Source organism: Lontra canadensis, unplaced genomic scaffold (assembly GCF_010015895.1).
Source record: "Lontra canadensis isolate GAN:19392208 unplaced genomic scaffold, GSC_riverotter_1.0 scaffold56, whole genome shotgun sequence".
Taxonomy (NCBI): Eukaryota; Metazoa; Chordata; class Mammalia; order Carnivora; family Mustelidae; genus Lontra; species Lontra canadensis.
The window spans coordinates 1,941,592-2,013,680 of NW_022631050.1; the positions used below are offsets into that span (position 1 = coordinate 1,941,592).

At 39.3% G+C, this 72,089-nt stretch overlaps 1 protein-coding gene across 3 annotated transcripts; it reads right to left on the reverse strand.

Moving 5' to 3' along the window:
• Positions 1–4,562: 4,562 nt before the first annotated feature.
• On the reverse strand, positions 4,563–54,856 carry GNB4 (G protein subunit beta 4). Of its 3 annotated transcripts, none has more exons than XM_032875397.1 (10): positions 54,749–54,856; positions 29,767–29,864; positions 22,094–22,132; positions 20,921–21,027; positions 19,323–19,386; positions 17,408–17,570; positions 16,212–16,278; positions 15,904–16,105; positions 6,827–7,043; positions 4,563–4,843 (listed from the first exon to the last, which is right to left on the reverse strand). In XM_032875397.1, exons 2-10 carry the CDS (start codon positions 29,821–29,823, stop codon positions 4,737–4,739), a joined length of 1,023 nt encoding a protein of 340 aa, XP_032731288.1. In that variant the 5' UTR covers positions 29,824–29,864; positions 54,749–54,856; the 3' UTR covers positions 4,563–4,736. The 3 variants fall into 3 exon arrangements, with proteins under 3 accessions (XP_032731288.1, XP_032731290.1, XP_032731289.1); XM_032875399.1 differs by lacking the exon at positions 54,749–54,856 and adding an exon at positions 54,362–54,450; XM_032875398.1 differs by lacking the exon at positions 54,749–54,856 and adding an exon at positions 39,856–39,874.
• Positions 54,857–72,089: the final 17,233 nt, after the last annotated feature.

Here is a 72,089-nt window from a genome sequence, read left to right on the forward strand (position 1 = left end):
ATTTATTCATTTCAGAGAGTGAGAGACCGCACAAGAGCGGGGCGGTGGCACAGAAGCAGCAGCAGGCTCTTCACGGAGCAGGGAGCTGGAAGCGGGGCTCAATCCCAGAACCCTGGGATCATGCCTTGAGCTGAAGGCAGACACTTAACTGACTGAGCTACCCAGGCACCTATTTTTAGTGTGATTTTTTTTTTTTTTTAAGATTTTATTTATTTACTTGACAGGCAGAGGTCACAAGTAGGGGGAGAGGCAGGCAGAGAGAGAGGAGGAAGCAGGCTCCCTGCTGAGCAGAGAGCCTGATGCGATGCGGGGCTCTATCTCAGGACCCTGGGATCATGACCTGAGCCGAAGGCAGAGGCTTTAACCCACTGAGCCACCCACGCGCCCCTTTAGTGTGATTTTTAAAATTAAAACATAATACATGAAATCTGGTTAAAAGCACTTTATTGATTACAGTATCAGTTCACAGCAACATTTCACAGAGCTACTGTACAAATAATCATTGTGCAAGAAAGATCCAAGAATACTATTAAGTCATGGTACAAGTCCATAGTTTGGTTTAAAGCTTTTATAAGAGCTTTAATCTACTACGTTCCCCTTGCCCATAGTCATATTACTGACATTCAAAGTCAATTGGCTACAAGTTTGTAGAAACCACTGTAGGTGAAGAAAAACATTTTAATCAGCTTTAAAAACCCACTTCTATGTGGATGCCTTTGGATAAGAATACATGAGTCCAAGTGTTCAGATGCTTTCAAAACAAATAGAATAGAGCACCATTGTGTAAAAACAAAAAGGCTTGAAATATCTACCAAGTATCACTGAAGTTCAATTAAAAAATAAATACTACATGATGTAAGATTTTGTTGGGAACACTTAACACCAGTTGAAACACAAAACCAGCTTTTTCATGATGCTGCATTATAACTATTTTATAGGATTTTATAGGATCAGTAATTGGATTTAAGAAGAAAGAGGAAATTTTATCAACATGCAAACAAATCCACTAAATACAAGGTGTACCATCAATCTGACTAAAACTTTTAAAAGATATGCTGCTAGCTTAGACATTCAACTATGAACCATTTTAATGAGTACCTATTGTAAGATATACCACAGAATTTAAGGCAACTCAAAATGAGCAGGAAGAAAAACTAGTAAATATGAAACATAATTCACCCAAACAGTATAAAATACTAATTTTTTTTCACTGTGCTATTCTTTCTCACAAGAAAGATGGTCTAACCTTGTGGGTGCTTTAAAAAATTCTAACAGGAGATAAGACAGTTTAAAATTTTGCTTTCCACAGGAGGGATGTGCTATGGTGAGTGCGGTGAAGTGTGTAAACTGGCGATTCACAGACCTGTACCCCTGGGGAAAAAAATATATGTTTATAAAAAAAAAAATTAGAAAAAAAAAATTAAAAAAAAATTTTTGCTTTCCACAATGGCTAAAGGGAAATTTGAAGCTGAACACAGTACTTGATTTAAAGGCAGAAATTTTTAAGCCTGACTTAAACCCTCAAGACTCTCGAGTGTGAAAATGATAGGCCCATTTCTAAGATTGATTAATCAGTTTCCTAAGTTTAAACATCAACAGATAAGCCACAGGTATTCACCTGCCTTGTAATTTAAAATGTGAACATTCAACAGTAACCAAAGCATAAATTTCCCTGAATGTTGTCACTTTTAGAAAGGTTAAAACTATTAAATCTAAGACTTCGATAGTGTTGGAGAAGGTCAGTTATAATACTGGCACAGTATACTTTAGCAATAAAAATTTCACTGTCACCTGGAGAAGGCAAGATCCATTTCTCTTAACAGGTTAACTTTAAGACTGCGAACACGTTCCAGAAGCACCTGTATCTGTATGTCTGGGGTACTAGTTCACGATCATGCAGTAGCAGTCAGCTGAGTCTACGTTAAAATGAGGATGGCCTACTAGACTCTTACAACTGAAATATTAAACCCAAACTTTTGCATCTGTGAAGATGAACTCAGTGTGGTGTGCATGGAACCATGGGATCAAGCTAGAAAAATCTGAGGGAGGGAGGGAGGGATGAGAACTTGGATATTCAGTCTAAACCTCTAATACAGGTGCCAAAACAGGACTGCCTGTCCATCAAGGTGGAGAGGTCTTTGCTACCAGCTTTTGGGATGATGTGCTGAACCACATGGCAATCATCATCACTCTTTTTTAAAAGAGTATGTTCTCTTAAATTATTCTTGCTAGATCTGGGGGAAAAAAAAACTTTCTGAGATGATTATAAATAAACATCCTGAGGCATATTATGTTAAGATGTTTCTTATAAGGTAAAAGAAAACAGGCACCAGATAAATGCAACAATCTTGATGCAAATTCTTTAAAACTGTAGAGTAATAAATACTATATTACTCTTACCAGTTAGAAGTCTTAGTCTCAAGTGTTGTGCATATCAGCTGAACTCAAACTGCAAGTAAATAAATATACCTAGCAATTGGAACCTGTATTACTGGAGAGCAAAGATTTAGCTAGTAAGTTAATGTGGTAATAAGGTCATCATTTGGTCATATGTATAAATAGCACAATAGTGATTGGGTCTTAGTTGCCTAGTACACATTTAATTATGGGAACTGCTTTTAACCTTATCTACAAAGATTTCAACTGTTTCTATCAACATGCTTAAGACCATGGAATTCTTATAGTCTGTGCCCCTCTGGCAAAAGTATCTTGTTGTTAGAGAAACTTTCAAGGTAGAAGAGATGCTCTCATATATGTGTTATATATGTATATATATATATGTATATATATACATATATATATATATGTATATATATACATATATATATATATATATATATGTATATATATGGCTATTTTGCTCACGGCAGAAGAGCTTTCTTACAGGAATTTGGAATGAACTGCTGAACTACATGGCAAACCCTCACGTTGTTGGGAAATGAATACATTCCTTTAAAATATTCTTGCCTTACCTTAAAGAGCTATTCTTTATGAAATGACAGTCCACAAACATTAATTGCAAAAAAAGTTCATAGAAATATTATGTGTTTATAAATATACATTCATGCCTGCCATCTAAAATAGTCTTTTTTTTTGGTCCTATATCTTACTCTTCCTTTATCCGTTTTCATTTATCATCATCAGCTGATCTTAAAACTGATAACAGACTTCATTATAGTTGATGCACTTACTAGCATATTCACAATATAAAAATGAAAATTCACAAGTAAATTTTGGGGAGCATTTAGATTAGGGTTACGTGTGATCAAACGTTGAAACCTAAGTTGAAACAGACATTGTTTACTAAATTACGAAAGTAATGCACTTCTGTATAAGAATAATCCATGACTTCGTCAATCAAGACTAATAATCTTGTATTATCAATCATTTAGCTTTAGTTATAGGGGAAAAGTATCTTTGTTTAAACTGAGGGGGGCATTCTAGTAATAAACACATTATATCATTGACAAGTAGGAATTGCTTAGGAAAATACTAAGCAATGTTCCTCTGACTCCTTTAAGGACTGCTCCTGGAATTTTTCTTTTGGCTTTAAAGTGGAGTTACTTGGATCTAAGTATTCCTTTTGGCAAAATCACTTAGAAACCATTTTCTTGTGCCAAGAGAAAAATCACAGAAGAGCAAAAAGTCTGAATGTTTCCCTTTTTAAATTTAAGTCAAGATAATATGAAATCTGAATTGATATAAACTGAACACAAACTCATAAAGCCACCTTGCTACACAACTGTAACTAATCAAGTCTAATGACTGGTTAGATTGTAACACTTCTTTCAACAACGTAATGCCATCACATTGTATTTCCCATCTACATGTCTATCAATGGAGAGTACTGGACAAAATTCTTCAGATGCAAGGACAACCCAAATGTTAATCTGAAATAATGAGGGTAACCTACAAATTCAGTTTCAGAATATGAAATCACTAGGAAAGCCCTGCTCTTTAGAGAGCTACTCAAAGTGTCATTAGATCATAACCAGATTTTTTAAATGTTTAGAACTTTCTTTTTTATGCAATCACTGCTAACTATGTAAGAGTTTCTTATGTACGTCTAAAATTTCAGAATGATACCTTGATTCCCTGGCCTTCAGATTATCTCCCCCTCCAAGGACTGAAAATGAGCACTTACTTAAATTCACAGGATGGCAGAAGGATACACCAGAAACTAATGATACTCAACAGGGACTGCCCTCAGAGGTATCTAGGCCTGCTAGCATTCTTAAACATTAAGCAACCAGGAGCTAAAAGGTCAGAAATCAAGGAGAGTTTCTTCAAACGTAAGTATACATACATATGGGATCACTTCCATCTCTTACAGTGCCTACTTCCTCCATTACAAAACTCAAAAATGTGATTATTTCTTATGTATAGAAAGTTAAAATTGTAAGTCTTAAAAAACACAAACATGATAAACCGCTATAATAACATTCTGTCCTACACAAAGAAAATAAAGAATTTCGAGTAAAAGCAAAAATTCATCAAGGTTCAATTAGCTTAATTCCTCAAATTAACGCACTGGTCCTTTCAATCTCAGCAAGCACCCCTTGCCTCCCCCCGCCACTTGTTTCGTTTTGTAGTTTACGGAAATCTTTTTGTATATAACAATCTCAATAGAAAAATCTTCACCTGCAAATATAAGGTAGAATTTTCTTCTCACAGCGATAGGCTGTAGCACTGATTTCTCCAGATAGCAACGGAGAACAGAAAACATGTATGCACTATTAATTCCAGATTCTAAGAAAACTGTCCCAAGAGCCTGTTGCCACAGCCATGCCATCATCTGTTACACCTAAACAGCTGACACGGTTATCATGACCAGCAAGAACACCTGAAAAGCAGAAGTTTAGTAAAAAGTTAACAAAAGCCAACTTTCAGAATTAAACAATTATGTGCATAAAAGATTTAGAAGGGTATTTAAAAAAATTTTTTTTTCAAAACACCATATTTAATTTTCAAATCTTTTCTTTATCCTTTATTTTCCAAGGGCGTACTGTGCATGTTTAAGTGTATGTTCACCAGCTTCTGAAACAATTATCAATAAACAATTGTGAGGACGAAAGAGTTGGAAAGAAACGGTATGCATGGTATGGGAAATCAGAGAACAGAACACTTAAAACTCATTAGAATGTATCAACAAGGCAAAAAGTCTAGAATACCTATATATTCACTATATCCACATCTTGAGTAACTATTGCCAAAAGCAGTCTCAGGAATGACTTTGCCTTTAGTTTCAAGAAGTATTCGTTTGCAAGAAATTTGTTCACGAGGTTTTATTTCATCCCTATCCCTATCTCAGCAATACACTGGGATAATGCAGACCGTCAGTACTAAAGTGGACGTTTGCCTTTTTTAAATTTTTCTGGCTACCTGGCTGTCAGAGGAGGCTCCTCACTCCAAATGGGGAGCCTGGGTGCGAGGGGTAAGCTAGGTAACTGCAAGGAAAATGAGAATCGTGAAGATCTACAAGAAAACTTGGAATATATCAAATTCAAGAATTACTTTTTTTTAAATAAACTCTGAGTTTGCAGTATCTATAACGAAGCAAAATCATGTTCAATCATGTTCACCCAACCGCAGGAACATAACCTCACCTAACTCTTAATATCTCTGTAGTCCCTCAGGCACAGCAATGTTTGGCAACAGGCAAAGGTACAATCGTGGGTTGAAGTAACAGAAAATGAGCACTGTGACTAAATACTCCAAGTCACATTGGAAAGGAAAATGAGTTAGCAATTTGCAAGTCGCCATTCAATTTTTACCGTTAAGAGTAATCCAGTTGGGCCAACGAAACCAAGCAGCTGTAAGCAAAGCAAAACTAACTCAAGCATATGCTCAATTATGGGAAACAAACACATTCTGATACTGTTATGGATACTAACTGATTCAATCCAGGCAAAACGCCTAATACCTCTTTAAACAAAAGTCCTAATTGTGTAAACACTGATGTTCTAAATAAAATCCACTCTACGTGGGAAACATTAGAAGACAGGAAGGATGCAGCTGTAGCGGGAGGAGAAATGTTAAAACTGAGCCCTCAACAGAGAACGCCAAGAAGTTTAAAAAAAAAAAAAAAGAATGATTCATTCAAATCGTTGTTTTAAAACTTCCAGTCTCTGTTGGTGTTCAGCTTTAACATCTCTCCTGCTGCTCCTAATAAACCATGTGGGAGTGCACACACGCACACAAACGGGAGTGCTAGCAGGAAAGGCGTGTTATTTAAAGATACGGAAGTACATACTTAGGAGCTACCTTTGGGAACAGGAAATAGCTGCTGGGGCCAGAGGACTGCTGCTTTGGTAACAAGCCATGTACCTGTTTGATTCCTTATGCATAATACTGATTGTAAGAAATACTTAAAATCACTCTGTGTAAGGTATTATTCATGACAGTCTACAGTGGAACTCGATACACTCACTAATATTCTGGAGGCCACAGGGGAGAAGTCAGAGCATGGGGCTAAGGGGAGAGTGGGCCTGTGTCCTGTCCCAGACAAGATCCACTCCAGAAGGAAGAGGATTCATAGCAGTTACAGTGCCTCCTGTCAGGTTAGAAGAAACTGTACTCTAGTGAAGTCCACACTGAATCAGATTCACTGTTCATCTTCAGAGCAAAACTTACCAAACAAGATATTCTAGAACTAGATGTTACTACTCTTTACAAAATGCGAATGTCACTAGGGACCACGAATGAGAGCTGCCAGGGTGCCATTCCCCATGGCTCCATAGCATCTGGGAGGCCTGGAGAACCACCCGACAGGAACCTCTCCCTGTTTCCTGACAAAATCCAAACCTATTGAAACTTCTTTACCAACCTGCACGATCTCCTTTTAGCGTGTCCCACACATTACAGTTGAAGTCATCATAACCAGCTAACAGGAGGCGCCCGCTTTTTGAGAAGGCTACAGAAGTGATCCCACAGATGATATTGTCGTGAGAATACAGCAGTAACTCCTGGTCTGCACGGAGGTCAAAGAGCCGGCACGTGGCATCATCAGAGCCAGTGGCAAAGGCATATCCGTTTGGGAAAAACTAGAAAGCAAAGGAACAGACATTTATTCCCCAGAAGTATACAAAATCCACATGAGGCAGTGTGATGAGACCTAAATTTGAACTCCAACTTGGCTTCTTCCAGGTAAGAAATGTCGGGCCCTGAAAATTCTTAGAACACTTTCGGCCCTCAGTTTCAGAGTGCTGGTTAGGACTGAATGAACTAACATTCAAGGTCCGTGGTTCAGCACACAGCAAGTACGCAGTAAAGACTGGCTCTGTTCCTCCATGTAGCTTTTTAAAAGATTTAAATCAGATGGTACTGTTTATAGAATTTATATGTGCAGTCTTAAACATTCCAAAGTCCCATCATGAAAAACAAACAGGAAAGATTTTACAAAAGAGAACATAAATCAGCCTAGTTAGGCTAGGTATAAACTTCAGGTAGAAGTAAACTATGCATTACTAGTTTGTGAATCCCCTTTTCTCAGAACCTAGCAGAACACTGATTTTTTTTTTAATAACTTTTCATCTATCTGTTGGTCATCTGTACATCTGTATTATTTTTGTGAAATGATTTTTCACGACCTTTGCCTATTTTTTACTATGCTGTTAGTACTTGCTGACTTGTAGGAATAAGATGAATGCAAATTTTATTTTTACACATTTTATAGTTCTTTATAGTTTCTTTTAAAAATATAAAATTTCATTTTTATGTAACCAAATTTATCTTTCCATTTGAGATTTCTTCCATTGTTTTATGAATACAGTCCTTTCTCAGGCTTATTAGCTGATGTTCAATTGTATCTTTTTCTAATTTTTTAAAGTAATTTCATTTTTCACATCTTAATTTTTATCTATCCAGGATTTATTTGATATACCAGCATTCAGTATAAGGATCTAACTTAATTTTCTTAATAGCCAAGTAACTGTCCCAACTGTTTAAATAATCATTTTACTAATTTTGTTGTTACATCTTTAATTCACTGAACTCTTGTGTACACAAAAAAGTTAGTTTTGTCTATCCTTTCTTGTACCTGTACCACACTTTTTAAAAAATCCTAGAGGTGCCTGGGTGACTCAGTGGGTTAAAGCCTCTACCTTTGGCTCAGGTCATGATCCTCGAGTCCCTCATCCGGCTCTCTGCTCAGCAGGGAGCCTGCTTCTCCATCTCTCTCTGCCTGCCTCTCCGCCTACTTGTGATCTCTGTCCATCAAATAAATAAAATAAAAAATCCTAAGTTGACAGTAAATTTTTCTATCTGGCATGGCAAAATACTCATGGTACCCTGATTCAAATCAGTCTGTTTTCTCCTCCCCTCCCCGTACTTCAGTTTCACAGACATCTGATCAAGTTTCTTTTCTACATATTTCTCTGACTCATCTCAAAAAAAAAAAAAAGATCCACTTGGGTTTTTTTGGGGGGAGAGGGAGAGAATCCCAGCAGACTCTCCTGGACACAGGGCTCCATCTCATGACCCTGAGATCACAACCTGAGCTGAAAACAAGAGTCAGACACTTGATGGACTGCACCACCCAGGCACTCCTCCACTTGGGTTTTGATTCAAATTTGTATTAAGTCTAAAAATTAGTTTGAGGGATAAATGATTAGCTTATAACATGCAGTCTTTTCATTCAGGAAGATGGTACTTTTTCAAAGATTTTATTTTTTAATTTAGAAAAAGAGAACGTAAGAGTTGGTAGGGGGAAAGAGGGAGAGAGTCCTAAGCAGGCTCCAGGCCCAGCACGGAGCCCCAGGTGGGGCTCCATCTCATGACCCAATCTGAAATCAAGAGCTGATGCTAAACTAAGCCACCCAGGGACCCCACAATTATTAAGTAATCTCTATACCCAAAACACAGGTCTTAGACTTACAAGCCCAAGATCAAAAGACATGTTCCACTGACTAAGCCAGCCAGGTATCCAGGGAGTATGGAATTACCAAAAATAAAAAAAAAGTTTCAACAAAATTTTATGATTATAAAGATCCTACGCATTTCTCATTAAATGTATGCCTCTTTCCTAATTTCTGTTGCTATTCCCAATAGGATTTTCTTCCTTTCCGTTTTCTGCCTGGCTATTATTGGTGTATGTAAGAAAGTTAAATTTTTATTTTGATTTTAAAATAGTTTCTGTCACCCAGAAAATACACTGAAATCTGGGATATCTAGAGAGCCAGACTATATCACCTGCAAATAATGATATTTGTTTTACTTTCTAATTCAGCTTTTATTTCCATTTTGGTTCCAACTATACCAGCTGGACGTTTCAGAACCATTTAAATAATGGTGATGGTATTATCATCTTGTTACTTAATACAAGTAACAAGCCTCCAGTGTTTTCACTGTTAAGAAGTCCCCCCACGCTCAGATGATGGTGGAAGAAGGTAGTGATAACAAGGTAACAGATTCTCAGAAATGCAAGTACTTCTTACTTTAATGCTTTTAGTTTGGTTCAAGCCTGGTCCCAGTGGAGATGATTTTTCAAACCTTTCTGAAACCTTTTTTCAAACCTTTTCAAGTTCCCAAAAGGCATAAGGAACCCCTAGCCATAATTTCCTCTATCTACCAAAGATCCAAATCATTAGTCCTCCCAGGCTACAGAGTAGTTTAGAAAGAAGGTCCTTAAGCAAGTGAAAGGCTTCACCAAACCCTTACCGCCTACTTAGAGGCTAATGATTTTGACCACTTTCTTCCATCCTAACAGCCAGCAAGATACTCTCCATTGTTCCTTTGCAGGAAGTCCAACAATACCATTTACATACATTTATCAGCATGTATGGGGTTAAACCTGTTCTCTACCATGGACCGAAACAGAAGCTATAGTACAATAAAGGACACCCAATCAAGAACACCCCTTTCAGCTCAGTGTATCGGGCACAGCACACCAGTCTATGTTCAAGACACAGGATGACCAGACATCTGTTTTGTATAGGATTGTCCCCATTTATGCCCTTCTCCCAGGCAAAACTGGTAACCGCATTCTCTCACACTCAAAATTTCACATTTCCTAGGCTGGATGATAGAAGCTCACGTTACCAATATGATGAACTAGTTTTAACTGGGAGCTCAGGATGGCCCTCAGAATACAGGAAATACTTAAATACATTTTAAATCTGCCAGATACATTTAAAGAAAAGTCTGTGTGATGTTGGCGGTTCATTTAGTTGGGTTTCTTTGGGTTTGCTATATAACCTTTACTATTCTTAATTTTATGCATCTGCAATATTTACCCTTCTTAAGTTTACCAGAGATTTAGGGAGTCAAGTCTTCTGAGTATTTGAATTTTTAAATTTTCTAACAGTTTTCTATTATAAAATTTTCTAAATATTTGTTCATTCAACAAATATTCATTAAGTACCTACTGTATCATGCACAGTTCTAAATGTTGGTGTGGAGATCTATGGAAGTCAACAAAACTGACAAAAACCTTGTCTCCATAGAGCTTATATTCTTGTGAAGCAGACCATAAACATGAAAAGCAAATAAAAAATAAGCATGTTAGATCATGATAAATACTGAGGGGAAAAAAAAGCCAGAAAAAGGGCAAAGGAACATGGGTAAAAGCTTAGGCTGTCCAGGAAAGGCTCTACTAAGAAGCTGTATTTACTAGAGAGCACGCCCCACCACCACCACCGGACAGGAGGTGAAGAGCTGGGCTTCTGCTGGGAAGATCAGAGACACAGAGAGGGGTCAGTAGTGGTGACAGTCCCTGCCATACAAAATGTGCTGGCGGGGTTAGGGGGACGGGAGGTTGGAAGGGTGGCAAGAAGGCCAGTGTGACTGAGGCAAAGGGAGGACTGGGCAGTTCAGAGAGGGAGGGAGGCAGCGTGGGTCATGGGTGACCACAGGTTCACAGTCCCTAAGAGGCTGATATGAACCCCTCAGGGTGGCTGTTTTTCAGAACTTTAAAGTTTTTCGGATTTTAGAAGAGGAAAATGCTGTGTATTAAGAACTCCACTGGGCCCAGAGTAGTGTCCAGTGTGTCCAGTGACGGATACATCATACTAAGTGGGGTAAGTAAAGATGCTGAGCTGCTCCTTGTCGTTCTAGTCAGGTTCTGCCACAGAGTACGTCTACACTAAACTTAGGGGAGAAAACATTTTTCACAGCTCTCCAGATGTCAGACTTGCAGCTAGGCTGGACGGACCACAGTGAAGGGGCAAAAGGGTAGGGGGTGTAGGACCTACTGGTTCAGGGAGAGGTTCTCCCTTCAAATCTGCATTTCTGCTTTTCTCTTTACCAGCTCCTTCCTCTCTTTCTCCTAGTGTGAACTGTTCTTTTTTTCCGAAGTCCTGAGCTATTCACTTATTTATTATTTCTTTAGTGGCCTACTATGTAGTTGGTTCTTATGTTTAAGAACATCTGTCCAGGGGTGCCTGGGTGGCTCAGTGGGTTAAAGGCTCTGCCTTTGGCTCAGGTCATGATCCCAGGGTCCTGGGATCGAGCCCCACATCGAGCTCTCTGCTCCGTGGGGAGTCTTTCCAAAAAAAAAAAAAAAAAAAGAATAAGGAAAAAAATCAGAAAATATTAAAAGTAGGCAGAGGAAAACAAAGGACACATTGTATAGAGACCAAATATAAGCATGACAGCACACCTCACATTAGTACCAACATAAACCAGAAGACAGTGGAATAACATCTTCAGAATATCAAGAAAAAAAAAAAACACAGTAAAAGTATTTTTCAAAAATGAGGGCAAAATAAAAAAGGTTTTGAATATACAAAACCTGAAGGACATTAACAGATTTGCATTATAAGACACAATAAAGAAAGCCCTTCAAGAAGAAAAACAGGTGAAAATCTGAATCTATAAACAAAAGAATGAGGAGCACAGAAAATGGTAACTATGTTAATAAACGTAAAGACTTTATTTTTTAAATCTCCCTAAAGGAGCATCAGCACTTGAAAGCAATAATAATATCAGTATATTATAGGGTTTAAGATTTATGAAAGGAAAATGTAGAACAACTGCACAAAGGCTGCAGGGGCGGGGAGTGGGAGAATCCAGGTAAAAGGTTTTTATCTATATGAAAAAGTGGTAGAAAGTCACTTAAAAGTAGATTGCTACAAACTGTAGAGGTATACCACAAATTTTCTCGGCAACCACAAAACAACAACAGCAAAAACCAAAAACCAACAAAAATGTTGCTAAAAAACCAAGACACGATATTTAAAAATTCAAAAATGGTAGAAAAAGAACAAAGAATAGACAGGACAAAAGGCAAAGAGCAAGATGCTGAATTTAAACCTAATCATGTCAATACAATAACCATATAAAATGTAGATGGTCTAATTAATAAAGACAGAAACAGGACTCTGTGTTTTTTTGTTGTTGTTTTGTTTTGTTTTGTTTTTTGAAGATTTGAGCAAGTGAGCGAGCAAGCACAAGTAGGGGAGGGGAAGGGGCGGCGGGAGATAAGCAGACTTGCTGCTGAGCAGCGAGCCCAATGCAGGACTCGATCCCAGGACCCTGGGATCATGACCTGAGCCAAAGGCCAATGCTTAACTAACCAAGCCACCCAGGCGCCCTGAAATAGGACTCTTTAGACCCAACTACTGCCCTATAAGAAAATCACTTTGGATATAAAAATACAAACAGCAAGCAAAAGCAAGGAAGAAGATATGCCTATGCTAAGACTAGTCAAAAGAAAGCCGGGGTAGTTCTATTAACATCACACAAAAATTTCAGAGTAAATTTCAGAGTAAATAATATTACCAGGGATAAAGAGGGACATTTCATAATGATAAACCAACCAACAAAGAGACCACAATAATCCTAAAGGTTTATGCTTTCAAATACTCATTGAAGCAAAAACTATCACAAGGAAAAATGAACAAATACACAAATAGAGATTTCAAAAGTTTTCTCTCAATAACAGAAAGAACTGAGTTATCAATAAGGATACAGAAGACCTGAATAATTCTATTAGGCAACTTGAGATAATTGTTATCTGTTGAACTCTCCATCCAGTAACAGCAGAACAGAGATTCTTTCCAAGTGCAAAATAATGACTAGGTCAGACAGTTTTCTGGACCATAAAACAAATCTCAAGTTTAGAATCCTATAAATCATACGAAGTGTATTCATGGACCATAATACAATTAAAAACAAAAATAAAAATATCTAGAACATCTCCACACATTTGAAAACTTCTAAAAACCTCATGAGTCAAAGAGATCAAAATTATAAAAAATGTTTAACTAAATGAAAATGAAAACACAGCAACATCCAAATCTTTGGGGTGCACCAAAAGCAATGTTTAGAAATTTACCACTTTAAGCTTCAATATTTAAAAATAAAAAGTTTCCGGGATGCCTGGGTGGCTCAGTGGGTTAAGCTGCTGCCTTCGGTTCAGGTCATGATCCCGGAGTCCTGGGATCAAGTTCCGCATCGGGCTTCTTGTTCAGCGGGGAGCCTTGCTTCTCTCTCCACCTCTGCCTGCCTCTCTGCCTGTTTGTGTGCTCTCTCTCTCTTCCTCTCTGACAAATAAATAAATAAATAAATAAAATCTTTAAAAATAAAAAGTTTCCAATCAATGGTTTCAACTTCTACCTTACACGCCTAGGAAAAGAAAATGACACCCAACTACACAGCCAAGAAATAAATAATCGAGTGAAAAATCGATTAAATAAAACAAAAATTGAGCAAATCACTCAAATCAAAATATTGTTCTTTGAGAAGATAAAGAAAACAGATAAACCTCTACAAATGTATTCATTTGCTAGGACTACTGTGTAACAAAGCACCACAAACAGCGTAGCTTACACAGCAGAAATTTAAGGTCTCACAGCGGCGTAGTTTACACAGCAGAAATTTAACGTCTCGCAGTTTTAAAGGCTGCAAGCCTAAAGTCAAGGTATCTAAGGGCTGTGGCTGGCAGTCTTTTCCCTGGGACTCTTCACACTGTTAACCTTCTCTGCTTGTTGCTCTGGAGCTTTCCCCTTTTTCTAAGAACACTGGTCATCTTGGATTAAAAGACCTCCAATCTGGTATGCCTCAGCTAATCACATCTGCCAACAACCCTATTTTCAAATAAGGTCACACACCCTGAGGTAGTGGGGGTTAGGACTTGATGGATAAATGTATAACCTCAACAGGTCTATATCTAAGTAAGACATTAAATTCATCGTTAAATCTCTTCTCACAAAGAAAACTCTCCCAGAGAGCTTTCACAGAGAAATTAAACCAAACATCTGGGATGCCTGCGTGGCTCAGTCAGTTGAGTGTCCGTCTGCCTTCGGCTCAGGTCATGATCCCAGGGTCCTCGCTGGGGGAACGGGGAGCCTGCGGCTCCCCCTGCTTCTGTACTCTCTCTCTCCATTTATTTATTAAATAAATAAAATCTTTTAAAAAAGAAACAAAAACAAAGAACAAAACAAAACAAAAACAAAATAAACCATTTAAGGAAGAAGTAAGACCAATTCTACACAAACTGTCCCTGATAGCTGAGGTGGAGGGAATGGTCCCCAACTCTGCCTACAAGGCCAGCATTAGTCTGATACCAAACTAGAAAAAAAATTTGAAGAAAGGAAAAAATAGAACTTTCATGAATATGGCTATAAAACTTCAAACTTTTATAAATCAAAGGTAATATATAAAAACAATTATGTATGATCACCAAGTATGATTTGTCCCAGAAATAAAGGGTTGGGTTAATATTAGGGGGAAAAAAAATCAATGTGAATTCACTAACAGACTAAAAACAAAAACCACATGATCTTCTCAACAGATGAAGAGAAAGGATTTAATAAACTCCATCCATCCCTGAGAAAATCTACACAAATTAGGAAAACAGAGAATACCATCAACCCAAGAGAGGTGACAGAAGATAGAGATGGAGAAGATTAGGTATACCTGCTCTAAAATTCTCTTCTAACCAGGCGGGCCAAATAATAAGGGGTGGATCCTGGGATCGAGTCCTGCATCGGGCCCGCTACTCAGCAGTGAGTCTGCTTCTCTCCCGCCTTCCCCTTCCCCTCCCCTACTTGTGCTTGCTCGCTCACTCACTCAAATCTTCAAAAAAAAAAAAAAAAAAAGAGACCTGTTTCTGTCTTTATTGTTTAGACCATTTACATTTTATATGATTATTGTATTGACAGTATTAGGTTTAAATTCACCATCTTGCTCTTTGCCTTTTGTCCTATTCTTTGTTCTTTTTCTACATTTTTTAAGTTTTTAAAAAATTTTTGAATTTTTAAATATCATGTCTTGGTTTTTTAGCAACGTTTTTGTTGGTTTTTGGTTTTTGCTGTTGTTTTGTGGTTGCCAAGAAAATTTGTGGTATACATCTACAGTTTGTAGCAATCTACTTTTAAGTGATCTTCTACCACTTTTACTTTCTTAGATGTTCAACAAAATTATAAAAAATGGCTTTCATTTGTTTTAAAGATTTTATTTATTTATTTATTTGACAGAGATCACAAGTAGGCAGTCAGAGAGAGAGGAAGGGAAGCAGGCTCCCCAGTGAGCAGAGAGCCCGATGTGGGGCTCAATCCCAGGACCCTGGGATCATGACCTGAGCCGAAGGCAGAGGCTTTAACTCACTGAGCCACCCAGGCGCCCCCCAAAAATGGCTCTGTTTTTTGTTATTATATGTGAATAAACAGGAAACAATTTTTTCCCCAAATACATCTTCTTCCAAAATGAGGAGTGTCTTATACACAAAAGCATTTGCATTCATAGTACTTTTGGAAATTCTAGTCATTTTTAACAGTTTAGCATTTGACCTACACAGGACAGTAATAACCACATATGATTAATTCATGCTCATATACACAGAATACTTATCTGGCTTAATCTATCTGTAGTTATCTGTTTGGGGGTTTTGTTGTTATAACCATGTTATAGATTTCAACAGTTTATATCCACAATACAGTTTCCTTAGAAATGCTATTTACTTACACTGACAGCATTGATATCTGACACGTGTCCAGTAAAAGACTGTCTGCACATTCCATCTCGAATATCCCACAATTTGGAAGAAGCATCACAAGCACCAGAAACAAAAGTCCTCATGTCAGGACTCAGGGAAAGACTCATCACATCTCCAGAATGCCCAGTGAAAGTGGTGGTCTGCTGGGCAGTTTCGATGTCCCATAAAGCACTGTAATTAAACGTAAATTAAAATAACAGCTATCAGATCTTTCCTTATGTTAGTTCCAACTACCATCCTCAATCCTCAAATCAGTGTTTGCGTGGACCACACTTACCAAGTTGTGTCTCCTGAACTTGTAACGATCTGGCTGTCATCTAAAAATCGGCAGCAGGACAAGTAGCCTATAGTATGGAGAGCAACACCTTTTAGGTTAACTAAACGGAATAACCCAATTAGCACATGAACTACTAATACGCATTTTTTAAAACCCAATACGTAGGCAACATATATTTGTTGGCATAACCTATAGTGTTACTTCCAGTTCTATGCTGTCTGCAACTCAATTCAATTTTATCAGGAAATTCTCAGGTAATTACTATGTCGATGGCATATCCTGTTAAGACACTCCAGAAATGACAAACTTGGGACACAGTTCCCTTCTGCCTACTATGATTACCGAAGAGAGAGATTCCTTTACACAAATTTCTATCATCTATGGAAGACTAGGTTTGGTGCACTGGGAAATCCTCTACTAACACTGTGAGAAATTACAACAACCTCAGTGACGGTTTCATGGAACACGGTCACCTGAATGCTCAGAATTTACCAGTGTTTCCAAATATGGAAATGGATATGGCAGGAAAAGGATATTAGAGATTTTTATGAAAAGCATCACCAAATAGTACTACCAAGAATTCAGAGAGGCAGAAGCCTGATGAGCGGCAATAAATTCCTTATTAACACTGAAAACCAAATACACTCTCTGCTGTGCACCCTCGCAAACCAAGCAATGTACTCTCACATTTATGAAGTATTTTTCACTATGTATCTAATACACACTTTCAGTTACATAACTTAGATGTCAAAATCCCGTAACTGTTATATGGTGGCAGAGAAAACAGAGAATTATGTTTTTTTTTTAAAAAATGGGCTCCGTGGCAAGCATGGAGCCCAACACGGGGCTTGAACTCACTACCCTCAGATCATGACCTGAGCCAAAATCACGAGTCAGACGCTTAAATGACTGACCACCCAAGCACCCCCGTATTTGTGGGGTTTATTGTTTGAATCTTTTGCAATCGATCTGTCATTTTCATAAAATAGTGTTATTTTTCAAAGAAAAATAAGGTTACAGTCATCACTTGTAGACCTTTAAAGTTGGTGCTTTGCTGATTCATAGTCATTTTTACTCTCACTTGATAAACACTCAACCTTCAGCAGCTGAGCACGATTTGCCATACATTCTAGCTCACTGGCTCACTCAGGAGTCCTCCTATTTGGTAGGAAAGGACAGTATCTAGTGCAGCTCACCTGTGTGACCCGGTAACTCCCGGCTCACTCTCACGTTTCCTTCTCTGGTTTTTAAGTTATATATAGAGCAGATGTTGTCCAGCCCTCCACACGCGACATAATTACCAGACGGAGCATAGGCACAGGTCATCACCCAGGAAGACCTCAAAGGAATAGCATGCATCTGTGCAACAAATATAACACAGAAACTATTACTAAGATTACAAAAACAGTCCATTTTTCAAACCGATTTACAATGAAGCAAATATGACTAAAAATTAAATACATCTAACTAAAAATAAGCCAAATTAAAAATGCAATGGTTTAAATGAACAATGAAAAATAAAATAGTAATAATACAGAAAAACTAATAGGCACATTAACATATATCACCAATTCATTTGGATTTAAGTGTTCTTTTTCAGGAATTATTTTAAGAGAAGGATGTAGAATGTTTGAATGCTAATAAATACATCCACTCAAAACATTAAATGCAAATGTTAAAGAACTTACTAAAATTCTTTGTTCTGGCAACAGTAGTCAAAAGAGGAATTTCCTCCAATATGACACTAAACAATGCAAGTGTCAGAGCCAATGAAAATGGTTCTTCCATAAAAAATTAAAAAATAAAATGGTTCTCCTATGAAGAGATGGCACTGTGGGGGCACCTGGGTGGCTCAGTTGGTTAAGCATTTGCCTTCGGCTCAGGTCATGACCCTGGGGTCCAGGGATGGAGCCTGCCATGAGCTCTGCTCAGTGGGGAGTCTGCTTCTCCCTTTCCTTCCTGCCTCTCCCCCTAGTTTGTGCTCTCTCTTTCACTCAAATAAATAAATCTTTGAGAGAGATGGCACTGTGTCCTTCTAATAGCTGGATATACACTCTGCACCCAAATTTTAAAAATGGCAATAGTTTGTTGTGCTTTATTACCCAACAGCAATCATTTGCAAGTAGGGGGCAAAATTTAAGGTATATGGGAACAGCAAGGCTAAATGGTCCAGAGAATGAACACACTGGTTGAATCCTATTATGCTCTTGCTTAAACCTAAAATATTTTAAAAACTATTCTTGTTCTAGGAAAATATGGCTGAAAGACATGCTGGATGGGCCAACTAATACATAGAAAAACTCATAAATCTGTCTTAGCTAGCTTTAAAATCTCAATCAGGCTGAAGTTATTGTTTACTTCACAAAACAGTACTTTTAAATCTTTAATAAAAATAGTGATAGAAATACACAGAATATAAAAGGTATTTCATATGTGTAAGTTTCTTGAGTGGAAGCTTTTCCACTGCCACTCAACCCTTTGACATCAAGGATTCCTTCCAGTGGACACATTAGGAGGACCCATTGGGTTTTGCCAAGATGGAAAAAAGCTGTAATTTGCTTCCAAGCTTCTGCATCTCCTCAGCAAGCCAGAAACACAAATCAGCGGATCCAAGAAAACCCTCACAGTAGCAACGTGGCTTACCCACAACTAGAAATAAAAACCTCAGGGTCGTTGCCCATTAGGAAATGCGTAATTAAAAAAAATCATTTATAGTGGCATCTAGCTAACTCATTCATAAGAGCTTTGGACTCCTGATCTCAAGGTTGTGAGTCTGAGCCCCACGCTGAATGCAGAGTGTACTTAAATAAAACTTTAAAAAAATAAACCATCCATGTGTAAAACTAATGCACACCCTTTTCTAATACTAAAATACAAAATAGGAGACTCAAGTAAAATACACTGAATGATAGTCCTACCACTGTCCTTGGGAACATAAAAGGGCTTAATTATTAAAAGCAAATACTAGGCCCAAACAGAGGACCTAGAGTAAAATAAATGGAGTAATTTTATCTTTGAGGGAAATTTAAGTTTGAAATAACTGAATAAAGGAAAGCACTGGTAGACACCAGACCAAATAAAAGATTAAAGAGAATGACTAAGATATCCTACCTTATTTGTTGTATAGCTATCCCAAATAATTAATTTTCCATCTTGGGAAGCACTGACTAGTAGCCTAGAGGAAAAAACACAAAAATAATTTGACACTTAGAGGAAAAAAGTAGCTTAAATTAGTCATCCACTGCATTACTAGAGAATAGTTAAGAAAAAAATACTTTTCTAATTAAAAACTGGATACCAGAAAATTATCTTCCCAACTTAAAAAAAATAAATTTTTTTTCTGCATGCCAAAGTTTTCAGTAGGACACAGAATTTAGCAAAATTTAAACATTTTACTAAATTTAAACATTTTTACTAAAAATGTCTCTGGTTATAATTCAACTTTTTTTTAAAAAATGATTCAACTTTTTATGGTGACAACATTCTAGTTCTTATTCAAGATTCTGATAGCTAATAGCTCACTGGTTCATTAATTACTGACTTAGGCTTAATGACAACAGAGTACATATAACCCTAAAACTGTATTTCACTCCACCTAAAAATCTGAACTGGGAGCCAGTGAAGGCAAGGCAGCCTTTCTGGATATGATGCAGGATATGCCTCCTGCCTTTGAGGCCTCTACCATCTGGCAGAGAGAAGGTATTTACAACAAGTTTACAGTAAGTTAAGTAAGTGCAAATTGTCAGAGGGGTGGTATAAAATCAATGCTGTTGTTGAGTCTTGTTGAGTCTTGCCAAAAAGAACGCATACTGAAAAATGGAATCCTGTAAGCTAAAGGTAGAAGTCCATATTCTGTGAGGAGGGTATGTTCATTGACAAGGAGAAAAATACAGCACGTGTTTCAGGAACTGTGAATTTTCCACTTGCACAGAGTGTGTGAGAAATGGGTGTAACAGCTGAGAAAAGTGGGCTGGGCTTGAACAGCAGAAAGCTTTGCTGGTTAAATATGAACTCTTAACAACTATTAGTTAACTGTAATTTTTTGTTTTGCTTTGGACATTTTCACTAGGATATAAAATTCAAAAGATATAAAAAAGCTATCCGGGGGCACCTGGGTGGCTCAGCGGTTAAAGCCTCTGCCTTCAGCTCAGTCACAATCCCAGAGTCCTGGGATCTAGCATCGGGCTCTCTGATCAGCAGGGATCCTGCTTCCCTTCCTCTCTCTGCCTGCCTCTCTGTCTACTTGTGATCTCTGTCTGTCAAGTAAATAAATAAAATCTTTAAAAAAGCTATCCAGTGGGGGAAAAAAGTCACCTTCCCCTCCCTGTCACCAAGCCATTTGGATCCCTTCCCTATAGCTAAATGACATTAGCAGGAATTTATGTAGCAGCGGCAACAATTTTCTTGAGCTCACAATCCTGAAATCAAGATCTGAGCTGAGATCAAGAGTTGGACACTTAACTCCCTGAGCCACCCACGCACCCTGAAATACGTTCTTTAAAAATCAGCTGGCGCGGGCACCTGGGTGACTCAGTTGGTTAGGCAGTTAGACCTTTGGCTCAGGTAATGATCCTAGAACTGATCCCTGCCTTGGGCTCCATGTTCAGTGCAGAGTCTGCTTGAGATTCTCTTTCTCTCTCCTCTCCCCACCTTTCTCCTACCGCTGTCCCTCCACATCTCTTAAAAAAAAAAAAAATGTAGGTACAAACCTTGAATCATATCCCCAGTGCATAGCATAGATCTTAGCTAGGTGACCCCTCAACGTACGTCTCGTTCGCATTTGTATTCGGCCCACAGAATCCATATTTGATGTGATCTTTAGAAAACAACAAGAATGTTATTCTTTACAACTTAGACATACCTCAGACAATAAAGCAGAAATAATAGGCATAAGACAGAAGACAACTTTATAGCAACTGAAGGTACTTTAAATAATTCCAGAGCCATTACAGGATCAGTAAGTTGAAGAAAAAGGGACTTTGAATGTTCCTATTTGCGCACCTTCCAGTGAAAATATTTATCATAGACTATTAACTTTTAAGAATAGACATACCTTCCAACTTTAGGGGGAAAAAAAAGCCACAGATAAAAATCAAACAGTAGGGACGCCTGGGTGGCTCAGTTGGTTGAGCTGCTGCCTTCGGCTCAGGTCATAATCCCAGCATCCTGGGATAGAGTCCCGCATCGGGCTCCTTGCTCGGCAGGGAGCCTGCTTCTCCCTTTGCCTCTGCCTGCCTCTCTGTCTGCCTGTGCTCGCTCGCTCACTCTCCCTCTGTCTCTGACAAATAAATAAATCAAATATTTTTAAAAAAATCGAACAGTAGATGATCAAAGAATAAATCATGGATACTTTTAACTGTTTATAAGAAAGCAAGCTCTAGTAGAGCACATAAAATATTTCCTTAATAAGAATTAACAATATTAGTTAAACCAATGAAACCTTCCTAAGAGCTGATGTAAAAAAAAAAAAGTATAATCAGCGCATATCAAAATGAATCAGAAGTTACCTAAAAAAATACATACGAATCTACATATTTTTCCCCCTAGAGTCTTCTATTTAAACAAGGGTGCTTTAAAAAGCACATGTACAGGGCGCCTGGATGGCTCAGTACAAGGGGGGGAAGCAGAGAGCCTGCTTCCTCCCTCTCTCTGCCTGACTCTCTGCCTACTTGTGATCTCTGTCAAATAAATAAATAAAATCTTTTTTAAAAAATCTAAAAAAATAAAAAGCACATGTACAGCATCTGACAAATTGTAGTATTTTTAAATACAGAGCTCACTTTTTTTTATAAAATACTAATAACCATCTGAGTATCATTTGCATCCACATCAAGCTCTTTCATGTGAATTACTAAAATGAATGGAGAGAAAAATAACTTTACCTGAATAAGCGTTGCGTCATTACATGCTTTCCTAGCATCCTGAAGTAAAGAAAGAAGATTATAATACATTTAAACATGGAAATCTCTGGATAGGACTTGAAATACTATTTTCATTGAAAACATAGACTTACAAATACACCTTTCACTGTACCACATAGTCTTTATTTAAAATTCAGTGGTCAGTACATTCATAACTTTGTGAAACCACCACCACTAATTCCAGAACAGTTACATTAAAAAAGAAAAGTTAGAAGAAGAAACAAAGGTACAAAAAAATCCCAATACTCCCTAATCCCCTCATTCCCTGGTAATCACTAGTTTACTTTTTTTTTCCTATGGATTTGCCCATTCTGGACATTTCTATACATGCAATCTTTTAATAGGACATTTTGTGTCTGGCTTCTTTCACTTAATGTAGGTTTTCAGGGTCCATCCATGTTGTAGCAAATGTCAGTACTCCATTTCTTCTCATGGCTAATATTCCACTGTTCGAAAGATCATGCTGTTTATCCATTAACTGATGGACATTTAATTTCTTTCCACTTTTTGGCTTTTGTGAATAATGAGGCTGTGAACACCCTTGTGAGCTGTGCATCCACATTTTCAGTTCTCTTGGGTATATACCTAGGAGTGGTGAGTGATGTGTAACTCTGCAATTAGCTCTTTAATCAAGTGTCAAGTTGTTTTGTTCACAACAGCTGTACCATTTTACATTCCCACCAGGAATGTAGTATGAGCTTTCCAATTTCTTCACATCCTCACCCACACTGTCATCTTTATTATTATTTTTAATAGCCATTTTCATGGCTGTGAAGTGGTTCTCACTGTAGTTCTTATCTGCATTTCCCTAATGATTAGTGATGGTGAGCATCTTCTTCGCATGGAATATCGATCTGTACATGAGCTTACTGGCCATCTGTAGATCTTTGGAGAACTGTCCAAATCTTTTGCCCCTTTTTAAACTGCATTATTGTTGAGTTGTAGGAGCTCTTTATATATTCTGGACACTAGATTCTTATCAGTTATATGATTGGCAAATACTTTCTCCCATTCTGTAGGTTGTCTTTTCATTTTTTTGACTGTGTCCTTACGTAAGTTTTTAATTTAAATTAAGTCTGATTTATCTATTTCTTCTGTTGCTTGGGCTTTCCATGTCATATTAAACTGCTGCTGAATCCAAGGTCACAAAGGTTAACAGCTTGTGTTTTTTAAAAAAAGTAAAAATTTTCTAACTAAAGATTTTATTTATTTGAGAGACAGAGACAGCAGAAGTGGGAGGGGCGGTGAGAGAGAGAGAGAGAGACTCTCAAGCTGACTCAAGCCCAGGACCCTGAGAGCATGACTCCAGCCAAAACCAAGAGCTGGACACTTACCTGACAGTGCCACCGAGGCACCCCTAAAATTTTCAACACTTTTACCGTTTATATTTAGGTACCATTTTCAGTTATTTTTTATAAATGCTATGAGGTAGGAGTCCAAATTCATTCTTTTGCATGTGGGTATCCAGTTGTCCCAGCACCATCTGTTGAAAAGATTGTTTTTTTCCCTCTCAAATGGTCATATTATCCTCACTGAAAAAAAATCAATCGGCCCTAGATATATGGGTTCATTTAGGGACTCTCAATTCTACTGTACAAATATACTTCTGGTTTATGATTAAAAGATTTTAAATTGCATCCCCATGAGTAAAAATGAACTAGGTTGATTTAATAGGCCCAGAGTATTCAGAGTTATATTTGTTATTACTAAGATTCAGCAAAAAGGTTCAGAGTTCCCATTTGGTTTGTTCTGGCATTTAGAAGTTGAGGTGATAGGAAGGGTATCTGTAGCATACTCAGGTCATTTCAGAAATATTTTTATAAATATATAGCACTTCCTTAAAATGCTTAGTATCTGTGTACAGTGTAAATGCAATTAGGAGTATTTTAGGTCCAATGAGGAAAAGATAGGATACATTAGGAAAACAATTTCTGTGGTGGGAAACGGCTCATACCGAGTCACATCTGTAAGAAGCAAGGTCCTTCCAGGTAAGCAGCTGTTTACGTTTAAGCATTCTAAGAGAGCCTTTCAAAGAGAGCTTAAACTTTTACACAAATTGAAGGCACTTATCAAAAAGAAGGTAACAGTGAAACAAATCGATATAACGAATAACATTTAATAAGCAACAAGATGTTTTAAATCAAGTTTCTCAATAAACTGAGGATTCATAGAACATGGGGAAATCAGAAGCACAATTCTTCCTACTAAACAATTTTTTTTCATCTCAAAGGTCAGGGTACTATCCTCTCCAACACATTTTCCCTACTGTACTCAGCACACTCCTGTGCAAAGAGGAAGCACACAGTAGCTGAATAAATGCCCCAAATGGGCAGTGTGTTGCAGTCAACCGAAAGAAAAATGCCTGCCTCTGCTTGCAGCAAAGACTAGATGGAACACACGACCTTTTTTAGCTGCCTTTCAACCTATTTGTAACACTTAGACTACTTCTATGTAAGGATGTTCACAAGTAGTTACACAAACATATGATTTGATTCTCTCATTCTTAGTCAAATTGTGGGTTAAGAAACCTCATTTGGCAAAGAATAATTTAGTCCAGTTTCCTACAATGAAAAGAATTTCCAGAAATGATGGTGATGGCCTGAGCTATCTATGTTCCAAAAGTGGTGGAGTTAAAGACTAAATTCTAGAAACAGTTTTCTGATTTTAAGCTTTGTGAAAATGAACTATCCTTGTTTAGGTCACCTTTCTTAACCCAGTCATTCAAATAAAAAAAAAAAAATCTGTGTCAGGTACTATCCTGGGCCCACAGTTATAGCAGCAGACAAGCCAGAAATGTCAGCCCTCACAGAAGGTTTGTAATATTAATAGTACAATTAAACAGTAAGTGATAATTACTGAATAGTGCAAATTGATAAAATTAAAACGTTGGAATATAAGCATTATACAATTAGCAGTTACTTGCAAATCATGCAAAGATTCTATTCACATGCCGAAGAATTTACTCTTATGGACACTTATCCACTATAAAATGAATATAAAATTATTCCCAATTTGGGGCACCTGGGTGGCTCAGTGGGTTAAGCCTCTGCCTTTGGCTCAGGTCATGAGCTCAGGGTCCTGGGATCGAGCCCTGCATCGGGCTCCCTGCTTGGTGAAGAGAGCCTGCTTCCCCTCTGCCTGCCTCTCTGCCTACTTGTGATTGATCTCTGTCAAATAAATAAATAAAATCTTTTTAAAAAATGATTCCCAATTAAAGGCTGAAGTCCATATTGTCCACCAAAATGTAAGACATCTTTGTGCAAAAGTGACATATTTCTCACTCCAAATAACAATTACAAAAGAAGAATGTTTCCTTTATTTTTTAAATTTAAAATAAATCCTACTGCATAAGATTGCATACCTTTCTGTTATGTCATGTGTTTATACCACAGTGAAGTACACAGTTAGATTATGTATTCTAGAAGTGAGGGGGACAAAGGGAGGGCCTTTAAATACAGCATGACGTGATTAAACTGAGAGGTACAGTACATGGCACCGTACATACAAGTGGTCACTTGAAATTACGGGAGAGGAATGTGAGCACCTGCATCTATGCAATTGTGTTTGGGACGCTGGTGAGCTATGACCAATGATTAGGACACAGAACTTTCCATCCGAGTACAAGCAGCAGAGGCAAATGTGCACAAGGAACTATAAAACGAGGCCAGCTGTGGTCAACCCTGTAACACAAACCCAAAGTGCTGTAATTTACTGTTAAGTCCTATGCACGTCACTTCACGTGATCTCCACAAACCTACGTAGTGGGCACTGGTATTCTCACTTTACAGCAAAGAGATCAAGAGTCACAGAAGTTAAACTTGTTCAAGGACACAGGATTAGGAAGAGCTGAAGCCCATGCACTTTCCACCACGCCATGCGGCCTGCCTTCCAATGAAAGACTAAATCCAAGGACAGGACTCTGGTGAGGCTTTTCAGAGGACTGGGACTCAACAGATAGGAGTCGATGGGAGGAAAAACTGGAGCCAAGGTAGTATAACCCTAGGCAAAGGAAACCATTTGTAAAAAGGGTGATGAAGGGGGAAAGAGCAGCACATCATCAGAGAACAGCCACCAGACTCCTAGAACAGTAACACAGGCTGCAGAGAGGATGTCAGCACAGGCTGCAGGGCCAGGAGGACACAGGCTCTGGCATCAAAATATACCTGGTCTGAGAGGCACCTGGGTGGCGTAGTCGGTTGAGCGTCTGCCTTTGGCTAAGGTCATGAGGTCAAGGTTCTGGGATCCAACCCAGCATCTGGCTCCTTGCTCAGTAGGTCTGCTTCTCCCTCTCCCTCCACCCCAATCCCACAGCTTGTGCATGCACGCACACTCTCTCAGGTAAATAAACAAAATCTTTAAAAACATACATATACCTGGCCTGAATCCTGGAGCTAGCACTTAGTAGCCACGTTGCCTTGGCAGATTATTTCATCTCACTGAGGATCAGTTTCCTCAGCTATAAAACAAAGCAAAACCATCTACATTAAAGGGTTGCTAAGAAGATTAAGGAGATTAGCATGCGACCATGTATTTGGCTAATCACCCCAGGCAAGGACACCACAAAGAAATTACAGATCAATACCCGTGATCAACACAGATGTAAAAATCCTCAACAAATGATTAGCAAACCAAATTTAACAGTATACTGAAACAATCACACCATAATCAAGTGAGACTTATCTCAGGGATGCAAGGATGGCTCAACATCCACAAATCAATGATACAGTATGTTAACAAAATGAAAGATAAAAACTGTATACTCAACTCAATAGACACAAAGGCATTCGACAAAATTCAACATCCGTTTATGAGAAAAACTCTCAAAAAAATGGGTGTAGAGGAACTGTACCTCAACATTTAACAAAAGTTCTATATGACAAGCCCACAGCTAGCATCATACTCAACAATGAGAAGCTGAAAGCTCTTCCTCTGACATCAGTAACAAGACAAGGATGCCCACTCTCCCCACTGTAATTCAACATATTACTGGAAGTCCTCAGCAGAGCAATTAGGCAAGAAAAAGGAATAAAGGCATCCAAACTGGAAAGGAAGAAAAGGAATAAAGGCATCCAAACTGGAAAGGAAGAAATGACATGGTATTATATATAGGAAACCCTAAAGACCACACACAAACACACACACATACACACACACACACACACACACGAGAAATAAATTCAGGGGACTCCTGGGTGGCTCAGTCGTTAAGCGTCTGCTTTCGGCTCAGGTCATGATCCCAGGGTCCTGGGTTTGAGCCCCACATCAAGCTCCCTGCTTAGCGGAAAGCCTGCTTCTCCCACTCCCCCTGCTTGTGTTCCCTCTCTCTCTCTGTGTCTCTCTCTGTCAAAATAAATAAAATCTTACAAAAAATAATTCAGTAAATCTGCAAGACATACAAAATATATAGAAGATCTTAAAAAAAATCTATCATTTCTATACATTAAAAACTATCAGAAAGAAATCAAGAAACGATGCCATTTACAACTGCATCAAAAAGAATAAAATACCTAGGGGTAAATTTAATCCAGGAGGTGAAAGATCTGTACACGGAAAACTATTAAAACAAAGATGAAAGAAACTTGAAGACACAAAATCAATGGGAAGCTGTTCTATGGCACATAGATCGAAAGAATACTGTTAATCCATACCAACCAAAGCAAGCTACAGATGCAAGGCAATTCCTATCGAGAGTCGAATGGTATTTTCTACAAAAATGCACATTCTACTTCCTAAACTCTGTATGAAACCACAGAAGATCCTGAGTAGCCAAAGAAAGTTTGAGACAAAAGAACAAAATGGGAGGCATCATGCTCTCAGATTTTAACGACATTACAAAGCCACAGTTATCAAACAGTACGGTAGCATAAAAATGGACACATGTATCAATGGAACAGAGAACCCAGAAATACACCTATATGTGTATGGTCAATTAATTTATGACAACAGGGGAAAGATGGTCTCTTAATAAATGGTGTTGGGAGAACTGGAGAACCACAAGCAAACGAATGAAACTATACCACTATCTTACTCCAGACACAAAAATAAACTCAAGATGGATTAAACACTTGAATTTAACACCCGAAACCATAAAACTAGAAAACCTAGGTGGTACGTACACATGCACAAGAGTATTATCCAGCCATAAAAAGAAAAGGTCTCGCCATTTCCAACAACATGGGTGGACACTGTGAGCATTAAGTGAAAAAGGTCAGAGACAAATACCATATGATCTCATTTATATGTATTCCAAAATAAAAAAAGAAAGAAAAATCCAAGCTCGTGTATACAGAGAATATTTTTTTAAATGACATGCTCATGGGACCATGCACTCAGCCAGTCCGTCAGTCCTGTTCAGCTTCTGCAGCAAGTGCCACCAAGCAGAGGTGGCAGAGAATCTGTTCTGGTGCTGGAAACATCTACCTCAGACAGTATTCTGTGAGGCCCTCCTTCATCATCCCAGGCAAAATAAATCCCTCCTTTGACAGCTTTGTCAGACACCTGAACTATCAAAGTCAGAGTTCTTATTTGCATCTTAATCATCCACGTCCTTGAATTCCTGAAAGATTTGGTTAGTCAAGATTTCAATCCAGTCAGTATCCACATTTTTTTGGTGAGTATCCTTCAGCCATCCTTTGTTCTTCCTGTTCCTTTCCTCTCTTTTCTTGTAATATCTGTGTATAGATCCTATGCTTGATTCTTTCTTCTGATTCTTCCGTCATCAAATCAGATAAGTTCTGAAACATCTCTTGCGGAAGAAGGTTCACAGGCAGGGGGAGGGGGCCGTGGGGGGCAGCCAGCAGTGTTCTGAGTCATTAGGGATTCTCCTGGCTTTGTTCTGAAGTTCTTCCGTGTATCACCTACTGTTTCAAACCTTGCTTTCTCTGCAGTAAGTAGGCACAGCAAGGATACGATCCAGTCTCTTTCCTCTACCCTGCTCACCAAGAGGCTTCCTAAACATGAAGGAAAATAGACATGCCATCTTTTATCTCTTTTTGGTCCAAGAAAACGTGTTTCCTCTGTTCCAGAGGGTTACTGGTGTTTTTGCTGAAGGAGTACTAGCCACTTTTGCAAAAACTGTCCCTCTCAGTCTTCCCACATCTTGATGCATTCCTGTTTGATTCTTGGCATGAAGTTCTAAAGGTCTTTTAATTTTCTGGTTAGATGGAACTTGTATTTGTTTAAGTTCTTCACTGTTTTGAGTTGACTTCCAAGAGTAAAAGATGACAGGTATGTGTTTATTATGCCACTAATAATTTTTCATGTTTTTCTGCAATCTAATATTTCAGAGATTCAGATTTTTCTACCATATTGTAACGTGATAATATCTGCCTCATCACAGGACACCAAAAACCAAGCTACAATTCCAGGTGTGTGAATAAGAATTAGGTTTGTCTCTCCACAGTAATTACATATAGAGTATTAACTTCTTAGGGACACAGAGCTCCTAAGTCCACACAGACATTTGTTAGGAATGATTTTTAGAGAGTATTTTAGAGGTGTGATAAAAACAAACTGACCACTTCAAGACTCATACATCTGGTATTTGTAAACTGATCCAATAATGAACACATTTTATTCATTGCTGGTACTAAACAGAAGCGTCAAAATTCCAGAATGAGAAACTCTGCTCTTACCTGGATCTGATTCCGTAGCTGTTCAGCTTCCTGCCTCAACTGCTCCAGCTCACTCATCCTTCTGCTTGTTTGCCTCAGAAATCAGCAAGTGGAAGCAACTGTCAAAAACAAAAACAAAAACCCAGCGGGCTAGATTCAGGTCTCCATTTACACATTAACCTACTTTTTAAACTACTGACACACAACTTCTCTTTGATCCTTACGAAATTCAAGTGAGCTAGCAATTCCAAGATCCCGCAACAACCATCTTAGTAAATACAGATCTCAATTACTCACTGAAAGGGTCCAACGGAGAACATGATCCGGGGATGTAAGAGAAATCCTGAGTTGAAGAGTCAAGTCTAATTTACAGACCGTCAGGACTAGAATACAGTCCAGTGAGAAATCATCTACGACACTTCAGACAACACCCATAATACCTATTTATCCCCATTTAGATGTCTAATAGGCACCACAGAGTTCATACATCAAAGCCAAACCCCACTCCACCCCCAGGTCTTCCCTGTTTTCAGTAAATGGAAAGTCAGTGCTGTCAACCCTTTAAGCCAAACACCTGGGAGTCATCCTTACTTCTTTCACACACTACATGTAACCCATCAGCACAACCTGCCAGTTCTTCCTTCAGAAAAATATCTAGGACCTGATCAAACCCAATTACCCCCACTCTGCCTACCTTGGTCTAAGCCACCACCATCTCTCACCTGGGCTCCCTTCTGCTGCCCTCCTCTGTCCTAAATATAGCAACGAGTCATCCTTTGTTAAAACACCAGTCTTTCTTCTCCTTCGAATCCTACAAGGTTTTCCACTCCAATTCAGAGGAAAACCTAAGTCTACCTTGACCTACAGAGCCCTACACAATCCCCTACACACCTCTCTGACCTGATCCATCACACTGCCCCTCACTCTGTTCCAGCCACTCCAAAGGCTTCTTGATGTCCTTTGAACACACTAAGTAGGATCTAGTTTCAGTTTCTTTACACCTGCTCTTCCCTTGGCCTGAAATGCTCTTACCCCTGATATTTTCATTGCTTGCTGACTTTTGCTCAAATCTTATCTCCTCAGAGGGACCTTTGCTGACAGCCCATATGCACCCATCTTACCCTATATGGCCGCCTCATGACTCAACACCATCTAGCATGTATTTGCTTATTTGTTGTTGGTTTTCTCCTGGTAGAATATAAGCTCCTTGAAGGGGACTTTGTTCGCTTTATTTTTTTGCTACATCCCTAGCACCTAAGACACCTCTCCAATAAATTAACCTGAAATAGCTTAATAAATAAAGGGAAAAAAAATTTTTTTTAAAGATTTTATTTATTTATTTGACAGAGAGAGATCACAAGTAGGCAGAGAGGCAGGCAGAGAGAGGGGAAGGGAAGCAGGCTCCCTGCTGAGCAGAGAGCCCAATGCGGGACTCGATCCCAGGACCCCGAGATCATGACCTGAGCCGAAGGCAGCGGCTTAACCCACCGAGCCACCCAGGCGCCCAAGGGAAAAAATTTTTAAGGATTTAGGATGAATCACAGAATCCAAAAGCAGGAATATTACCACCTCAGGAAAAAACCGAAGCTGAAAACTGGTAGTATTTTTTCCTCTACCTGTCCTGTTTTTCTCTATTTGTTTTCTCCTTTCTACAAAATAACTTCTTTGCTTCTCCAAGCACAAGACCCAGTTTTTATTTCCTCAGGTCAAAATCAGAGATCCAAATGACTACCCCAACTCCAAATTCCCACTTGGAGAGACTCTGATTCCAATAAGAGACAATGTGTTTCTGGTGTCATCCTTTATTCACTTCAACTGTAGTACAAGTATCTATTTATTAGGGTTAACTTTATTTTGTCAAGTTAACAAGTTAATTAGGATTGCTTGGAATGGTATTAAACTACAAAGTAAGAAGAACTGACATCATTCTAATAATCCATGTCCAATTTACTACTATAATACAGCTCTCTGTTTATCTAAATGTCCAACAAATTTTGATCATTATAAGGCTTAACCATTTTTTTTTAAGATTTTTTTTATTTATTTATTTGACAGAGAGAGATCACAAGCAGGCAGAGAGGGAGGCAGAGAGAGAGGAGGAAGCAGGCTCCCTGCTGAGCAGAGAGCCCGATGCAGAGCTCATCCCAGGACTCCGAGATCATGACTTGAGCCGAAGGCAGCGGCTTAACCCACTGAGCCACCCAGGCGCCCCAAGGCTTAACCATTTCTTGATGAAGTTCTGTTTAACAATTTAGTGTGTTCCTCAGAGAGTACTAGGCTGGTTAGATTACAGCCAAACTGGAAGACCATTCTGCCTAATGAGATAAGTAGCATTCAGGTTCTTTAAATTCACAACCTTAACTACCCTTGCTGGACCATTCCAAAGATCTCACTGGCCCTCAAATCCTAAAAACTCTGGTTCTGATGCTTCTTTATTTGCTCAGTGCCAAAAAATTTTGGGCATGCGAAACTGGTGTAAAGCCCTTACTGAGTTGCGGATGTACTAAAAAGGAGGTCCATCACAGGTTTCATTTGTTTTAGGGTGTTCAAAACTGCCACTTACCTACCCATCAACTACTGCCTTTCCACCCCAATAGCCACCCACATACAACTGACTCTCTACATCAGAGCTGTAAACAGAAACAGTAAAGGGTTCCTGAAAAAAGATCAACAGACCCAGCTCTCTTAAAAAGTCATTTCAGGGCCCCAGACATCTTGGGAAAGAATGTGAGAACAGCCAGCCACATCAGGCCAGGTGACCCACCTGACCCACACTCTTGAGTTATCATTGCAGGATCTAAACCCCCTGAGCACTCAAGATACCAGTCCATCCATCCAGAGCCAGAGAGGTGAGGACACTGGCCTCTGCTTTTACAGCTCCTCGTGACTTTGACCTGGACTCCATCACCCTAGGACGACTTTTACCTCATCTCCATGCTGTATTCCCCGCTGCCCAGGCTCCTTCATGAATACATATGCACCCTTAGCTTAAAAGCTCCCCAATTTTGTCCTTCTGCGAGACACCGCTTTGGGGAAGGGAAAAAAATTAACCCACTGTTCTCTTTTACTTACTGCAAGTAAACCCTTCCTTTTCCTTTACTTTGGCTTCTGCCTTTTGGCTCAACACTCACTAAGAGGCAAATCCAGTTTCAGGTAACACAGCCAGCAAGAGCTATTCAGGATATACCAGGATCTGCACCAAATGGAGGAGATTTTCCAGCCTGGGCGCCCAAAAGGATGGAGTACCATGAACAGAAATGACAAAAAGAAAGCAGTTCCCTCATCACCACCACTCTATGGAGTGGTTACTTCTCCACTCCTGGGTTACTTCTGGGAGAGGCCATGGGCCCTGAATATCCTTACACATTCTTCCTGGGCCTGCCAAACTATAAGGCCTTAATCGCTCTCACCGGAGCTGGTTCTCAGGGATGTATCTGGACAAGCAACCTTGAGGGATGAGACAATGTCTCCCGCCAAGAGAGAAGAGGTTTGCTTCCACTTACAATAAAAGTGGTACATTCCCCAAGCTCAGTGTTTCTGGGCTGTGACACAAATCTGATGTACATATGGCATCTATCTAGGCCCACTACTGGTGTTAACCCCATAGGAACTGAAGAACATGTGGGAATCAGCAAAAACCAACACCAGGATAGACTACTTGCTGTGCTGGAATAAAGTCCTTGGTCTCTGACCATGGAGTCTCACATCTGCTAGCATCTATGAAACAGTTAACAGGCTAATTTACTATCTTGTAAGTAGTGAAAATCCCAGACACTTTGAAGCCCTTGAAGGAGAAGGTTCATGAGAGAGAGGAGTTCAATAGGAGTTTATGGTATCTCTCATCTTTTAATGGAGATCTAACTGACCCCTAACATTGTGTAAGTCATGGTGTAAGTTTTAGTTACAGAAAGTGATTTGACATTTATATATCGCAATACACTTAACAAAGAGTTAACTGTCCCATCACACAATTACCATTTCTTCTTTGTAGAGAGAACATCTAAGATCTAGTCTTTTAGTAACTTTCAGGCATACAATACCGTGTGGTTGACTACTATCACTGCTCTGTGCAGCACTCCTCCAGAACTCCTCCATCCTCTCCCTGCGAGTCCCCTTCTTCAACAGATTAGACTCCAGGTCCAGCAATTCACCCACAGGAGTTGCCAGAACCCTAGTTTCCCCGACCCTTTTACGCTGTCACACTCAACAGACAAAAACCACAACCTTGTATGAATTCAACTACTTACTTTCTTTTGGCCAGTACTCAAGCCACCAAACATTGATTTAAAAAGCCAAACAGGGCATGGTAGTTACACTACAAATTCATTTCACTCATCTCAGCTGGGCCCTCAAAACCGTCCGGCAACCTACATAGCTTTTTACTCATCACTTTCACTCTATCAATTACCTCAGTTCCTTTGAACTCTTTAAGCTTCTGACCTTTCACACCCTCTTACAAATGACCTTGCCTTCTATATCACAGAGAAAGCAGAAGCCATCAGACATGAACTCTTTCAATTTTCTACCACCAGATAGATATATAAAACTATACAAACGTAACAGACTCATCACATTCTCCCTTCCCTCCATTCGAAATAGAGGAACTGACTTTTCTGTCCTTTGGTCCAATTCCTCCACCTGTGATTTAAATCCTATCTACGGTCTTTTCAGTAATCTTATACTTCCCTTAATAATCTCTTCTAGAACATTCAAAGTTCTCATTGTTCCTCCATTGTTCTAGTCTTTTAGGGAAAATTGCAAAGAGAAAGGTAGAGAAATCCATATAATGGACACCCATAATATACCATACGATTTACAAATTGTTCGTGTTACTGCTGTATTTCTTTCTTGATTTTGCTCATTTTTTTAAAATTTCTATTTTTTTAAAAGATTTTATTTATTTGAGAGAGAGACAGAAAGTATGAGTACAAGCAGTGGGGAGGGGCGGAGGGAAGAGGGAGAAGCAGGGAACCCAACAACCCAGGGCTCAATCCCAGGACCCTGAGATCATGACCTGACCAACCAACTGAGCCAACCAGGAGTCTCCACTTCCTAAAGTATTTTAAAGTCAGTCACAGACAGCAAGACTTTCCACTCTGAAATATGTCAGCACTCATCTCCAAAAATATTAGGACACTTATCTATTAAACCATATTAACATTAATAGATCTACCAAAATTAACAGTAATTATTCAGGAGCTAATATACCTAGTCCATTTTCAAATTTCCCTAATTACTCCACCAATGTCTTTTTACATCTGATTTGTTCAAATTAGGATCCAATTACAGACAACATAACACACTGGGTTATGTCTGCTACATCTCTCCATCTAGAAGTATCCATTGCCTGCTTTATTTCCCCCTAAAATACTGACTTACTGGACAGAATGAGCCACTTGTCCTTTTTGATGTCCTGCATTCTGCTTACTTCCTTATGGTCATTTAACTTGTTTCTCCTCTACACTGCCAAAAACTTTAAGTTAGATCCACAGGTTAAAGGATATTCAAGTACAATGTGTTTGACAGGAATAGTTCTAGGTAACAAGCAGACTTAGTGGTATCATAAAACAGAACACACTTAATCTTTGTTCATTCGCTCTTTGTAAAACTAAGATTGGTGAGGGTATTCAAGTGTTTACAATTCAGGCTATTTTAAGTCCTCAGTTTCATCTAGCAAATCACCACCTGTGGGTAACCTTTCACTTTCAAGTAGATACTTTGTATCAGGGTTAAACATGCCCAAGTCCCTACCTTTAAAAAAAAAGAGAGAGAGAGAGAGAGAAAATGCCTTGATTCTACAGTTCACTATCACCGGGCCTTCCTTTTTCTACCCTTCATTATGAACTCTCAAACAAAGCTGCCTATACATGACCCCATTTCTTCACAGGGACTTCTGAATTCTCAAGCTTCACTCCTGTCCAGCCGCCATCAGCTAAATTAAAGCAGACATCATGGAAATGCGGGGAGCGGTCAGAAGGCATGGGTCTGAGAAAGATTTCTAGTGGCAAAATCAGAGGCCTTGAGATGCCTGTACCAAATGAAAGGTAGCAGAATACACCATCCCACTGATGTTAAGGATGTGGCATAGGATTATTCAGAGAAACAGCAGACACAGGAGAGACTAAAAACAAGAGACCTTATCCTCTGAAATGGAAATTTAAATTTATAAAGAAAATCTCCACTTGTCAGAGTGTCTTGCTTTCTGTTCTAAGAAGGAAAGGACTCTAAACCAGAGAATCTGAACCAATGGAGAGTGCAGGATTTTAAATCTGCACCAACCCACCTTACCTTTGTTTACCCTTGCCTTGCCGGATAACCTCCCAGGACTGCCCCCCTCCCTACCCCACCACCAGTCGCAGAGGCGTTGGTTCTTCGTCCTCTAGCTGAAGACAGTCTATCAGCTGGTGCCTTGGCTACCTTAGGGAGTTACACATTTTTCTCCCTGGAAATCTCTGATGTATATGTGAGGGATACAAACATGTTCAAAAACTTGTTTTTCTCATTTATCTTTTATTGCAGGGTGTCTCAGCCAAGAACTCAGAAAAGTAAAGGGAAAATCACTTTTCCTCCACTACAGAGAGAACTGCAAACTTTCTCCAGATGCCTCAAAAGAAATGTTAAAGCTGCCTTCCCTTACCTTCCATGACCTACTGCTAAAAGGAGGAAGTTGTTTTTCACTCTTTAAGGAAAATTTATTGGTTCTGTCACTAAGGAGAAAGAATATTTTGATGACACACTTGTCTGTTGCTCTTTTCTTCCCACCTGACAATTGCTGAGAATACCAATAAGGATCACATCTAGCACAAACTAAATTATAAATGACTTCCGCACAAGCCTAGAGCTGACTAGGGTAAAAGGAAGCCAACAAAGATACCCCCAGGTGAAACCAAGATAAATTTATCTTGAAACCAAGATAAATTTATCTTAAACCTAAGATAAATCCTAATAAGTTATGTTTTGAAGGTCTAAAGGAGGATCTAATGAAGTGGCCAATCCCTGTACTGACCTAGTCTGTGGACGTATCAGGGCTATGAAAGTTCTGGATTCCTGAGAATGATATTGTGGCATAAGGTACAGTTTAGTAAGTCGCTGCCTCAAACCTTCGACTAAAGCATGCTCCAATTCAGAGAAGTGAGGTCCTCCAGAGGCACATATTTGACTGGGAGCAACAAAGTCCTCCAACTACTTGCCCTCCTGTAGTTAGATCCTTTACATCCACAGTTAATAAGAACAAAAACCAAGAAAATGGCAAAATAGTTCATAATACTTTGTGAATGTGGGGGGGGGACATGAAAAGTAATGGCAGGAGAAGGAAAACCAGTAAGATAAAGAGTCAACGACCACTACAGAAATTCACCACTGGGTATAGCCAGGTGAACTGCCTCATAAATGAACTCCAAATCTTCCTTAAAGTTTAAGATACTCAAGAACCCAACCTGTGAAGGGAGTAAACCAAAACATACTCTCTCACTGATCATCAGACTTCACCTGAATTAATGACCAAAAAAAGAAGCGATGCTAGGCAGAAATTAAGGTTTCCATCTACACTGGTCATACACCTAACAGAGAACAGAGTAGGACTTCTGGGGACTCAGACATAGTGAAAAGCCCCAAAGCTGAAGGCAAAGAGGCATCAATTATGCTACCCCTCCTTTCTTTTTTAGAGCTTCTGAAATATGGGGACCAAATCAACCTCAAGGCTTACTAAATAGCCCAATGGTCTGCTGCACACACACCCCAACCCAACGGTTGACAATCATTCTTACAATTATCTCTCTATATCCCTCTATACAAACTGAGATGAGAGAAGGTCAGGCAGAAGGGCTACTAGCACCTTCAGTTGTGTAAGGACAGTGTATTCATGACAAGAGTTTGTCTTCTATGGGGGAGGGGGACACAGGGGAACAAAGCCACAGATTGAGTAAAGAAGGATTAGGATCCAGAGTTTGAAAAAAAAATCCTCCAAACTAATAAAAAAGACCAATGATCTAACCGAAAAATGTGCAAAGATATGAATGAGCAAACCACAGCAGGAAAAACTGTGGGAGCCAATATTCGAATAAATAGATATTCATTCAACCTCAGTAACCAGGGCAATGCAAACAAGGAACAATTTCATACTAATCAGATTGATCAAACTGTATCTCAACTAAGAACTAACAAGGTTGGGGCACCTGGTTGGTAGTTGGGGTAAAGCATGTGATTCTTGATCTCAAGTTCATGAGTTCAAGCCTTACACTGGGTGTAGAGATTACTTAAAAAGAAAAAAAAAAAGAAAAAGAAGAACTGGCAAGGTTGGGGGAAAAGGTAACTCATTCTGGTAGGGAACCTATTGGAAAGTAACTTGGCCAGTATCTAACAAAGGTGATGATACCTCTTTCAATATGACAATTCCATTTCTGGGGGCCCCCAGCTGGCTCGGTAGGACATGCCTGCCACTCCTGATCTTGGAGTCACGAGTTCAAGCTCCACATGGGGTATATAGATTACTTAAATAAAACTGTTTAAAAAGTTTATTAGAAAAATAAGATTCAGTTCCATTTCTGGGTACATAAGCCCTAAAGGAAACTCAAGTACATGTACTCATGTGTCAAGAGTTGGATTCAGGGCCACCTGGGTGGCTCAGTGGGTTAAGCCTCTGCCTTCGGCTGCGGTGGTGATATCAGGGTCCTGGGATCCAGCCCCACATCAGGCTCTCTGCTTGGCGGGGACCTGCGTCCCCCTCTCTCTCTGCCTGCCTCTCTGCCTACTTGTGATCTCTCTGTCAAATAAATAGATAAAATCTCTTAAGAAAAAAAAAAAGTTGGATTCATGTAATACTACTCGTAAGAGCAAGAAATTTAAAACACCAATGCCCACCAACAGGAGAATGGATAATTTTAGTGTTTTCTTTCATGCTGAATTATTTTATCACAAGAAAACAAATGAACTACAGGTACAGACAATGTAGAGTAATCTGAACAGTATTATGGGGGGGGGGCGTGGAACAAGTTCCAGAAGACACATACCAGCATTAACTCTTTTTATAAAGCTCAAAAACAGCTAAGAATGCACACCGATGTAACAAAGTATTCTTGAAGGGAATGAGAAACAGTACAAGGAAGAAGCACAGAACTACAACAGCTGCAAGTAATGGTTAATTTTCGAATTCCTGAGCTGGGTTTGCTTTATGGGTGTTTATGTTACCAATGAGCAAGCAAATATATAGAAGTGAGTCACAGTGGATCCACAATAAATATAGTTAATTTAACTCTTGCACTAAATTGAACAAGGAGGGGCGCCTGGGTGGCTCAGTTGGTTGGGTGACTGCCTTCGGCTCAGGTCATGATACTGGAGTCCTGGGATCCAGTCCCGCATCAAGCTCTCTGCTCCGTGAGGAGTCTGCTTCTCCCTCTGACCCTCCCCTTCTTGTGCTCTCTCTCTCATTCTCTCTCAAATAAATAAATAAAATCTTAAAAAAAAAATTGAACAAGGAGACCCTTAGACTGAGGCGGTTCTCATACCTTAACAAACTACGTAAGCAAACCCAAACCTAAGCTTGTAAAACCCAAGGACAACCAATCACAGCCAACTAGGCTTTCCAAATAAGGCAACCACACAGCTATAGCTAATCAAATAATTTCCTTGCTTTGCTTCTTTCTCTAAGAATCTTGCCCCTACGTATGCCCAATCCAAACAGATTTTTGCTAAAAAAAAAAAAAAAAACAAAAAAAAACAACTTAAACGTTTAATATGCCTCAGTTTATCTCTTACCACACCTGAAGTCCATTGGGAACCATGAAATAAGTGGAATGAGGTAAAAATAAAGACAAAAGGAAATGGAGGTTCAGACAGGTGAAATAACCTGCCTAAAATTAGAGGCATGGGGCGGGGGACTGAATCCAACTGTGTGTGAGGCTGGAACGCGGCTCTCTTCACCCTGCCACACTGCTCTTTTCAAAGGGCAGCTCATCAAACCCTTCTGATCTGACTAATGATATTCCCCCTCCTCATTCCCTTTATTACTATGGCTTTCATGACCCCAACTTCCTAGATCCTCCTTGTATCTCACTACTGTTTCTCTGGGGTTTTTTTGCTGTCTCTCCCCACCCCATTCAGTTAAATACTTACATTTCCCAGAATCTATCTTCAGCCAGCTAGTTAAGAAACTTTCCTCCTAGGAGGAGGGAAAGATAAAGGAATACAAGATGCAGAAGAGCCATCTCTACATTCCTTTACAAAAAACAACAAAAAACCAAAAACAAAAACCCCACAACCACAGGGATACCTGGCTGGCTCAGTTGGTGGACCACGTGACTCTTGATCTTAGGGTCAGGAGTTCAAGCCCCACGCTGGGTGTAGAGATTACTTAAAAATAAAGTCTTGGGGTGCCTGGGTGGCTCAGTGAGTTAAAGCCTCTGCCTTCGGCTCAGGTCATGATCCCAGGGTCCTGGGATCGAGCCCCACATCGGGCTCTCTGCTCAGCGGGGAGCCTGCTTCCCCCCCTTCTCTCTGCCTGCCTCTGCCTACCTGTGATCTCTGTCTGTGAAATAAATAAATAAATAAAAATCTTAAAAAAAAAAGTCTTAAAAGATTTTTTGAAATTATACATAAAAACACAACCAAGAACAAAACACAAACAAAAAACAACAGAAGGATTCAGTATAATTATCAAGAAATTTCACCAATGGTGATTTTTAATCTAGGTCATATTGGAGCAGTTCATCACAATCTCTGAAGTGGTACTGAAATTGTAGACAAAAGCAATTTTAAACTAATAATTTAACAGAAATTAGTTTCATATCAGCACAGTGTCTTTCAGTTACCATAACTTCTTGACTAAGTTCTTTTTCAACATGAATAAATGATTCATTTAACACAATTGAAATTACTCTATCATATAATGAAAGCATTGTAAGTTGAGAAGAAAGCAGCATATCAGTTATCTTTTTAAAAGTTCAGCTGTGCCAGTTACACATATAAAAAAAAATACCAATGAGACACTGTATTCACACTAATTAAAAAAAAAAAACACTTGCATAATTCAGCCTTCTCTCTCCACTTCTTAAAACATCCACAGAATCTTTACCAAAGCAAGGCATTATGTAGTCTATACAATTATATTGCTTTGTGAGTGAACAGAGCCATTTTCATCTATATGCAATAAGGAATATTAATATTTCTTAGCTATTAATAATTTTCATAGTGATCATGAAAGCTCACAAAGCATGAAAGAATATTTTAGGTTGTAAATGTAGGCATAAAACTACTTTTGCTTACTAAGTCTATTCATCAGAAGAATTCAAATTTGTTTTTATAATCCCTAATGTTCTACATTTCTCTTGGCAATCTGTTAATTCCCATATTTTGTAAAAATTTTAAAAAAACCTAACTGCAAACCCATAATGAATTAGGTATTTAAAGCTTTTACAATCATTCTTAGCATGGAATTTATTTTTGCTTTTTTTTTTTTAAGATTTTATTTATTTATTTGACAGAGAGAGGGATCACAAGTAGGCAGAGAGGCAGGCAGAGAGAGGGAGAAGCAGGCTTCCCGCTGATCAGAGAGCCCGATACGGGGCTCAATCCCAGGACCCTGAGATCATGACCTGAGCTGAAGGCAGAGGCTTAAAGGCTTAACCCACTGAGCCACCAGGTGCCCCTCTTAGCATGAATTTAAAAGCACACTTGCCTATCCACCCCAAGCATTCCACGTACAGATATTCCCACGTGGCTTTCACAAGAAGTTAGCTAAAAACCTAGGACTGCAGGGGGTGAATGGATAAGCCAGAAGAATACAAGTTAGAGCTACTGAAACTGTAGCATAGGCATTCAGGTTTTTTTACTTTCTCATCCCACTGAACACTTAAAGGCCCCTAAAGTAAAAAATTCCACCTCTTGTGAACTGCAGGCCGTCTGTGTTGTCTGTGTTCTAGAAAACAAGTAAGGTGCTGCTCCTCAGTCGGTTTCCCTTCATCTAACCGGTATGCTGTGGCATGGTTCCTTCTTTCACCGGACATTCAACGAATGTCTATCATGTGCAAAGACCTGAGGTTACACATGAATAGGACAGGACCAGTTCCCCAGAATTCACAGTCAAGTAGGAAAACAGACATTTAAGAGCATACTCCCATAGGTCCATAATCTCATTATACGCAGCCCTAGCACCAGGGGTGGCTTGGATCTGGGCAGTTTTCAGATTTTAAAAAGGTGTGGACCCTGGGGCAGCACCCATATAATCAAGGAGTATTTCTGTAGCAAAACATAAGCACATTCACAAGTAGGTGGGGAAAAAAGGACTAGCAGGTTTCAAGTTACATCAGGCCTGGTTGCCATATAAAATGCGTCCAAATCATGTAAGGTTTTGCCACTAAGTGATGTATGAAAAAAACCTGCCACTTGCATAGCATTTTGGATCTCCAATTTCCAGATAAGAGATTATTGACCTGTAATGCCTAAGAGGAAGATTACATGGCACAAAGTCAGGATAAGCCCAGAACTGAGGCGTTAGTAGGAGTCAGCCAACCAAGAAATAGCATTCATTGCGCACTTTTGTGCCATGCACTATTCGAAATTCTCCACAGTAACTCATTTAATGGCTTCAAATCAACCTCAGAAGGTAGGGGCTAGTATCTTCCCCATCCCACAGATGACGAAACTACAGGTTATGGAGCTTACCACGCTTACCTGAGTTCATATAACCTAATAGCTTGCTGACTCACTCGCAGTGTCCTTACTGCGTGATCTCAGGACTGCTCGCCTGCTCTGAGTCTCAATTCGCTGACATCAGTAGCGTGGAGATACCCTATGGGACTGTTTGGGTAATCAGAGACACACATTCACAAAATGTCCTTGGAACTTTAAGTGAGGGCTAATTTGGCCCAGCAAGGGAAGTATCAAAGACATTATATAACCAGAAACACTGCTCAGGTCATTATCTGTTTCTGGATCAATAGATATAATACAAAATACTTTAAACAAAAAAGAAAATACAATTATTACCAGAAAGAGATTTTTTCATGGCCCCAGCATCCCAGTTATGCTGCCACGTAACCCCTCTGTTCTCTCCGTAACTCCTTGAGAGGTGCAGAAGATCCCTCCCTGGGAACTCTGGAGACTTCTGTCGGCAAGGAGAGGACTCTATCCCTATCCCCTATTATAAAGACCAGGACTCCCTAATGAGTGGGAAGGAGAGAACAGAGAGTCAAAAGGGGAAAGAGGGTAGGAGAGAAAACATGCAATTATGTAAAGGCCTTTCTCAAACTCCACCTATCTGGGAGGACAGCAGTACCGGGGCCAGCCCGGTATGCAGCCAACTCCCCACTCCAACGCCTTGACTCCAAGATTGAAGCATTCATTACTGTTATACCCTTCAGGTGTGTAAGGGAAGAAGCAGCATGGTTGCTAACCACGATTCCACTAAATAACCTCAGCAGTGGTTCCCAAAGTGTGGGAACCAGCAGCAACAGTACCACTGAGAAACTTGCTAGAAAAGCACATTTTAGGCCCTTTCCCAGCCAAGCCCCCTGATTCTGCTGCCTCCTACAGTCTGAGAAACACAGGTCTGAACTCAGATACATAGGAAACAAATCTAAAACCTTTTGACTGAGGGATGGTTCAAGAATGTATTCATTAAGGGACTCCTGGGGGGCTCAGCTGGTTAAATGTCTGCATCGGGCTCAGGTCCCGATCTCAGAGTCCCCCATCAGACTCACTCTGCTCAGCGGGGAGTCGGCTTCTCCCTCTCCCTCTGCGCCTCCCTGCTGCTTGTGCTGTCTCTCTCTCACACTCTCAAATAAATAAAATCTTAAAAAAAAAAAAGTTTCCTTAAAAAATAAATAAATGGCATTTATATTATCTTCCTGCTCAAACAAAACATCTAAATACTTTAAAAAAATAAACATAGTAGTTGGAATATACAATTATAGAAAAAAATTCCCATTCTTATCAGGTTTTTTTTTTTTTTAAATAGGGCAGGATTATTTCCCATACCTGAACTGTTAAAATTTTTTTTTTTTCCCTGAGGAATGCCTTCAGAATGGGAAGAGAAAAAAGAGACATTCCCCATATAAATTTCCTATTTCTCAAACACTCACAACTTAACGATGTTTTTACAAAGAAATCATTAACAATTTCTTGACGTATTTCAGGTGTTATCTTCCCCTTCCTCAAGGGAAACAATCCATGTGGCATAAACTTGAATTTGTTGGCAGCCATCATCTTCTTTAAAATAATCTGTATTTGGTCATGCTTTTTAACTCTTTAAGAAACTAAGAATGAAATAAACTCAAGAGTTGAAAGGACATCTTAGGAACCAGCCATCTTCTATCAGGAAATACCCAGGACACCTGAAAAGAGAGATACTTGAAAAAAAGTTTTTAATTTAAGGCTTAAAAGCACTGATCTTTGTAAAAGTAGCAAAACACGTGAGAAAATACCTGCCAATACTCTTTCATGTATCTCCGGAATTATCTAAAAAAGGGACTTAGATTCTCAACTGCCAAAAGTAGCTCTAAATTTTTTTCTTTAAAAAATAACTTTGTGATTTAGTTTTCTTAACAAGTCACAACATAATCAGTCCACACAGAAATCAACCAACAAGAAAACAAGCTCTTTGTCCAGGTATCATAAACAGATCCACTGGGGGTGAACCCTCTGGGTAAGAATTAGTGGCTCTCTCTTTGAACAGGACTTGTCATCGTGGCAGAAATCTAAACTCAGGTAGTAAATTCCACAGCCCAATAAAATGTCATGCATTAAAGTAAAAAAAAAAAAAAAAGGACAGGTATTCATGGAATTTAAAGTAAATGGATTTTGTTGTTTCACTCCTACACATTTTTACATTTGTGTGTTATAAATAAAACGTGTGATGACTATAGTGTTTTAAACTATGCCATTTATAAAAGCTGAGTGTTTCATCATAAATTCTTTAGGTTTAATTTTTAAATTACAAGTTATAAAATTATCCTTTAAATCAAGGAAAAGGGAAGAACTCTTTGAGACAAAGGTAGTAACAAAACCCAAGATTATAATAATATCAGGTACTACATAAAAACCAGATGCAGAATGCCTCTTCTAAATGTAGAGTGCATGTGTTTCCATTCGTTTAGTGTATCCTCCCTACAGGACTGGAGAGAAAAGGGAAGCTTTAAAGTGAAGAGGTTTAGCTTTTTTCTAGTCAACATTTGGGAAAGCTTTCAAAAGGATTTTTCTTCCTGCATTATTCCTATTATTTTTAGCAACAGTCTTAACGTATATAAGAAATGAGCACTACCCCAACCTGTCAATCCAAACTGCCTCCACTTAACAAATACTTCTTTAACTCCTACCCTGCACTAGGCACTCACAATGACCCACCCCAATCAAAAAAGTTTATCTTCTTCCGAAAAGTAATTATTGTTATCGGGATAGAAGGGCTGCACCCGAGCACATATTTTAAAATACTATGTAACCAAAACCAAATGTTTCATGAGAATATGACTGCACTTACCATACTAAGGATCTCCCTTAAACTGAAACCGTTTCTAGAATGCTTATATTTTTAGCTGCACTACCTCTTAAAGCAACTAGTTCTATGAATTCACTGGCAGCTATGTAAAATGGCAGGGAATTTCCTTTTACTTAGTCCTACAACTACCTTCTCTAAGTTGAGAAGCCTCTAATTTTAGTATTTCTAAGACTCTGTGACTCAGACATTAGGAAATAAATTACGATTATGTAAATGACAAATTGTAACTTTCTCAGACTGTCTTTTCTCAGATGACTTCACTCAAGTATTACTACCTCTTGGATTTTTCTGATGGGACCAAGTATGGTTCATCTCTGTATCACTAAATCACACAGTCTTGGATCACTTTAAAGTCAAATAATTCGTGTTGTGTTTTGTTTTTTTTTTTTTTAACCAAAAACAATCCCTTAAATTTACCAGAATTTGTTACACATTATTCTTGATTCTATCTAAAAAATGTTTAAATGAATCCCACCACTAAAGGATGAAAATATAACAGTGGCTATCAGAATTTCATCCAACAAATGTTTGTTAAGTGCCCATCCAATGTTTCTAGGTTTATAATGTTTATAAGGTGTCATGATCTAGCTTATTTGTTAATTTGGCTACATGGCACAAAATGTGACTTGCAAATGACATATTCATGGAAAGGTAGCTACAACTTCATGCGTTCACAGCTTTAAAAAAAAGTTAAAAATCTTTTTTTTAAAAGAAGTAAAATTATCTTAAAGTTACCAATAGTTAAGTAGAAATAGAGTACATCACTCAGCGTCTTTCTCCCAGTACAGATCTCATTCTTTCTAACATAAAGCCATTAATACCTGGGCACAAGGTAAAACTTCGGAGGTTTTACTAATTAAAAAGCAAATGCATCCACGTGGTATCGGTCTGAGATTATTCTACTAAGTACATAATTTAATTTACAGAAGTCTAGGAGATTAAAAAAATGTTTAAATTATTTCCTTATAAAAACCTGGTCACTAGAAGCCTTGTTAACTATCCTAAATACAATGTATAATCTTTGAAAGCCAGTTAGACAACGCAGTCTCATTCAGCTTAAGGTATATTACTGGGTTTTTAATTTTACATTACTAAATAGCTAAAGCCCAATTTTCACCCTTTCAACAATTCCAGGGTAAGAGTGTGTACATGCGGAACTCCAGAAAAATTGAAGAGGGAAAAAAATGAGCGAAGCCATTGCTACATGTTACCATAACGAAACTATCAAAAATCCCTCTACACAAGCACAGGGACAAATATTCCTTTGAGCACTGGGACCCCCGTCCTCATCTTTGTCTATTCCAAAGTAGTGTTCTCCCTCCACAGTACAGATTCTATCAATTTCTCCATACTTAAAAATGTATTACAAGTTAGATGATGAACAACAGATGGATAAAGAAGATGTGGGGTGAGTGTGTGTGCACGCGCGCACACACATGGAGTATTATGCGGCCATCAAAAAGTGAAATCTTGCCATTTGCAACAACGTGGATGGAACTAGATAGAGGGTATATTGCTGAGTGAAGTAAGTCAATTAGAGAAAGACAATTATCATATAATCCCACTGATATGAGAAATTTGAGAAACAAGACAGAGGATCATAGGGAAAGGGAAGGAAAAAGGAAACAAGATGAAACCAGAGAGGGAGGGAAACCATAAGAGACTCTTAATCTCAGGAAACAAACTGAGGGTTGTTGGAGGGGAGGGGGGTTGGAGGAATGGGGTGGCTGGGTCATGGGACATTGGGGAGGGTATGTGCTATGATGAGTGCTGTGAATTGTGTAAGACTGATGAATCACAGACCTGTACCCCTGATGCAAATAATACATTATATGTTAATAAATACATATATAAATGATTTTAAAAAATTAGATGAAGAAGAAACAGTAAGACTTCTAAAAATACAGTATTTTTGAATAAATAAAAATGAAATGTTTAAGGACCGTCACTCTTCAACTGTTTATATAACAAAAAATTACAAACATAAATCAACAGGAGAGGAGATATGATACATCCATACACTGAAATATTACATAGCTATTAAGATGAGAACCTCAGAGCTCTAAATACTTGCAAAGATGCCAGCACTAATGACACCCCCTGAGCAAATGCTCCCTTTTGGGTTCCCAACTATACGGTAAGCATTTTGGTGGGAGTATGTCCTTACCCAGCAAGGTATATACTAAGCGTTCTTGGTAATAACCAAACAGCACAGGAATCAACCCTGCTAAGCCAAAACTGGGTTAGAGAAGGGGTTAAGTTAAGCTGTGTACTCCCTTAAATATTAAAGATGGACATTAAGAGAAACTTAAATTATTTTAGCAAGTCAGTAGTACATGCACATTAAAATCATTTCATGTAACTGCTATTGCAAAACAAATTAAATAAATATAGCTTTGAGCAACTGTAGAAGGCTCTCCGTAATGCACACTGAAAAAATGGGATTGGAACATATATTAACTTAGCAAGTGTTTTTTGTTCATCACTACTGCCCCAAAGGAAATTTTTTGGTACCTATGCCATCCCTAGGACAGTAGGAAGGCTGTCAGGTAGCATAATAATGAAGAGTGCTGCCTCTATTACCCAACTGTTGCGGCCTGGATACTGGCTTTCCCACTGGCATATGTTAACTAATAAGGAAAAATCAAAAGATTAACTGAAACAGTAGTTTAGAAAAAGGTGTCTGTGAACTAAAAATGGAAAAATATTAAAAATATTTTAAGAGAGGGGTGCCTGGGTGGCTCAGTCAGTTTAGCGTCTGCCATCAGCTTAGGTCATGATCCCAGGGTTCTGGGGATCAAGCCCCATTGCGGGCTCCCTGCTCAGTGGGGAGTCTGCTTCCCCCTCTCCCTCTGCCCCTCCTCCTGCTTGTGCTTGCTCGCTCTATCAGATAAATAAATAAAATCTTTAAAAAACTATTTTCAGAGAAAGAAGTATACTTAAGCAGGAATTATTTTATATAACCAAAACACTCTGGAGCTAAATGGTCTTTTTTTTTTTTTTAAACATCCTAAACCAGATCTCTCTTTAACTACTGTCCTTTTTCTTGTCATTCTTTCCTTTATTAATATGGTTAATTTAGAGGCTTACCAAAGATTACAATTTTTTAACCTCTGTAATTTAAAAGTTAATTACCCAGTTTGTGGTCAAGGTTCCTCCCTTTTTGTTTCTTCCTAGTGACATACTATACTCATCTGGCTGCTTATCAGTATTACCTCCACCAGAGGGCAGACAAAAAGGAAGATGAAGCTGGGAAAATTACCAACTTGTTAGCTTCCCAAGAAGCTTTAGCAGTATCACCAAGAAACTTCAACAGCACTACCGTTATAGGATTCTCTGAGACAGCTTTCCCCATTGGAAACAGTATTAGACAAAATACAGAAGAAAAGGTGGCAAATATTAATTCATGCATTTATTCATTCATTCAACAAATATCTGAGTTCCAACTACATGCCAGACACAGTCCAGGCTCTAAGGATTCAGCAGTAAATAAAACAAACAAAAGGCCCTGTTGTTGTGGAGCTTTAATCTATATGTCTAGCAGACAGATAATAAAGCACATAAATAAACAATTTCAAGTACACATAAGGACTCTGAGGGAGAAAAAAAACCTGCAAGAAGTTAGTGACAAGGCAGGCTATTTTTAAACAAATTAATATGTAACGCCTGAATGAAAATGATTGAATGAGCCATGCTTTAAATGGGAGAAGGGCATTCCAGGAAGAATAAACAGTAAATCCAAAGGTCCTGAAGCAGAAACTAACCTGGGATACTGAATTAACAGCAGAGAGGATAGTGAGACTGGAGAGTAGTGAGCAAAGCAGAGTAGAAGAGATTAGACGGGGGTGGGCAGGAGACCAACCATGTAATCATGTGGGCCTCCGGACAACAGTAAAAACTTCAGATTTTATCTAACAGTACTGGGTTCTGCTGCCTAAGACTGGAAGCTGAAAGATCAGTTAGGAGCTACTGTTGTAGTCCAGTCCCAGGAAGATGGTGGTTTGACACAAAGGTAGTGGCAGGCAGTACAAACAATAAAAAATAGCCAAAATCGGAATGACAGTAAGTTAGGAGCCATCACAGTTGACAATGAGGGACCAAATGCAGGATGAGTGAAACAGGAGAATTCAAGATAACTCTTATTGTCAGCCTAAGCAACTGGATGGAGGATAACACCATTTTCTGAGGAGGAGAAGCTACCACCAGTGAAGCAGGATGAAAACCAGAGTCCATGTCCCAGAAGCCAAGGGAAAACTGTTTCAGCAGGAAGGAGTTCTCTACTACCCGTGTTAAAGGTGACCAAGAGACCTAACGTGGCAAGACTGATGTCACTGGTGACCATGAGAAGAATCATTTTTTTACAGCACAGGAAGGATAAATCACTCTGTAGTGGGTTTAGAAGAGGAGAGATGGGGAGCTGAGGAATAGATAAGCCTACATGGACTCTTTCCAAGATTTCTGTTGTTGTTTTTGGACACAAAGTAGTTTTATTATTTTTTGAAGTTTTACTTTAAACATTTCATTTTTTAAAATTTCAAACTTATAGTTGAAAAAAGTAGTATAAAAAAAAGAAAAAAGCAGTACAGTGAATCAATACTCTTAGACCTTTCATTTATTCACTAATTGTTAATGTTTGCCACGTTTGCTTTATCATTCTCTTTTCATTCTAATAAGTATTGCTTGTCCATTTGAGAGTAAGTTGAAGATATTCTGACCATTTACTTCTAATAATTCACTGTGCATCTTTCTAAGAACAAGGACATTGTCTTATACATCCACAGTACAATGACCAAATTCAGGAAACTTAACATTGATGCAATACTATTATTTAATATTCATTACATACTCAAATTCTGCAAATGTCCTGATAATGGTATTAGGTCAGTTAGATTTTCTGATCCAAGATCCAATCCAGGATTATTCATTGCACTTTGTCAGAGCTCTTAAACTTCCTTTATTTAATTTTTAGCATTTTTTAGAAGATTTTATTTATTTGAGCGAGAGAGCGAGCATGCATGAGAGAGCGAGCGAGAAAACACATGAGCACATGCGCCCGTGCATGCAAACAAGCAGGGGAGAGGGGCAGAGGAAAGGGAGAAGCAGAGTACCCGCCCTGGGCAGGGAGCCCAACAGGGGACTCCATTCCAGGATCCTGGGATCATGACCTGAGCTGAAAGCAGATGCTTAACCGACTGAGCCACCCAAATGCCCTCAATTAAGGTCCCTCAATTGATTTTGGTTACGCATTTTAGAAAAACCACAGAAAAGTAATGATGTCCCCAGTTCAAGCACATCAAAAGGAACCTGTTTTAAGATTTTGTTTATTTAGTTGAGAGGGAGAGAGAGAGCATGAGCAAGCTCTATCAGGGGAGAGAGGAAGAAGCAGACTTCCCACTGAGCAGGGAACACACAAGGGGCTCCATCCCAGGACCTCAGGATCAGGACCTGAGCTGAAGGCAGATGCTTAACCAACTGAGCCACCCAGGGGCCCCAAGAGGAACCTATTTATCCCACTACTGGTGATGTTAACTTTGATCAGTTGGCTGAGATGGTGTCTGCCAGATTTCTTCACTGTGAAGTACTCCTTTTCCCTGTTGGTCATTAATCTCTGGAAAGACCACTGGAAAACTGTGTTAGTACCCTTCTCCCCATCCAGCTTTCTCCATTAGTAATGCTGGCGTGAACCAAGAAGACCATAATGGTTGCAAGCCAGTCACTTTTCTAATTCTATTACTCCTACTACATTTTTATTTGCAGTCTACTTGGGAATGCTTTCTCTTTTTCCTTTATTTATTATGAACTTGTGGATTCTTACTTTATTCAATGGGTTATAACCCATTATTATCATTATTCATTTTGAGGCTCAAATTTTTCCAGATTTGGCTGTTCAAGCTAGTTCCTATGTCTTTTTGATGTACCACCACCATTTTGGGGAATACTTCCTTACCCTGTATTCTAGGCTAATCTTCTGCTATTCCTGCCCCAGCTCTGGAATCAGCCATTTAGACCTGGGCACTATTTGTGCTTACTGCTACTAGGGTGTCATTGCTTCTAGACCTTTCCATCAGACAGAGCTAGAAAATGTAACTCTAAATCCAATCGAACACCAGAGAGTGCTTCACTGCCTTCTTCCATTTCATCTTTATTTCCCTTTTCCCACAGTAAAAACTCTACCTCAAAAAATATCAGTGAATTTACTCATTTGCTCATTTCTATGATACATACAAAATAGTTCAAGAGTTACTGTATCTCTACCACACAGGGTTCAAGATTTCTTATTTTTGCAGTCCTTTCTATCTTTAGATTTAAGGTAGATAGTTAAAGTGCTGTATTAAAAACTTACTTGGATTTTTCTTTTCTTCAGAGAGTTCATGTTATTCATTGAAACATAGTTGGTTCCTCTGTTACTGTTTGTATTCAATTTTGGAGGTTTTTTATTTCAAACTTGTTAATTTTATTTTTGAACATATAAAACATAAACAAGTTTCCAAAACTATACAAAAAGATACAATCACAGCAGTGCCATTCCCTCCACTATGCCTTCTACTAAGTTCCTAGCCACGCCCTGTAGGTAACTTACTAGTTTCTAGATATCCTCTCCTGTATTTATTTTTATTCTATCAAAAAAAAATACGTTTTCTCAAAAAAAAAAATAATGATGCTTTCTCAACGTGGAGCCAGAGACACAGGGCAGAACAGTAGATCAAGAAAAGAATTTTAAGATGGGAGACACGGAGCTTCTGGGTGGCTCAGTTGGTTAAGCCTCTGCCTTCCACTCAGGTCAGGTTCCTGGGATAGAGTATGGCCTCAGGCTCCTTACTCAGCAGGTAATTTGCTTCTCCCTCTCCCTCTACCTACAGCTCCCCATGCGTGCGCGCACTTGCTCGCTTGCGCGCTCTCTCTCCCTCTGTCAGTAAATAAATTCTTCAAAAGAAATATCTTCTGGTTTAATTTAAGGAATATCAGAGGGTTCTCATATTGAAAAAGAGACTCACATGTTGTTTATAACCTTCCAAAATAGTTGTATGTATAGCTCTAGAAAACCCACATTAAAATGGGATTATTATTTTGGAAGGATAATCAAGTTTTCACTACCTATTAATGTCAACAGGAGAAAATCTGCCCTGGGAGGAGGGAGGTCTTGAACTCTGAGCCAGGCATTGAACCAGAAACAGAGAGGTGAGAAGAGAAGGGCTGACTCAAGGATCTGTACAATTAACACAGCCGTGTGGTAACAATCACACTGGAAAAACAAATCCACATCTCTGGCATGTACTGGAAAGTTTACAAATGTGCTAACGAGTAACTGAGGGTCATTCCTCACGTCCTGGCAAAAAAATCACTGTGGCACAGAAGCAAGAAGGTGGACTTCAGGTTCAGAGAGGTCTGGCCTTGAATCCCAATTGAGTGACTGAACAGCTACATAACCACAGGCAAGTCATTTAAGAATTCAGGGGCATAGTTTCCTCACCTGTGGAACTGGATAATGCCTACTTTGCCAAGTTCATGTAAGACATAAATAGAATAACGTACAGCATCACCCCTGGCCCAGAACAAATGTCTAATAATTAGTTCCTAGAACAAATGCAGGTTAAACCAGTCAGCAAGTTAAAGAATTAGTAACAAGTACTTTAGTAACACGCCCTAAAAACTCCCAGAACTCACACGATCTCACGCAGTACTTGGTAAGGGCAGAAAAATGTCCAATACTTTGTTCCAATTCTCAATTTTCAGAATGTCCCAGATCTATTTTTAAAGTGTAAAAATATGTGCTGACATACTAAAGCACCAATGACTTAAAAGAAACAATTCTAGGGAGATGTTGATCAAATAGCACAAACCTCCAGTTATGAGAGAGTACACTCTGGGGATATAAGGTACAGTATGGTTACTACTGTTAACAACACTGTATTCTATACTTGAAAGTGACTAAATACAGCCACTGGCACACACAGGTGATCAATATGTTAACTAATCTTACTGTGGTCATCATTATTCAATGTATATGAATCTCAAGTCATCACGTTGTATACTTTAAACTTATACCATGTTATGTGTCAATTATACCTCAACAAAGCCGGGGGAAAATTACAAAAGAAGAAATTCTACAAGTTAACAAAGACCAATGACTCAGAATAGCCTCGTAAACAATGCTTATGGCTCACAGACATGCACCTGAATGTACTGCAAGCCACGTTAACCAATTTTATAATTTTACAAATGTGTATACACAAGACAGTTAACCACGTTCAATAAAACAGTATTTTAAAAGCTTCTATTTCGGTTTCAGATTCATCTACAAACCAGAATGCAATACGGAAAATCTTAAAATGATCTTGAGCCAAATACTGAAATACACAATAAACTTTCAGAGCCACAGCTCGGTAATAACCCAAAAGTCCCATAGGAACGAGTCTTAAAATGTATACTGGCAAAGAAACTCAAAGCATACAATTTTATGTATCCAAACCGTCCTTTTCCTCCACGGCTAGAAAAGACTTTACTTTCATCTTAAATAAGCAGTGTGTGCTGTAAGTTCTAGAAGCTCTACTCCAGGGTCACAATCTCAGTTTAACACTAAAAAGGAATGAAAATAGAGCGTTCTGATCAACAATTAAATCTCAATTGTCTTAAGAAAACTTCCCAGCAGGGTGCTAATCTACACGCCAAGCTATTCTGCCAGTGGCCAAAAGAGAAAAAGATGCATCCACATCCTCTACCAAAAGAGAAAGGGAAGGAGTGGGAGAAAAGGGAAGAGAGACAGAGACCGAGAGAGAGATGCAAAATAACAAAGCATCGTTTCTATAAACAAATGAAAGTCTGTTTTTAAACTTCTGGAAACTCAGTCTTCCCTTACCGTATGGCAATAAATACCAAAGTAGAAGGCAATCATTTGTGTTTTGAAGCAGAAAAAGAAATGTGGAAAGAAAAGGAAAAACATTTTATCATGTACAGAATATACAAGAATTCATAATCCATTACGCACCCACCCCCAATACTGGACACAATCTTTTCCAAAACAAATTTAACACGAAACCGCTAGACTCATTTTTAGCACTCAGCGGAAAACTTTTATGAGCTTTCCCAGAGCTCTCCACCCAATAACCCTTCTGGGCAGTCCCGAGTAACCGCTATTTTCGGGGCAACCACCAGCTCGCGCTCTGAGTCCCCCCGCGAGGCCTCGGGGCGTAGGGACCGACCTGGGGGGTGTGGAGGCCGAGGGACTACAGGCCGCCCCCTCGCTTCCCAGAGCCAGCAGTCCGAGCCCAGGAAGTGCCCGAGGCGGCGGCCGAGCGGCTGGCCCCCGTGCGGGAGCACAGCGCGACCAAGGCGCGCCCGTCCCGTCCCTCCGGGGCAGGCTCCGCCACCCAGCTCGCCCGACCGCGCCAGCCCCACGCCACCACCCGGCGGGGTTCCGGCGGGGCGGCCCCGAGGCGCCCCACGCCCCCTGCGGGAAGCCCGGGATCCCCCCGCTGGGCGCTCTGACGAGCCGCGGCGCGTGCGATCGCCGCCTACCTGGAGGGAGCTCAGGTCCGCGTCGACCGGCCGCTGCCTGAGTCCGCGGGGAGCTCAGCAGCTCCTCGAGCGCGGAGCCGGCGTGCAGAGCGAAGCGCACGGCCGCGAGGAGCGCCACCGAGATCCGCCTGCCACACCCAGGCCCGCGCCGCCCAGCAGCCAACTCCGCGGCGCGCCGGGGCCGGGGCGGGGACGTGGCTCGAGGCGCGAGGCGCGAGGCACGAGGCGCGCGGGCCCGATGGGGACGCGCCGCGAGCGCGCGCGCACCCTGGAGCGCGCGTCGCCCGGGCGGGGGGACAGGGGGCGAAGGCGGCGGCGGGCGTCGCGCGCAGCTTCTGCTTCCTATTTTCTGTCTCGTTTCCTGCTAGAAGAAGAAGAAAAACATTAATTCCCAGGCAGTTTCGTTTTCTTGTCGTTGTGGCGCCTGGACGCAAGAGCGCACTTCAGAGCGTCCAAGTGGTGTGGCCGGTTTCCTTCCTGGCACCGCAGAACCCTCAGTTTGCTCGTGGGCAGGATGGGGGGCTGACGTAGAAGACCTCGTCCCGTTTAGGTTTAACATTCTGGAATTCTACGTTTAAGAAAGTAAACTGGAGCCCAGAGTCACACTAAATTGCGTTGGAATCCCAGCTCTACCATCGCTGGTCGGGTGACTGTGTACGTCTCAGGGGCTCAGCTTGGTCATAGGCAAAAGAGGGATGATACCTACCTCCTAAAGGTGCTAACATATCAAACGAGATGCCGTTTGCACAGAGCCTGCCTCTAAATAAATGACCAATACTTGGAAGTTGTTACTGGTGAAACCAGGCCTTTCACATGATCCTGGCGAGTCGCTCATCTCTGCATGAGTTAAACATCATAGGCATCTCAACCGAGGTTTTTTTTTTTTTTTCTTTTCCTTTTCCTTTTCTTTTTCTTTCTTTCTTCTTCTTTTTAATGTTTAAAATGTCAGAAAATGAATGCAACTACCCAGTTTGCTTCCTCTGAAGTCAGTACCGCCCGGGAGCAGTTTTCCTCTCCCCACCCCCATCTTTCTTCTGAGTTAATTCCAGTTTGACAGACTGTTGCTATAGCATTCCTTCTCTGACGTCAAACAATTTAAAGAAACCGCCCTGGGTAACGAACACAGCAGAGGAGCTCTTTGTGGAGTTTCTGTGCAGGAGAAAGGTTTGAACGATGTGAGAGAACTTGAACACCTCCGCAGCTTTGCATTTCTTGCTCTTCGGCAGCTTCCCACTATCACCTGGAATAAATCTCTTAGTACAATGAAAGAGATGATGCCATGCAAAGCACAGTCTGATTGCGACTGTGCAGAACATGTGGCCTTTTTGTATAAAAGCCAGGACATGACAAAAATGGAAACTGTTGTAGTGCTAGGATGATGAGATTATAGGTGTTTTTCCCCCAATTTTTCATTTTCCCTGATGTGGGGGTGCTTTTTCCATGAAGAAGAAAGGAGAAATGTCAAATATTCTGCGTACCAAAGTGTCAGAAAAGTTGATTGAAACTTGAATGGTTTGCATCTGTCACTGATTGTTTTAATGATTAGATCCCGAGCTTTAGCACCATCATTTTAAAAAGGAAGCAGAAGGAAATTATTATTTAAGGAACTCTGATTATACACCAGGCGCTCTGCTTTCTTGTATTGTGCTTAGTTCTCATGATGACCTTACAATGTGCACTTTATCCCCATTTTATAAATAAGGAAACCGAGACACAGTGAGATTAATTTACCTGCAGTCACACAGGGAATGGCAGAGCTTACGTGGAACCCATATTGGACTGACTTCAGAGCCCACTTTCTTTAGATATTTTCTGTCTTGTCCTTGTGCCCTGGAACTTAAACAGATGTTATAGGCCTTTGAGAAGTAATCGGGTTACATTTATTCGTTGAATCACAAGTTGCTAGTATTTGGGAAAACCTGGTTGAAGTTATCGAGATATTCTATTCCAGAAAAGAATGAGGGAAATATAAATCAACAACTCCTTACTACAAAAATCTGAAAAGATATAACAAGAATTTACTGACCTTTGTTTGAAGATTTAAGAATAAATTGCACAAAATGATGACTTTGACCTTGGTGAAAATTTGCTACAGACAGAAATTACTAGAAGAATAAAGTCCAAATATGAAAGTTTAATTGTTATCCAAACTAGCCCACTTCCAAGAATATTATATTTCTGTTTTGCCACATCTGCCGCATATTTTTCTGAAAAGAACACTTACTTGTTAAAGGACAAGCCTGTATTGCAAATCTGAAAGTCGAACTGATGAAAAGAATTTCATTACCAGAAATAATTTCCTAAGAGCATAGTAATGCATCTAAGTGATCCAGCAATTAGTAATATTGCAAATGATAATGTAATCCACGTTAAAAGAAAGTGGGGGGTGGGGAAGAGAAGGAAAGAAAGAACGAAAAGAGAGAGAGAGAGGGAGGGAGGGATGGAAAGGGTTGGGTTAATATTTTGAAGCCTGCTGATTTGTGTAGACAATTGTAGGGATGTATCCTGCTTCTAATGCTTAAACCCAGTGTTCTTGTGTTTGGGTGCCACTAGCTGATACTTAGATTTCTAACTTATTAGGCTCTTGTTCTGACATCTTACTCTATTAAAAGAGGAGGATGGGGTCTGCACTAAAGAACTTTTGAAGATAAAACCCCTGTTTCATCCTTGTGTTCCAAGTAGTGTTTAACAGCAGACCTTGCCCACAGTAGGTACTTGATGAACAAATGAATTAAGGAAGGAACTTGGCCACTTTGGTTTACTCGAATAACCTTCGTACCTAACTTTACTCCCATGCCCCACTCAGAGTCAGAGAAAGGGAGAGAGTGATCATTATTTTTCTGGGAGTTTGGTTGCGGTTGCTTCTGCAGGGTGTTTTCTCCTACAATCAAGTTCAGAGAAGCTCTGCTCTCGGTCCGGTGTTGAATGTATCTGAGAATCTGGTTCTCAGGGACATACCCTAAAATTCAGAATGCCCTGGCTTTATAACCTTTGCTTTTAAATTATACCCTAGAAATCATATTTTTTTTTTCTAAGCCTGCTTTGCTCTGAATGACAAGTGCATTAAGAAGAACAGAACCATCACATTGTACCATACGCCAGTACTGCTCTATTGAATGGGTTGTATGCATTCCAAGTCTATTGTATTCAGGATGAGGCCAAATTTTATATATATAATACATTTTATAGAACTAAAGTAATAGCTTTTCTTCCAACAACAAAATAAGGTGGGTTTTTTTGAAGATTTATTTATTTATTTTAGAGTGGGGGCAGGGGAGAAGGGAGAGAGGGAATCCCAAGCAGACTCCCTGCTGAGAATGCAGTCCAGCGTGGGGCTCTATCCCATGCCCCTGAGATCATGAACCTGAAATCAAGAGTTGGATGCTTGACTGAGCCACCCAGGCACCCCACAAAATAAGTTTTAAATATGAAATGGAAATTGTCTAATAGAATCTACAACATTGTCTAATAGAATCTACAACAGATTTCCTCAAAGATGTAGGAAGTGATTCCTCAGTCAATTCTGTAAAAAGCTTATGTGTCACTTCAGACATCCTTGATCCCAAGTGGTTATGTCTAAATACTTTCCTTTTTCTCATGCACAATGCACTTCCATATTAAACCATTTTATAGCTTATGTTTTGAGATTGCCTTTGCTGTATTCTTCTGACACTCCTGATACAAATAAGTTATAGCTCTTGCATTGTTCTACTCAGATTCTATAATGACAATCTGGGTCTATAATCTCCATGCTCATCAGTGACCTTGGGAGAGCACTGTACTTAACTAACGATGTCTGTCACAGGTATGAGAAGGGTAAGGAGAAGCACCTGGCATGTATTTATTACACCATATCCTGTGGCTCAGGTCCCTGGAATCTGTCACTGGAAAGAGACAGGCAGAGTGAAAAGAACACTAAACTGCAGATCAGAAGACTTGGTTCTGAGTTTTTTGCTCTGGTATGAAATATCTGTGTGATCTTCAGCAGATCACAACCCACCTGCACTCTGTCTCTTATTCAAATATTCTTATTCTTATTCAAATATAAAGCGAGAGTGCTGGATCTGACGGACAGACAAATAGCAATGATGTCAGCACTCAGTACTATGCCCAATGTACAACCTCACTCAGCAGTCATGTATTCTCTTCCTCTAAACTCATCCCATCCCAGGAATGCCTGGAAGGTCTCATCTGTTGGTGCTGACGAGTAAAAACACTCTGTTAGCTATCTATTGCTGTGTCAAATGCCACCCCAAAACTTAGTGAATTAGAACAACAACAATCATTTACTTTGCTCATGAGGAGCCAACTTAGGCGGGATTGGCTGACACCCTCTTAAGCTCTGGGCAGTTCATCTAGTTTGATTTTACTTTCAAGGTGGCTCTTATGGGGTTGCCAGGTTGGTGCTGGCTGTTGGTTGGAAGGTGAGCCAGGGCTGTGGACAAAGACCTCTGTTTGTCTTCACATAAGCCTTTCCACAGGCTACTTGGAAATCCTCACAATACACTAACTGGATTCTAAGAGCAGGTGTTCTAAGGGAACAAGGAGGAAGTGCATAGCATTTTTATGACTTAGCCTTAGGAAGCACATACTGCAGCTTTCACCATACTCTCTTGGTGTATGCTATCTCAAATTCAAGTGGTAGGAATACAGACCTCTTGATGGAGGAGTAGCAGGATAGGCTGACATGTAATGTTGCAGGCATTTTGGGAAATACAGTCGGCCACAAACAAGCATATTTGCTAACTTGGGATTAACCTATGAAACTCACAATCCAAGAATCTGCTTTTCCATTCCTTCCGTGCATTTAACATTGACTTTGCTTGTTTATGCTCATGTGCTCTACCCAATAGATACTTCAAACAAGGGAAAATATCTTGCTTTCCTTGTTAATCTGTTTGTTTGACTTTGCTTCCTTTTTTTAATTTTAATTTTTAAAATTAACATACTGTGAAATCGACCTCTTTCTCTTCATATATGATTCTGTGATTTTAGACACAAGTACAGATTCATGTAGCCACCTCTACAATCAGTGTACAAAATAGTTTCATCACCCCCAAAGAAATTCCTCATGCTACCCCATTATTGTTGTTGTTGTTCCTGTTATTGTTCTAGCTTACCTCCCTCCCCTAACCTCCAGCAATCCCTGGATCTGTCCTCCATCCCTATAGTTTTGTTTTTTTCAAGAATTTATGTAAGTAAAACTTTTAAGACTGACCTCTTTCATTTACCATAATGTCTTGTTCCCTCTTGTTGCTGAGTAGCATTCCGTGGTATGAAAGTTGACAGTTTGTTCACCTACTCAAGGATATTCGGGATGCTTTCCAGCTTGAGGATTCATAATTCATAATTATGAAGAGTTTCCATAAACACTCATGTACAGGCTTTTATTTCTTTTATTTTAGTTTTTTATTTTTAAATATTTTATTTATTTATTTGTCAGAGAGAGAGAGAGCGTGCGCACAAGCAGGGGGAGCAGCAGGCAGAGGCAGAGGGAGAAGCAGACTCCTCACTGAGCAAGGAGTCCAATTCAGGACTCAGTCCCAGGACCCTGAGATCATGACCTGAGCCAAAGGCAGACGCTTAACTGGTGAGCCACCCAGGCATTTCTCATGTACAGGTTTTTATATTAACATATGTTTTCATTTCTTTAGGGTAGATACCATGAGTGGGATTGTTGGGTTACATGGTTAGTGTATGTTTAACCTTATGAGAAATTGCAAAATCATTTTCCTGAGTGGATGGTTTATTTTTCATTCTCACCAGCAATGTATGGAAGTTCCAGATGCTCTTGAGTCCTTGCCAGTGCTTGATATTGTCAGTTTTGTAGTTTTAAATATTTTGCCACTCAACTAAGTGTATAGTGGTATCTCATAACAGTGCTTTATTTTTGAATCTTCTTCAACATCACACATGCATGTTATCTCCTGCCTTTTCCTGCCTAGATCCATTCCATGCATTTCTGTCAAATTAATTTTCCTGAAACACAGCACTGATTAGATCCCTCTTTGGCTCAAAGAACATACAATGGTTTCCAATTATTTACTGAATTGAATATATCTTCCTTGCCCTGGCATGAAAGGCCTTACTTAATCTGGCTCCTGCCTAACTCTGCAGGCCCATCTTTTACTACTTTGCTTTATTTTTCACTCCACTCAGTCCTTTTGCTCTTCGGAGAGCAGGTTCTTCGCCTTTTTATCTTTCTCAGTGCTGTTCCCACAACTGGCTCTTCCATTTTTCCTTTTGTATCCTTCAAGACCCAAGAATTATAAGAGGACTGTCCTGGCTCTTCTGTGCCTGGACGACCACTATGCAATGCGATGCAATCTCTCTCAGACAGTCTCCCAGGCTTTTTTTTAGAGGACCCTCTTGGACAGCTCAGCAAATCCAGGACTGGGCAGGTATCCAGCTGGGGAATGGGTCTCCTTTGCTTATAAAGACCAACATCTTTCCAAGTGATTCTATTAGTATCCCTCCCTTCGAGAGGGGAGAGAAACTGAGATATGGGGTTAATCTCTCTTCCTGATGCTGCATTTGCCTCAGGACATTTTCTTCCCCAAACTCATTACCCCTTTAACCAATGTCTGAATAGTAGGAGACGAAGAGTGAGTATGTAGTAACGATAGTATGTCTGTCTTAGAAGCTCTTAGAGAGATTTTTGAAACATTTTTGAGATTTGAGTTTAATGATATGGTAATTTTTCAAGTAACTTTCCGATAAAGCATGAAGAGTTCTGATAGCTGTCAACAATATGTCATTTCCCTTTAACAATGGAAGCTGAAAAAGAATAATTTAATAACATTAATAATTTTCTGTTGGAAACATTTCTTTGGTCTGATACCAAGTCATTTTTGCCTGGACTTCATACTTTGCTTAGGAAGTTAAAAAAAAAAAAAAAGACAAGGAAAAGGAGATATATAAACTAATTATTGCTTTAAAGATTTTTATTTGGTGGTAGAAACATCACTCAAAACAAATATTAATGAGCCGGTTCTTTAGAACAAATCTCTAAGATTAAGGGATGACTTTGATCTTGCTCTGCTGAAAATGGATTTATGAGTTCCAGCTTCCTTAGCCATCTTCTCTAAGTGGACCAAATATCCAAATCCTGGTTCCACCAGCCCATGCAAATTCTAAAGAAATCTAGTGAAATTATTAATGATAGTTAATAGTTAATGATAGTTAATGATAATTCAGTTCAGGTCAAGTGTATGATGTATTCAAGTTACATTTTCATACCTTCCTCCTTGTATAATTATTATGCTAATAATTACAGCATCTAGGGCATAACATATTCTTTTGTATGATCTAGAAGTTTACAATTGCATGACTATTTTTGGCCAAAATCTCATTGCTGGAGGACTCCTATCTTATCACTGTGTCCATAGTCTTAGCACAGCACCTGCACGTGGTAGGGACCCATCAATGTCTGATCAAGGAATGAATAAGAGCACTGAGAATAAGTCACTGGGAGCATCATTCATTCATTTGTAAGTATTTAATGAGTTCGCAGATGAAAAGCTATCTTTAGCAGTCATGTCCACTATCACCACTACTGCTCAACATAGTACTAGAAGTCCTAGCCTCAGCAATCAGACAACAAAAAGAAATAAAACGCATCTGAATGGGCAAAAAGGAAGTCAAACTCTCACTCTTTGCAGCTGACATAATACTCTATGTGAAAAACCCAAAAGACTCTACCTCAAAATTGCTAGAACTCATATAGGAATTCAGCAAAGTGGCAAGATATAAAATAAATGCACAGAAATCAGTTATATTTCTATACTCTAACAGTGAGATGAAAGAAAGAGAAATTAAGGAGTCGGCCCCCAAAACCATCAGATACCTAGGAATAAACCTAACCAAAGAGGCAAGGGATCTGTACTCAGAACTATAGAACATTCATGAAAGAAATTGAAGACACAAGGGAATGGAAAAACATTCCATGCTTATGGATTGGAAGAAATAATATTGTTAAAATGTCTATGCTGCCTAGAGTAATCTATACATTCAATGCAATCCCTATCAAAATACCATCAACTTTTTTCACAGAGCTGAAACAAATAATCCTAAAATTTATATGGAACCAGAAAAGACCCCAAATAGCCAAAAGAATGTTGAAAAAGTAAACCAAAACTGGTGGCATCAAAATCCCAGACTTCAAGCTCTATTATAAAGCTATAATCATCAAGACAGTATGGTACTGGCCTAAAATAGACACATAGATCAATGGAACAGAATAGAGAACCCAGAAATGGACCCTCAACTCTATGGTCAACTAATCTCCAACAAAGCAGAAAGAATGTCCAATGGAAAAAAGACAGGCTCTTCAACAAATGTTATTGGGAAAACTGGAGCCACGTGCAGAAGAATGAAACTGAACCGTTTCCTTACACCATACACAAAAATAGACTCAAAATTGATGAAAGACCTAAATTTGAGACAGGAATCCATCAAAATCCTAGAGGAGAACACAGGAAGCAACCTCTGTGACCTCAGCCTCAGCAACTTGCTAGACACATCTCCAAAGGCAAGGGAAACAGAGGCAAAAATGAACTATTAAGGCTTCATCTAGATTAAAAAAAAAAAAAAACTACTGTAGAGCAAAGTAAACAGTCGACAAAACCAAAAGTCAGCTGACAGAATGGGAGAAGATATTTGCAAATAACATATTAGATCAAGGGCTAGTACTTAAACTCTACAAAGAACTTACTAACTCACACCCAAAGAACTAATAATCCAATTGAGAAATGGGCAGAAGACATGAATAGACATTTCTCAAAGAAGACATATAAATGCCCATCAGACACATGAGAAAATGCTCAACATCACTCAGCATCACGGAAATACAAATGAAAACCACAGTGAGATACCACCTCACTCTGGTCAGAATGGCTAAATTAGCAAGTCAGGAAACAACAGATGCTGGCAAGGATGTGGAGAAAGGGGAACCCTCCAGCAGGGTTGGTGGGAATGCAAGCTGGTGCAGCCACTCTGGAAAACAGCATGGAGCTTCCTCAAAACGTTAAAAATAGAGCTGCCTAAGACCCAGAAATTCCACTACTGGGTATTTACCCCAAAGATACAAATGTAGTGATTTGAAGGGGCAGGTGCACCCCAATGTTAATAGGATCAATGTCCACAATAGCCAAATTATGGAAGGAATGCAGATGTCCATCAACAGATGAGTGAATAAAGAAGATGTGGTATGTGTACACACACACACACACACACACACACACACACACACACACACACGATGGAATACTACTCAGCCATCAAAAATAATGAAATTTTGCTATTTGCAATGATGTGGATGGAACTAGAGGGTATTATGCTAAGCAAAATAAGTCAATCAGAGAAGGACAATTATCAGATGATATCACTCATATGTGGAATTTAGAAAACAAAACAGAGGATCATAGAGGAAGGAGGAAAAATAAAATGAGATGAAATCAGAGAGGGAGATAAACCATAAGAGACTCTTAACCATAGGAAACAAACAGGGTTGCTGGAGAGGGAAGGGTGGGGGATGCAGTAACTGGGTGATAGACATTAAGGAGGGCACATGATGTAATAAACACTGGGTATTATAAGCAACTGATGAATCACTGAACTCTACCTCTGAAACTAATAATACACTATGATAGGGTCAGTGATCAAAGGAGCGAGACTGATACAAAGCGAAGGTCAAGCAAAGCTTTAATTCTCACCAGCACCGAGAATCAAACCAACCAGCCGCGGCCGTCTCTTAGGTAGAGAGCGACCCCCGCCAGCCTCACAGACTAGCTTTTATAGAGCAAAGGCCATGTAATTGAGCCTGGCCAATGAGATTGTAACACACAGAGAAAGTTGCATAGTCATGTTAGGTCACACGCAGGTGGCCAATTGAATTACAATTTACCCTATAGTCGCTATTTGAACTAGCCTGTCACTCTGGTCAGAATTGGTGCCCTAGTTTGGCGCCCAAAAGGCGGGGTTTACATTCTTTGGTGGTTAGGGAGATAGTATGTGTGATTTACTGATTGGATGTCTCTACCTGGCCTGACTCGTCCTTGTATTCTGGGCTTTGTTATCTCGACCTGACCTGACCCGTCCTTGTATTTAGGCTCTGTTATCAGGGACTGGTAGACCATATTTTACTGGTTTCCCAGACTTGCTTCTAAGTAAGTTCCTTGGGGTGGGGGTGGGGGGCAGGGTCAGTTTAAGTTTACTGCACAAACGACAAAATGGCTATTTAACCGAGATGGAGTCACTCTGGCTAAGTAGGCCCTTACACACTATATGTTAATTAATTGAATTCAAATAAAAATAAATTAAAAAAGAAAAGATATCTTCATAGCAATTTAGGAATGAATTGAATCAGGCTAACAAAATGCTTGATTCAACATTAATGCTTCTAGGAACTGGAGTCTTCTCCTGACAGGTGAGGTGGTCAAGCTAGGGTGGAAATAAGGCACAAGTTCTAGGGCTTGGAACAGTTTTTACACTTTTCCTTCATCTGCAGGCACATATGAGCTACCTTCGCAGCTTACATGTCTTTTCGATGTCATTTTGGTTCATAACGTGATGTGGGGAGGGGCAAGAGGGCTGCTCTAACACTTTGCTATCTTAATGACAGAGACTGATAAGGGCTTCTGGAGCAATTCACTCTCCTCAGGGACCAAGCATGGGAGAAAACTACGGGGCAGAAGCCAGCTTCTGTTCTCACAGCCTGTGCTAAGTGTTCTAATGGGAATGATATCATCACCTGTTTTTAAGGGCTCTGTGGGAAAGCCCAGCCCTTTGATTTGAGCCAGAATATTATCAGGGTATTGATGGTTTAAACAAAATTGCTTTTCTCCTTTTAAAGTACATTTTGGGGGGGGAGGGGAATCAACCACTGGAACAAAATATTGAGAATACATGTCTAAAATGCTTTAGGAACAAGGCAGGGTTAAGACTTTTCTTAATCAAAACAACTGTCTTTGGAACAGATGTCATAATACAGTATTTCCCCTTTGACATATTTTAGGTTTATATTTATTGGGTATTCAGGAGACTAGATTTCACATTATCTACCTCACTGACTATTGACAACTGATTTATGAGGAGATATATCTATTCTCATGATGCAAAGGAGGCTCAGAGAGAGCAAAATCTTGCCAAAGGTTATCAGGGGTTGGGCATGCTTCTTTGCCTCCCTCAGCCCCAATTCCAACAGCCCTTAAAGCTACCCCGGCCCCTGGGGCTAATAATACATTATATGTTTTTAAAAAAATTATATAAAAAAAAAAGCTACCCAGGTAACTGTGCAATCTAGAACAAAAGGTTTAAACAGATGTTATGCAAATTATCTCCTAAACATGCCCCTCCTTCTGCAATACCCTAGCCTCTAAGACCCTCCTACAGCCAATCAAGCATCCAATAAATGGCCGGGCTCACATATGGAGCCAGAACTTCCTGGCTTAATACTTGGTTGTGTTCCGTCCCTGCTTTTAGGAGCCTACCCTCCAAGCAGTAACACCAACTGCTTTCACTTAGGTTTCATTTTGAATGTTCTATTTCCTTCTAGATAAATCAGGGCAAAACCTCTTGCTAATGAATACTTCAGAAGTTTTTCTCTCTCTTCAGTTGTAGCACGTAAATAAAAACCTGGCAGGTGGAGAATTGAACCACTCCACCCTCATCCAACTTGCCCCAACACTTACCAAACCCCAGAGACTTCACAAATTCTTTTGATTTGGGAACATCAACTTCTTTGCTGCTCCTTTTTGGTCCTCCCTTATCAGGATTAGCTACTTACTTATTGCTCTTCCTGTTTTGCTTTAACTGAAATAAACTTGAGCTCTTATCCCTTCTGTCAGATAGATTTCCTAGCTTAAAAGCTTTGAATAAGAATGACATTAATCCTACCTTTTCTGCAAAGTGGCATTATTGTTCATTACAGATATTTATACTGCTCCATCTTGCTTTCTGAGAATTTCATGGACTTTCTCATTACACATGAGTCAGTGTTTTGGAACTTGCATCTTCTCAAGTAACACGATTGATTCCCTCATTTTTAAAATCTCATTTTTTCAAAGAAAATTCTAGTCCAACTATTAATTTAAAAAATCTGACTTAGTTATAATCAAACCCAGAATTCAATTAACTAGCCTTTACATTATTAGCTTTACTTGAAGATAAGTATATCTTCTGTAAAGACTGACTGTGGGGCAGCTGCACGCATCTCTGCAAGAAGGTTCCTCTTTGGTGACAATGAGTCAGATTTGTATTAACTCAGAAATGAATTTAAGGAGAAAAAAAGAACCTTGTCATCTAATGAGTAACTGTTTCATCCTGGTCTAGTTGATAAAGCAGTAGCTCTAAAAATAAAACTTACTGTAGATTTGTTCTTTTTTATGTTAAACACCAAACTCTTAACTTTGCCTTTTTGCATACCTAAATAATATATAATTTTTAAAAATGACTTTGAGTATTAGTATTTGGAAGAAATTGCTTGGTTTGGGATGGTGTGCTAATTGTTTGGGTCCACATGTGAGCTGAAATATAAATTTCAAAGAAGTTTAAATGTCCCTGATTGTGAGGTGCCTGGGTGGCTCAGTGGGTTAAGCCTCTGCTTTCAGCTCAGGTCATGATCCCAGGGTCCTAGGATCAAGCCCTGCATCCAGCTCTCTGCTCAGTAGGAGCCTGCTTCTCCCCTCTCTGCCTCCCTCTCTGCTACTTGTGCTCTCTCTCTGTCACATAAATAAATAATATCTTAAACATAAATAAACAAATGTCCCTGATTGAAATGTTTTCCATGAAATCAGACCTGTTTTTTTAATCCTCATTGACAATGATTGTCAAAAAATCTATCCTAGACCAACTAAAAACGTAATAGCTTTCCAGATCCTCTTCATCCTCAACCTACAACTACCACGTCATTTTGCACATTTCAATGACAGTTATTAAGTTCTGCCTCTTATTGAAGTTATTTGTGTAATTGTGTAAAAAGTAATTGTGTAAGAAGAGTCTTAATATATAAACCAAGTCTGAACCACCTTCGGCTCCTTCATGGCACCAAACAGAGCTTCTGACATTTACTGCCCCAATCCATCCAATATACTACTAAATTTATTTTCCTAAAGCTCAGCTCTGCTTAAGTGACTTCTTGGATAAGAATCTCTGACAATTTCAGTTTGTTTACTGAATTATACACTTCTGCTTCACCTGGTATGTGTAATCTTCCATTATCTGGCCCAAACCTGTCCTTTCCAGCTTTTATCGCCGTGGTATTTTCCATTGAAACTTGGCTCTTTCTACTTCTGAGAAGAAGTCCTGGGATTTCCCATTTTTCTCATGCTTTCTCACCAACTAGAGTGCCTTACCTCACACAGAGACGCACCCACAGAGCCACGCTTGATCCTACCAATTGAAAAAAAAATCTTTCCCTGTTTCTGATCTTTTTAGGACCTGATTTATACCCGTCTTGTGTACTTACATCACTACTACTCACTTTGGCTTAAATTGTAGTAATCTGTGTGCTTCTTTTATCTCTCTGCTTTGAGAGTAAGCTTGGCATGCTTGAGAGAACATGAAGCTATACATGAGATTAGAAAACTCTTGGTCTGGGGGCTCAGTTTGGTGGAGCATCTGCCTCTAGCACAGGTCATGATCCCAGGGTCCTGGGATAGAACCCTGCATTAGGCTCCTTGCTCAGCAGGGAGGCTGCTTTTCCCTTTCTTGTTCCCCCTGCCTGTGCTCTCTCTCTCAAGTAAAAATAAATAAAATCTTAAAAAAGAAAAAAGAAAACTCTAAGTTCAGATAGTGCCTCTCACTTATGAGCTGTGTGACTTTGACAAATATCTTTCTGAGCTTTTAAAAACAAATCTATGTAAAAGTAATTGACTCACTTCCCCTCTCTTCTGCAAGTTATTGTAAGTATAAAGAAGATTCCTTCTACCTAGACCAATCCCACTTGTATATACCAAAAAAAAAAAAAAAAGCGATCAAGATGAAATAGAGTGAACAGAGGTCAATGAATGAAAAGAGAAAGTTTTTTTCTGAAAGTCTGAGGTTTGCAGAAAAATGATAAGTTAAAGGTGTTTGAGAAAAGAAAGAGCAGAAGAATAGGGGTTTTTATCAATTTCTTTTTTTTTTTTAGATTTTATTCATTTATTTGAGAGAGCATGCAAGCAAGAGAGTGCAAGCAGGAGGAACAGCAGAGGGAGAGGGAGAAGTAGACTCCTCACTGAGCAGAGAGACTGATGTGGGGCTCCATCTCAGACCCTGAGATCATGATCTGAGCCTAAGGCAGACACTTAACCGACTGAGCGCCCAGGTGCCTTTATTTTCCAATTTCTTGAAAGAGTTTTATTAGTGGATAGTACATTCACTGAGTCAGGGAGCAATGCCTGTATTAATTTAAAGCAACAAAGCCACTGGAAATCAAATACAAGTCAAGCTCACTTCTCCCTGAATCTGTCCATCTTGTACTATCTTTCAGAAATAAGACAATGAAAAGACAATGAAAAGAAACAGTGTTATCCAGCGTATGGTAAGAGATTAGCTATTTTGTCTTTCAAAACAGAGGAAATTTTTCATATTTTTCAAGGACAATTTCCTTTTTTTTTTTTCTTAAGATTTTATTTATTTATTTGTCAGAGGGAGAGAGAGTGCACAAGCACAAGCAGGGGGAGTGACAGGCACAGGGAGAAGCAGGCTCCCTGATGATCATGGAGCCCAATGTGGAATCAAAGATGAACAGATAAGAAAGATGTGATATATATACAAAATAAAATATTATTCAGCCATAAAAAAGAGTGAGATGTTGCTATGTGCAACAGCATGAATGGAACTTGAGGGCCTTATGCTAAGTGAAATAAGTCAGAAAGAGAAAGACAAATACTTTATAATCCTACTTATATGTAGAATCTTTAGAGACAAACAAACAAACCAAGCTCATAGATAGAGCAAATTGGCAGAGATGGGGGGTGGGGGTTGGTGAAATGAGTGAAAACACAAACTTCCAGTTATAAAATAAATAAATCATGCAGATATAATGTACATCATGACAACTAAAGTCAATAATACTCTGTTGCATATTTGAAAGTTTTTAAGAGAATAGATCTTAAAAGTTCTCATCACAAGAAAAAAATTCTCTATGTATGGTGATGGATGGTAACTAGACTTATTGTGGTGATCATTTCACACTATATACAAATATTGAATAATTATGTTGTACACAAGAAACTAATGTAATATATGTCAACTGTACCTCAATTAAAAGAAAGATCCCAGGTATTTCTTAGGTACACTAAAGTTAGAGAAGCCCTGATAAATAAAGTCCTTTCCATGAGGATTCTAAGATCTTTTAACATTGGGAAATAATTTTTTTCCTCTCTCTTTTCACCTGTCTTAGTTACTTGAGATTCTTGAGTATCCAGGAATAATATGGACTAACATGGGTTTGAGAAATGGCACCACATACTAATGTAATATGGTTGCAAGAATGTTCTGGAAGTGATGGCATTTTTTCCGCTTGCGCTATACTGAGGCTGAGGAATGGCAGCATAGAATTAGAAGTTCCTGTGGTACCTGGGTGGCTTGGTCATTAATCACCTGCCTTCAGCTCAGGTCATGATCCCAGGGTCCTGAGATGAAGCCCCACATCAGGCTCTCTGCTTGGCTGAAAGCCTACTTCTCCCTCTCCCACTCCCCCTGCTTGTGTTCCTGCTCTCTACTATCTCTCTGTCAAATAAATAAATAAAATCTTAAAAAAAAAAAAAAAGTTCTTTCCTAGTCAGTATAGCTGACCTTAGGGTGACCTCGTATTAGTCTCTTGAAAAAGCTGTGATTTGGACATGTAAAATAGACTTTGAGAAAATCAAAGGGAGAGGCCATCGCTTGCAGAATTTCAAGTTCAGGTGGGTATTTGTTAGTATAGCCTTTTTGCAGGAGAATTTGGCAATATGAAAACACTAAAACTCTTTGACCCAATGATACCAATTCTAAGAATTTGTGTAAAATACACAAAGATGCACAGAAAGATTGATGACTGAAAAATTTTGTGTCGTTATTTATATTCATGAAAAATTTAAAATAACTTAAATATTCAACATAATAATGAAATGATGAACTAGATTATTATGTAGCCAAATAATAGAATAATATGCAGCCAACAAAATCTTATTTTTGACTTGGGAAAAGTTCATAATATGCCAAATTTTATACCAAATGCAAAAGTAAATAAAAATGGAGTATGACCCAAATCGTATTCAAAACTATTTATGGGGCGCCTGGGTGGATCAATGGGTTGGGCCTCTGCCTTTGGCTGGGGTCATGGTCTCAGGGTCCTGGGATTGAGCCCTGCATCCCGCTCTCTGCTCAGCGGAGAGCCTGCTTCCCTGGCCCCCACCCCACCTACCTCTCTGCCTATTTGTGATTGCTCTCTGTCAAATAAATTAAAAAAAAAAAAAACATTTACAAGTAGAAAAAAATGAAAAGATATATATCAAAATATCAATAGTATTGTTCATTTTTAAATTGTGAGAAATTTCAATTAACTTATTTATGACTTTCATTCTTTGTCATATTTTTGTAGTGAACATGTATTATTTGTCTTTTTTTTTTAAAGATCATTTATTTATTTATTTATTTATTTGAGTGAGAGAGCGCACAAGCACAAGGAGGGGCAGGCAGAGGGAGAGGAAGAAGCAGGTTCCCTGCTAAGCAGGGAGCCCATCCCAGGGTCCCAGGATCATGACCTGAGCCAAAGGCAGAGGCTTAACTGACTGAGCCACCCAGGTGCCCCTCAACATGTATTATTTCTATCATTAGGGAAAATTTTTAAATAAAAGCAAAATACATAGTATTTCTTCCTTGAATACTGCTTCTGATTTCAAGTCTTGAGTTGGAAAAGGAAGGAGCATACTTTTTGATCAAACATTCTATCAATTTTTTCTACTTGCTGCCTCTAATTTGGAAGAGGGGACTCTCCATGGATGGACACAAATATACTCATTGAAAATGACAAAGGTCTGACTTTCCCTATTCTTCTGCTAAATTCAAGAATGTAACAGTAATTCTTTCCAAGGTTAAAAGTCCATTACCCATACTGAAGGAACGTAAAAAAAAAAAAAAATTATTTTGGAATAACTATAGACTTACAGGAAATTACAAAGATAATACAGAGAGCTCCGTTGTGCCCTTAACCAACCCAATTTCTTCTCCAAGCAACTTTTAAACACAAATTATTTGGTGGATTTAATTTCTTTATTCTAACAGAATGAGAGTCATGCTGAGCAGCTGTGTTTTAAGTTGTAAAGGCAAATCCAGTCCCTTTGGTTTCTCTGTTTTGAAAACAGGGTAATAATTT

What these genes read in the sequence shown, in the direction of transcription:
- GNB4 (XM_032875397.1), bottom strand. Translation starts at nt 29,823, where the DNA reads ATGAGTGAGCTGGAGCAGTTGAGGCAGGAAGCTGAACAGCTACGGAAT. An exon ending in AGCTACGGAATCAGATCCAG is followed by an intron (nt 22,133 to 29,766) that starts GTAAGAGCAGAG and finishes TCTTTACTTCAG; the next exon opens with GATGCTAGGAAAGCATGTAA. An exon ending in AGTTCAGGAGACACAACTTG is followed by an intron (nt 16,106 to 16,211) that starts GTAAGTGTGGTC and finishes GTTTAATTACAG; the next exon opens with TGCTTTATGGGACATCGAAA.